This window comes from Microtus pennsylvanicus, chromosome 14 (assembly GCF_037038515.1).
Source record: "Microtus pennsylvanicus isolate mMicPen1 chromosome 14, mMicPen1.hap1, whole genome shotgun sequence".
In the NCBI taxonomy this organism is placed as follows: Eukaryota; Metazoa; Chordata; class Mammalia; order Rodentia; family Cricetidae; genus Microtus; species Microtus pennsylvanicus.
In genome coordinates this window covers 13,532,167-13,598,828 of record NC_134592.1, presented here as the reverse complement: position 1 = coordinate 13,598,828, position 66,662 = coordinate 13,532,167, and the positions used below count along the sequence as shown (strand labels likewise).

The 66,662-nt window shown below is 47.9% G+C and overlaps 1 protein-coding gene and 1 non-coding gene across 2 annotated transcripts; one reads left to right on the top strand and one right to left on the bottom strand.

Moving 5' to 3' along the window:
- Positions 1-17,410: 17,410 nt before the first annotated feature.
- LOC142835403 (small Cajal body-specific RNA 13) lies at positions 17,411-17,686 on the bottom strand. Its single transcript, XR_012907835.1, has one exon.
- Positions 17,687-19,001: 1,315 nt separating this feature from the next.
- Positions 19,002-26,906, top strand: Glrx5 (glutaredoxin 5). The gene is made up of 2 exons (XM_075948021.1): positions 19,002-19,344; positions 26,315-26,906. Exons 1-2 carry the CDS (start codon positions 19,059-19,061, stop codon positions 26,488-26,490), a joined length of 462 nt encoding a protein of 153 aa, XP_075804136.1. The 5' UTR covers positions 19,002-19,058; the 3' UTR covers positions 26,491-26,906.
- The last annotated feature ends 39,756 nt before the right edge of the window (positions 26,907-66,662 follow it).

Genomic DNA, 66,662 nt, shown 5'->3' with positions numbered 1-66,662 from the left:
GGTCCTGAGCCCATCAAGGTGTTGCTGTGTGCCCCGGGGGCTACAGCAGCCAAGCAGGCTATGACTAACTGTTACTATAATTCTCACCTTTAGCTAAGGCTTCTGCTCTTCAGAAAGCTTTCAACCAGCATCCTTGTTAAACCCTTACAAAGAGCCTCCCCATAGTTGAGAGAAGTTTAATTAGCTTTGTCTGAAAGGGACAGCAAGGCTTAGAGGGGTCAGGTACTTTGTACTGGGGTAGAGCTACTGCCTCTGCTGCTGCTATAACTCTCGAGCCATTGACCAGACCTGCTTTGAAAGCTGGCCTAAGGCAGTTAGCTAGGAGCTGCAGGACTTTAATCCCAGCAGAGGCAGGCAGATCTCTGAGTTCAAGGCCAGCTTGGTCTAAAGAGAGAGCTCCAGGACAGCCAGGGCTACACAGAGAAACTCTATCTTGGGGGGAGGGGAACGGGACTATGGTGCCAAATCACCTCAATTCACAACCCTCAGCTGATGACTCAGCCTTGGTTTCCTTTTCTGTTAAAAAGATCTAACAGACATTTGTATGGTTTTATGCCTGGTGTCCTGAGGACCCCTTGGCAGGAGCTGTTGCATTATGGTTCTGAGTCTGTTGTGGTGGCTAGGGTCTCTGGCACAGGATTATTAATGTCTTTCATCAAACATCTCCGGAGGTCAACCATATGCTAGACTCTGGGGATGTGGAGAGGGGTTCACAGCGGTCCCTACCATGGCTAAGACTTTCAGAGCAGTAGACACTCAAGCTCCCACCCTTGCCTTTCTGTTGTTTCTTAGCTGAGTGAGCCAGGTAACTCTTTAGAATTCTAGAGGGGGTGGCAATGACATCGCACAGGAGAAAACACTTAAAAATGATAAAATAAAAACTGTAGCATGCCATCAAATATTAAAGTGCTGGGGAGATTGCTCAGTGAGTAAATACCTGCTGCGCGAGCATGAAGCCTAAGTGTGCATCACCAACACTCACATAAAAAGCCCAATGTGTTGGCACACCTGTTAAGGTGGGGGCGGGGACACTGTAGGAGTTCTCGGTCCAGCCAGTCTTCTAGCTGAAGCAAGCTCCAGGTGCAGTGAGAAACCTTGCCTCAAAAAAAAAAAAAAAAAAGACAGAGTACAATAGAGGAGGACACTTAGTAGACGATGGCCTCTATGCAAACACACAGGCACACACCACAGACACACACGCAACGCATTGCATATGTACTGATAGGTTGGCTGTTCGTGCAGTCTTTGTCTTTACTGGACTTGGCGCTTTTCACAAAGCTGCTGTGCACATCCATCCAAACCAGGACTTCACTATGCATTGGTGTTTGTGTTTATTGGTATGTGGTTCTGGGTGGAACCCACTGGGCTACCCCCATACTACAGCTTTTTTTTTTTTTTAATATTTTTAGGGTTGGGAACTTAACTCAGTGGTCAAGCATTGCCTAGCATGCATATGGCCGTGAGTTCCATCCTCAGTGATAAGTAAAAATAATAAGAAAAGGGGAGCTCTGCTGGTGCAAGAAATCCAATTAGGTCAAATCAAGCCAAATCAAAATGCCCATCGTTTTATTAAGAATGATGCTCTTGGGTGGCCAAGCGCATGGCAGGAAGACAGGACAGCAGGGAGCCCATGCAAACCCAAAACCATGTGTTTCTCCCCTGGGAGCTCACTTAAAATACCCTGTGGGAGTGGTCCTGACACACATCCCCCCCCAAAGGGTGTCAGGATTTGGCATGCTGGGATTTGGAGTCCAGAGCATTACAACTCCCAGGCCAGGGGTCTGGGATGGGTGCAAAGGGCTGGGTGCTACGCTGCCAACTTAACGCTCAGCTCCAGTAAAAATAAAATAAAAATAGTTTTTATTTTTTTTATAATTTATTTATTTTTATTTTGTGTGCCTTGGTGTTTTGCCTGCATGTATGTCTGTGTGAGGGTGTCAGATCTTGGGGGGGGGTTTACAGACAGTTGTGAGCTGCCATGTGGGTGCTGGGAATTGAACCCAGGTCCTTTGTAAGAGCAGTCAGTGCTCCTAACCACTGAGCTATCTCCAAATAGTTTTTAAATTACATTCCTTTATTTAACTGAAGGAGAAGGAGTGGTCCAGTGCTACAGTGAGCCTGTGGAGGTCAGAGGACAACTTGTGAAAATTGGTAGTTCTTTTTACCATGTGGGTCCCGGGAATTGAACTCATAGTCTGCAGCAAATCCCTATCCCACCTAGCCATCTCTCTAATCTAGGCCCTTGTTTTCTTCAGTGATCCCTTTCCACTTCGAAGCAGCCCACACACAGGGAAGAAACCCTGAGGACACTGTGCAAGTGTGGAGAGAATTCGCAGCTAGGAAAGCATTAACTGCTGCTACAAAGTTTTTTTTAAAAAAAAAAAAAAGAAAGAAAGAAAAAAAAAAAAAGAACGGTTTCTGGAAAGAAAATTCTGGCAAACGGCTGGGGGAGAGCCCCTCTGTCATCTCTGGAATTGAGCACAGGAAACCCCGCCCGAGGCCTCCTTTTCAGAGGCAACCGCAAGAAGGGCACTAAAATTGTGCCTTTCGGAAATTCTGACTCACTCGATGTTGAGCTGTTTGTGCAAGGCAAAAAAAAAAAAAAAAGTCTCCCAAAAAGTGAAGTTCCCACTGTTCCCACCCCTTTCTCTGTGGCGTGTCTCCACCAGCACTCACCGGGAAGCCGGAACCCACTCAGAGAACCCACTCCACACGGGCAGCTGCTTAGCCAAGCCTCCTCAGCCACTCCTCCATTCTGTAGGTGTGATTTCCTATTTGTTTATGTGTTCAGCCACCACGGAAAGAAGGGCTAAGGAGACACGACGACGTTCCTAGCTTACACAGCCCCTTTGTATGAATGGGTAAACAGAGGCAAGGGGAGGAAAGAGGTACCCTGCCCTGAAGTCCCAGGAGGGTAAGTGTTGTCCCATCTCCTGTCTCGTGTCTCCTTTTTCTTTCAGCGATGGTTTATGCAACCGCAGCTGGCTAGGCGCAGGTGAAAGGCGCTCACTTGGGTACACCATTTCTGGGGCACACCAGCGGAGAAGTCCTTCTCTGGTTCTTATCTCTATTATACTCTCAGCGATTTTTTTTTTTTCGAGACAGGGTTTCTCTGTGTAAGCCCTGGCTGTTCTGGAACTTGCTTTCTAGACTCGGTTGACCTCGAACTCACAGAGACCCGCCTGCCTCTCCCTCCCGAGTGCTGGGATTAAAGGCGTTCTTTACCACCACCCAGCACTGATTCTTTTAATAGTTCTGTTTCTGTCTGCCAGTTTTCCAAATCTTGCTTTGTACTGCCCACTGGGGTCCTGCTGGAACCCACTGCCCTGGTAGGTTCAATTCTTTGGGTAAATTGCCTCTCTCTGGGCAGCTGCCCCCCAGAGCTACCTCTCAGCCCAGAACCCTGTGGAACTAGAATAGCAATGTTTTTCTATTCACCCTCACTTGCCTGGCTTTTGTTTTATTGTGGTTTTGGGTTCGTTCGTTTGTTTTGTTTTAGTCTCTGGTTTTGTGTTTGTTCTGCAGTGCTGGGGATCAAACCTAGGGCTCCTGCGAGCTATTCAAGCACCCCACTAACTGAGCCGCGCCCCCAGCCCTTGCCTTGATTTTAAACAGCAAGCACACAGCACAGGGCTACACAGGACTGGATTCTAGCATGACTGGGTTCTAGCTATGCCACTTTAGGCTTTTGGTCTTTTTTTAAATATTCATGTGTTTGTCTGGTTGCCAGTTAGTTGGTTGTCTGCTACTATGTAGCCTGGGCTATCTTGGTACCTTCCATGCAGCCCAAGCTAGTCTGGAATTTGTGGCAATCCACCTGCCTCCGTCTCCCAAGTGGTAGGATTACCACTATTCTTGGCAATTTACAAAGATAATTTCCCCCTTCCTAGTTAGCCTCAGCCATCAACTTGACACATCCCAGAATAATCTCAGGGAATCTCAGTTGAGAGATTGCCTCCATAAGATTCGTCTGTGGGCATCTTCTTGATGGTGGTGGCACTGTGGACGGTGCCATTCCCAGGCAGGTGGTCCTGGGCTGTCTCATGAAAGCTGGCTGAGCAGGAGCCACTGAGAAGGCAGTAAGCAGTGCTCCTCAGTGGTCCCTGCCTTTGTTCTTTTGTGAGTTCCTGGCCTGACTTCTCTCAGGGACAGGCCCTGCCTGGAAGTGTCAGCCAAAGAAACCCTTTCCTCCCCCAAATTATGTTTGGTCCTGGTGTTTATCATAGCAACAGAAGCAAACTAGAACAAGTTTTTTTTTTAAATATTTATTTATTTATTATGTATACAATGTTCTGTTTGTGTGTATGCCTGCAGGCCAGAAAGAGGGCACCAGACCTCATTACAGATGGTTGTGAGCCACCATGTGGTTGCTGGGAATTGAACTCAGGACCTTTGGAAGAGCAGGCAATACTCTTAACCATTGAGCCATCTCTCCAGCCCCCCCCCTTTTTTGTAAATTAACTTTTTAGGATGTAGCTCAGTTGGCAGACCACTCACCTAGCATCTGTGATGCCCTGGGTTAGATGCCCGGCGCTGGATAAAACAGGCAGAGTGGTGCTCGTCTGTGTGCAACATGCCTGTGTCCAGCATGCCTGTGTGCAGCATGCCTGTGTGCAGCATGCCTGTGTCCAGCATGCCTGTGTCCAGCATGCCTGTGTGCAACATGCCCGTGTGCAACATGCCTGTGTCCAGCATGCCTGTGTGCAACATGCCTGTGTCCAGCATGCCTGTGTGCAACATGCCTGTGTCCAGCATGCCTGTGTGCAACATGCCTGTGTGTAACATGCCTGTGTCCAGCATGCCTGTGTGCAACATGCCTGTGTCCAGCATGCCTGTGTGCAACATGCCTGTGTCCAGCATGCCTGTGTGCAACATGCCTGTGTTGGAAGTTAAAAGCAGGAGAATAAGAAATTCAGGATCATCCTTAGCTACACAGTGAGCTTGAGGCTCACCTGTCTCAAAATAAAATAAAATGCTTAGTTAGTATATAAAGAATGGGTTTCATTGTAACACTTTCTTTTCTCTCCCCCCCCCCTCTCTCTATATATATATACATATATATACATATATATAATACATATTAAGCACATTATATATATTTACATTTTGTTCTGACTCACCCCCCCCCCACCCCAGTTCCTGGCTCCACCCTCTTGCTCTCCACTTCTGTATACCTGGTCTTTCTTTATATCACTAGTTCTCACAGAGACTTTTTATTAATTATGAAAGCTTGGTTTTAGCTTAGGTTTGTTCCCAACTAGCTCTTAAAACTTAAATTAACCCATTTATATTAATTTACGTTATGTCATGTGACTCATTACCTCTCCTCCATTACCATATGTCCAACTTCCTCAGCTGGTGAATTTCCTGTACCTCCGATTTTTTCCCAGAATTCCTCCTCTCCCTGGAAGTCTTACCTATCCTCTCTTGCCTAGCTATTGGCCATTCAGCTCTTTATTAAACCAACCAGAAGGTGCCTTAGGCAATGAAGAAGGACAGCAACACATCTTCACACGATGTACAAAAAGATTATCCCAACATTTCTGAGTTTTCCAGCCTGTGACATAAGGAAAGTGGAAAAGACCTTCAGCTTATTTCTACAACTTAAAAAATTGTGAGAGGAGCTGGAGAGATGGTTCATCTGTTAAGAGCACTGGCTATTATTCTAGAGGACCCGAGTTCAATTCCCAGTACCCACAGAGCAACTCACAACTGCCTGTAACTCCAGTTCCAGGGTCTCTGACACCATCATATGGATATACATGTACGAAAAGCAATGCACAGAAAGTAAAAATAAATTATTTTTTTTTTTTAAAAATTAAAAAGTTATGAGAATCTTGGGGCTAGAGAGATGGCTCACTGGTTAAAAGAACTAGCTGCAGCCCAACAGTGACGGCACACACCTTTAATCCCAACACTCAGGAGGCAGAGGCAGTCAGGTCTCTGAGTTCTAGGCCAGCCTGGTCTACAGAGCAAGTTCTAGGATAGCCAAAGCTACACAAGAGCACTGGCTGCTCTTCCAGAGTACCTGGATTCTACTCCTAGCACCCAGATGGTGGCTCATAACCATAGCTAACTCCAGGTCCAGGCGATCTGATGTTCTTTTTTGGCCTTCCTGGGCACCAGGAATGCACGTGGCATTCAGATATATATACATAGGGAACACCTGTACATAAAGTCAAATTTCAAAAAGTGAGGATCTTGATCTTGTTCTCAACATGTGGGACACATTTCAGATATCCAGATTATGATTTATACCAGTAGTAAGATTACAGTTATGAAGTAGCAATGAAAATAAATTTATGGGTGGGGGTCTCCACAACATGAGGAACTGTATTAAAGGGTAGCAGCCTTAGGAAGGTTGAGAACCACTGTTTTAGACAAAAGCACAACTCACTATGACTAGACATTGCTACTGCTAAGTTCCAAGTTAAAAAAACAAATGCTAGCATGTGGTTGATAAACTTGATTCTGAAAACCGAAAGCCTGCTGGAAGAGGCTTCCTGTGCGTCTCTTGGAGAGCAGCCAGAGCTGCGCTCTCTGCTTCCATGGGCTTCCGTTAAATGTGTTAATTATGTGTTTTACTTCGAGATAATTGTGAATTTACAAGTAGTTACAAGAAGTTTCATAGAGGCCCCCCTCTCCTTCTCATTCCCAGGCTGCCAGCATCTTGCAGAACAATGATAGGTGTCTCAGGGAGGACACTGACTCAGAAACCAAAAGACAAAACATTGTGTCTCAGCAAGCTGCCAGCCTGTCCAATCTGCAACTTTTAAATGCTAGAACCATCAACCCATTCTTATTTCTGTGGCTTGTTTGTCTTAAGATATCCATACCTCAGATCCTCTGGGTACAGAGGTTTAAACCTGCAACCTCAGCACTCTGGAGGATCAAGCAGGAGGGTTTGGAGGTCAAGGCCAGCCTGGGCTACACAATGAAACCACTTCTCAGACGCTTACAGAATGTAACCTTTTAGGGTTGGCTCGTTCCACTCTGGTTTAAGTGGAGAGTTAACATGTTTCTCTTGCTGAGTCCTGGTCCATGGTATGCTGGTTTAATCATCTCCTTATGGAAGAACTCTGGTTACTCCTGGCTCAGCGCTCTCTTGTGAAGCTGCCCTACACGCTCTGCACATGCGCCTTCACCTCTTCAGTTGCCCGATCCCCCGAGGCAACCCCACCCACTCTGTTCTTCCTAATTGTTCCTCCAGAGTGCGGACTCGGGGTGTGTGCGTGGTGGAGGGGGGGGGGAGTATGCGTGCCAGTAACTGCTCTGGACCAAGGTCTGAGCTGTGAAAATCCAATAAAAGCAAATTACATGTTCCTGCAGAGAGTGTGGGGGTAGCAACACCGGGGCACACGGGGCACTGAAAAAGCAGCAAATGCCAGGCCGTGCTGCATCATGGCGTCCTGGAGGAACCTAGAGACAGAAGAAGCAGGACAAGCCCTACGTGTCTGAGGGAAGGCCCTCTGGAGATTGAGGGCTGTGGATTAATCTTGGACGGTGGAGACTGACTACTGAAGATATTTTGCATTTATTAAGGGCTTACCACGAGGCAAGCAACACTCTTACCCTTTGCCTGTATCGTTGCTTTTCTTGGAAGCCTTGATCGCCATCTCGCTTTACAAATGAGGGAGAAATGACCCTTGCCCATCATCACCCAGCTATCATGTTCCTCATCAGATAAACAATAGCAGGTCCCCCCCTCCCCGTGTGTGTGTGTGTGTGTGTGTGTGTGTGTGTGTGTGTGTGTGTGTGTGTAAGCTGGAGGTCAATGTCGAGATGTCGTTCCTCCTCAGTCATTTCTTCACCTTGTTTTATTTCATTGCAACAGGGTCTATACACTAGACTCTGGAACTTACCGTTTCTGCTAGAGTAATTGGTTAACATGGCCCGGGATCTGCTGGTCTCTGCTCCCTGGCATGGGGCTTCATGCACACGGTGATGATCGGCATTTTTGACACAGTTGCTGGGCATCTGAACTCAGGCTTTCAAGCTTGTGCAGCAAGCGCTTTACCTACTGAGCCATCGTCCCAGCCCCTGCAGTCCATACTCTTAATCACTTTAATTCTCTAAAGAAAATAATTTAATTAATTCCAAGTGTTCTGTCTGCATGCATGCCTGCACCACTTTTAAGCCTGGTGCACAAGGACAGAAGAGGATATTGAACCCCTGGGAACTATGAGGGTTCTCAGCTGCCATGTGGATGCTGAGAACCAAACCTGGGTCTTCTGGAAGAGCAGGTGTTAACTGCAGAGGCATCTCTCCAGCCGTAATGTTTTGTTTGTTTTCTAGTTAGTGTCTCTGGGCATACTGTGTGTATAGGGCAGGGGCGGTGTAGGAGTAACCAGAGGGACATTATGGGGTCAGCTGTAACCTCCTTCCACCTTTATGTGTGGTTTAGGAACTGAACTCAGGTCGCCAGGCTTGTGTGGCAAGCACCTTTGCCGATTGTGCCATCTAACCAACCTCCTAGTCATTCGAATTCTGGTGGTAGCCAGAGCAGAGAACCATTTTCTGGATCATGAGTAAATTCCAATCGGTTTCTAAGGGTATATTCCACATAGCGCCCAAAATGTTCAAGTTTGTTCTTGGTCAAGGTTATTGATATGATAAAACCCACTGTAAAGAAACAGGACTAGCTTTGGTAACACAGAAATCATTAGATGGATTTGCTGCCCGAGAGCACTGCCAGGCTCACCACTCATCTGCGCATGTGCAAGCACAGATCCTCCGGTCCTGTTGGATTATCTGCCTGTGCCTCAAGAAAACAGAGCTTTGGGGCTGATATCGCAGACACGCAAGGCCTTGGAACCCGCTGCACATAATGAATGTGGTTTTGTTTTCTTGGAACTGCTGCATACCGGGAAAAGTCACGTCCTTGCTCTGCTTTCTCCTTAGTGGCTAAACACGCGAAACTTTCACAGCGCTGAAGGTCGCCCACCCTCCGAGCCTGTCATTCATATCTAAACAGCACCGTACTGCCAACCTGGCCTGTTGGCTTGTCCTTTTTTCTTTTGAAATCCACGTGCAGCTTTCATAATAGCAATGTTTCCAGCCCCGGGGTGCTTGGCAGAGTAAAAAAAAGCCTCCCAGGATCAAAGCCTCCTGCCTAGGTTCCTCTCTGGGCCTGACACCCCCAGCAAGCTGAGCAGGGCCTGATGTCTTATCTTCCAGGCCCCAAACAGCCATGAAAGGAGACACCAGTTCTTTTTTTTTTTCTTTTTCTTTTTTTTTTCTTTCTTTTTTTGGTTTTTCGAGACAGGGTTTCTCCGTGGCTTTGGAGCCTGTCCTGGAACTAGCTCTGTAGACCAGGCTGGTCTCGAACTCCCACAGATCCGCCTGCCTCTGCCTCCCGAGTGCTGGGATTAAAGGCGTGCGCCACCATTGCCCGCGAGACACCAGTTCTTGCTGTCTTCCCGGTGACAGTTGTCAGAGGGATCATGCAGAATATGATGGCAGAAACATGCTATGAATTATAAGATCTGCCCGAGTGTGACCTGCAATAATAAACAGAATGCCGGCTCAGAACCTTGACACAGAAACCGTCTCAGGAAGAGCTCCCAGCAAGCAAGTGTTTCTAGGAGTTGGGAAAAGGAGGAGCGTTTCGGTGTCTGCTCCCGGGAGACAGAGTTTTCAAAGTTGTTGGAGTGTTCTCTCTGTTTATTGACTGTGATAATATTAGAAGCCGTGTGATAGGCCGGGTGCCCAGGAAGCCGAGGGAGGCCCAGGAGCCCAGCCCTGGCTGACTCCTAGAGGCGTGGCCTTGGCATCCAAGCCAGGATAGCAGAGCTCAGGCCAGCATTTGTGTCGCTTCCATGCGTCCAGAGACAAACAGGTACTCCGCCATTGGGGAGGCCTGCATTTGGGACCTGGGTCAGATAGGTCCATGTGAGGACTTGTAGGATGTTGTTCTCCCAGCACAACGCACAAGAGCTCTTGCCGTCTTCATTAGAGTAGCTGTGACTGCTTGAGAGAGTCCCTCAAAGGCGTGTGTGTAGGGGTGGGTGGCTAGCGATGTTCCCGGCTAGAAGGAGGCCGGACCGGGAAGAATTCCAGTCACTCCGCTATACCTCCCTGCCAGCTGTGTGCCATTCTTGGGAGCCGAGAGTAAATGCAGTGTGGAAGGAGTGTTGGTTGGAGGGGTGGGGAGACTCCATGTAGGCAGATACGGGGAAGCTGTCATCCGTGCTGGGGTGATACTTTACAATGCTGTGGTTGCTTGGGGTCAGTCCTATAAAGAACTCCTCAGCCGTGCTTGTTAATAAGCCCAGGAACTTATTGGTTCCCCAGAGCATCCTTTGGGGGAATCGTGATTTGGCCCCTCACTGGTGCCCTATGGGGTGAATAGACATTTGTGCACATCTCCCTCGGAAGCACTCACTCAACAATGACCAAAATACATTATGTGTAAAACTTTCAAAGAATTAAAACAGAATTTAAAGGGGGAAACTTATTTTTTTATGGCAGTTTGTCTGTTTCTTCTCGCTGTGTCTGTGTGCGTTTGTGGTATACTCACATGTGTTTACAAGCCCATGCATGTGGAGGCCAAAGGTCAACACTGGATGTCCTCAATCACTTTCCATCTTACTTTTTGAGGCAGGGTCTCTCATTGAGTCTGGAGCTCATCGATTGGCTTGTCTGCTGAGCAGCAAGCTCTAGGGAACCTTCTGTCTGTGCGTCCCCAGCGCCAGAATCAGATACACACATCGCTGTGTCCAGCATTTTACGTGGATGCTGAGTATTGAATTCAGGTCCTCATGCTGGTGTGGTTAAGCTAGAAATTTTCCCACCGAGCCATCTCTCTCACCTCCTCTTTATCACAACCCTTGAGGTTAAGGGGCCCTTCCTAAATAGTGGAGACCAAGTTTCACTGTAATAGCCTAATTCCTGGAAACCTGAGAATCTTTTTTTTAAAAAATATTTATTTATTTGTTATGTATACAATATTCTGCCTGTGTGTATGCCTGCAGGCCAGAAGAGGGCACCAGACCCCATTACAGATGGTTGTGAGCCACTATGTGGTTGCTGGGAATTGAACTCAGGACCTTTGAAAGAGCAGGCAATGCTCTTAACCTCTGAGCCATTTCTCCAGCCCCAAACCTGAGAATCTTGTTGCTGACCCAGATAATCTGCTTTCCAAGTGATTGCTGCAAGCCCTCACAACTGCAAATGCCCAAGACCGTTGATTCTAAATTTCCTCTTTGATGGTAGTGGGTACACAGAGAAAAACAGCAAGTACCACTCAATACACTTCCCGATTTGGTGAAAAGTCACAGTCAGCAAGCAGAATCAAGCCCTGTAGAAAGCAGTGGAGAGGGCTGGAGAGATGCCTCGGAGGTTAAGAACACCTCTGTTCTTCCAGAGGTCCTGAGTTCATTTCCCATGATGGCTCATAACCATCTGTAATGAGGTTTGGTGCCCTCTTCTGGCATAGAGGAGTACATGCAGGAGGAACATTGTATACATAATAAATAAATCTTTTAAAAGAGCTAGTGGAGACAAACAGAAGGTCTTGCAAGCACTATGCAAAAAGGTCAGCTACCAGCTTCTGTAGCTGAAGCAATTTCTTCAATCTCATGCAAATGCTTGCTCGTTATAGACATCTGTAGGGGGAACGGCTGTGCCCTCTGCTTACTTCACAAGCTCTCCAGATAGCCTAGAACCCAGACTCACACACAGGGGCCACTCACAACTAGAAAACCGGTGGTGAATTTCCCCCAACTCTTTCCAAAGCTCCAGAAAAGGCGACTGGCACCTGTGGACAGGAATCAACTCCCCCCAACACTTCCCTCACTGCCCAAAGCAGGAAGCCTGGGCCCTGACCTGGCCTCTCTATGGCTTGGACATTTTCCATCACTGTCCTTCTCTCCTTCCTCCTTTTCACTCTTCTTCGTGGAGGTCCCTCTGCAACCACACAGATCCAAGGTTCTTCTCTCGTCTGGCCTTTCTCCAGGCCCACACCTACCTGTTACTGGTACTACAATAAGAGTAGCTTTTATTGTAGAGGCAATCATGGAAACAATCTCGTCTAAGTTGTAGCCTGATGATGTAGACATTTCTCAGGTACCCGAGAACCAAAGTCCTAAAGTAATCCATGGTCTCTCTTGTAATGGCTTGTCCTCCTCCCATTCTCCCCCAATCAGCAAGGAGCCCGCATGGCTAAGCAGAACCTCCTACAGCTGACCAATCAATCACCCAGCAGGGGCCTTCCATGCTCCAGGGTTTTAGCTCTTCTCCCATGGGCACCGCCACACCACCTGAGACCAGAATGGGTCCACCTTACTACAGTCACCTGACTTGACTGCTCTGTGGGTTCAGTTGCCTCCAGTCAAGGCTCAGAGTTCCTACTGTGCGCTCACCTAACTGGGCAGCCAGAGGCTTCCTGGGATCGTTCCTTCTGTGTAAAGCTCCTCTCTCTCTCTCTCTCTCTCTCTCTCTCTCTCTCTCTCTCTCTCTCTCTCTCACACACACACACACACACACACACACACGGCAACCAGTACATTTTACATCTCTTAAGAAAAGTGCATGCCTTCCACCAGAGTACTCTGAGGTCTAAACCCCCACCCTGGTTGTTTCCCCTTTCTGGAATTTTCTTCCCTCTCACATGGAGGCCCTTTTGAGTTGCAGCTTCAGTGCCACCCTCTGGGCTTTCTCTGGCCCTTGAGGTTCTTTGTCATGTCCCCTCAACCCCACTCCTGTCAGTTCTTAGTGACATTCTTGCATGTCTCATTACAAGACCGTGCGGCGTTTGGGGCTTGAGAGTGTGGGTTTCCTCCTAATACCCTATCTAGCGTAGGCTCTAGGGGAGAAGTGCAGGTCTGGGCCATTCCACTGATTCCCAGACTCCTCTGGTGATGCTCCAGCTTCTGAAAGGGTGACGGACTATGCCCCCTGCTGGCCTCGGAGGGTAAGACAGACTCACTAAAATGCCCAGCTTCCCCGCCCCCCCAAAAAAGCTTAAAACAAAGAGATTCTGAAGTCTTTCCCGGCTCCAGGCAACAATTTCTTCAGGAGAACCTTATAAGAGCCATGAGTAATACTGCACACCTTTAATACCAGTACTGAGGCAGGAGGATCACAATGAGTTATAGGTCAGTTCCAAGGCAGGGTGTGATGAGCACTGGATGGCAACAGGGTCTTACTGGCTTCCCTAGACGGCCTAGCACACACATGAATTATCACAGGGCTGCAGCTATGATAACGTGAAGACAGATGCATGGGTGGATGGGAGTGTCAGGGTAGAACTAACTCAAAAAACCAAGGCTTCGTGGAAAAGGTTATAGAAGACCAGGTCTCAGTTCATCTAGGGAAGACCCCCACAAATGTTAACTTCACCTCAAGAAACAAAATTACCCAATTTTGCCAGTGAGGCCTATGCAAAAAAGCTTCCTAGTTTACATTGAAAAAAAACAGATTAATAATTTTTCACTAAAACCCTCTGGGATTTTGGTATCTTTTTTTTTTTAATGTACATTGTAGTTTTGCCTGCATTTATGTTTATGTGAGGATGCCAGATCCCCTAGAACTGGAGTTAGAGAGTTGTGAACTGCCATGTGGGTGCTGAGAAATGAACCCAGGTCATTTGGAAGAGCAGTCAGTGGTCTTAACTGCTGAGCCATCTCTCTAACCCAGAATTTGGTATTTTACTGGGCCATACTTCAAAAACAAGCAATTTAAAACCCTTTTCCCAATTTTCTTCTGAAAAGAAGAATGAAAAGTTATCTTTCCCCATTTCTAACAATGACCATCCTGGCCTGAACCTTGGGGTGACTCTCTCTCTTGGCTAGGGGGATTTTGTGTGCAGTGGACTCTCAGTAATGTTTTGAAGGCATGAAATTATCAAGCCTCAAAGGTTTGGGAAGTGCAGGATGAGATTCTGACTCAGCAGGAGCCCAAGGCGCCTTAGTGTTCTTGGCGGCCAGCCACGATTATCAGAGGAGCTGTGGGCCTCGTGACACTGACTGGCTCCTTGCTTATTATGTTGGGGTCTAGGTAGCCCCTCACAAGTCCCTGGGAGGTAGCATGCATGACAGAAACTACCTTCTGTCAAAAACCAAACCAAACAGCTCTGCACAGTAAACAGGCAACAGAGGAAAAGAAGACAATTGGGGGGGAGTAGGTTCATTCCTACCACGTGGAGGACCTGGTGATTCAACTCTGGTCACCAAGCTTTGTTGCAGACCTTTTACCCACTGATCCATCTTGCCAGCCCACTATTTTTAACTTTACAGGAAACCTTTCCTGTGCTTTCTTTTAGACTTGGTGTATAGTAAATTTCTCAATAAAACAAAGTCCAGCAGTGCAACTTTAAAGACATACTGGCTGGGTGTGGTTTACACCTGTAACTCCCGCACTTATGAGGCTGGACAGGAAGACTGTGAGCTCAAGGTCAGTGTGAAACCCTGTCTCAAAAAATAAAAAAGTCCATAAAGTAAAGGCACCTAGCCGAGGCGTTCCGTCCTTGGTATAAGAAGCAGCAACAAAGGGGACAGGAACATCCTTTTAGAGGTGAAAAGCCATGGTGTGATGGCATACACCTATAACCATCCTGGCACTTGAAGGCAGAAACAGGAAAGTTACTGCAAATTCAAACCCAACCCTGGCTACAGAAACTGCCTAAAAAACTGAAACCAAACCTATTTCATTAGTCTGGATCAAAATGATCATTGCAAAGTTATAAACTGTAAATAGAGCAACCCTAAATATGTATGCATGGATCTATACACTATGCATACATATATGCAGTATGCATGAGTTCCCAGGTCTGCAGAGATCACTTAGTATTCTGCAGGACTTTCTGGGACTGCTATAATTCAGCAGGAATATAAAAGTAACAAAATCTTATTGCCTGCACCCTCCCTCCCCCTTTCCAAAGGGCCAGCTTCAGCTTGAATCCTCTGGCCTCAGTCCTGAGTGCTGGTGCTGGGATGACAGGCACACACTGCCACACCTTGCATCCTAGGTCGAGTAAGGTTCCAACAGACCTGTGTACACAAAAATCACAATATATACATACATGGCAACTGTTTGGGAGCAGAGGAACACAGCCGATCCCCTTACAACTGTACAACACGCAAAGCTTGAAATATACACAACCTTTAGTGGTCATCACAGCAACAGCCTCCAAAGACACAAGGAGAAAAAACGCAAGTATGGGAAAACTAAAGTGTGCTTAGGAACCCAGGACCATCCCCACACACTCTAGATCCCAGGACAGCACTCGGGTTCTTCATAATGCACAGCTCCATGGCCTATCCGAGACAGACCTGACACCACTGTAGCACACCATCTAGCTCTATTTATGCTGTAACCTGGGTGCAGACAAGGCAAGGAAAACCTGTGTGCCAGGTAGTCCTGTTATGATGTAGGGAATAGGCCAACCCCAAGGTCAGAGAAGTATTTATTAAAGCAGCTGCTGGGGGGCATGGTAAACACACATAACCCCAGCACTTCTAAGGCAGGAGGATCTCAGATTTCAGGCCAGACTAGGTTCTGAAGGCTAGGCTGTCTCAAGACCTGTAACAAAAACTAAGCCAAACTAAAGACCACCTACCTTGCTGGAGACAAAGGAAGTCAAACCCAAAGGGTGTTTCTAGCTTTACTTTGGGGATGAAGAAAAATGTCCTGGGAGCGCTGGCTCTGCCTGGGTTTCTATACACTGTTTTAGCCTTTGTTAGGACATCAGGTTAATGGAAGATTTGGGGAGACAGTGTGTCTCACAGGGATAGGTCAGCTCAATTTGTGGGGTTCTGGGTTCCAAGAGTGATCTTTAGTGCAGAAATGCTTGGTGGCTTCACCCCTGTAACCCAAGCAGCCACTTTTCTCTTAGGGCAACAGGGTCAGACACCACCCCCTCCCAAACCCCTTCTAAGTTTTTGTTTAACGTGTTTGAGTGTTTTGCCTGCATGTATGTCTGTGTACCACATCCTCACAGTACCAAGACACCAGAAGAGGGTGCTGGATTCCCTGGAGCCACAGTTACAGACAGTTGTGGGGCACAATGTGGGTTCTGTTCTAACCTCAGGGCCATCTCTCCAGCCCAGCTTCCCCTCCTGTAAGAGATGGCTACTGTGAAGGACACAAGGTGGTGGTGGCACTAGGTGTAAAAGATTTGGGGCTGAGATACAGGGAGACTGATCAGTTTTCACTGGCTTCATGGTGCTTTGGGGAGGTGGGTGGAAAGGAGGATTTTACCAAATATAGCAAAGCCTCATCCGTATGCAGGGAGGAGACTGTCAGGATGTCTGAGTCGACGTGTTCCCAGGGTGTACTTTGGGGTCTAATTATGTTTTTTTATCCAAATCCTAGGACTCTTCAAAGTAAACGTCCATCCCCCTTCCCCACTAAGGGTCCAGACCCAAGCAGTGCACTTTTGCCGAGTAGTGGTGGTGCCTCCCTAGCACTCAGGAGGCCGAGGCAGGTGGATCTCTATGAGTTTAAGGGCCAGCTTGGTCTACAGAGCAAGTTCTAGGACAGGCTCCAAAATTACACAGAGAAACCCTGTCTTGAAAAAACAAAACAAAAAAAAAGAAGTGTATTTTTTCCACTTCCATTTTACCTAAAACAACAGCAAACCAAAGGGTTAACTCTCTCTCTGTTTTTAAAGACAGTCTTACTCTGTAGCCTTGGCTGGACTGGAACTGTGTAGACCGAGCTGGCCTTGATTCTGAGATCTCTGTGCCTACGCTGCTCAAGCGCTGGGATCAAGGGCACGCGCCGCTACACCCAGCTGAGCTGCATTTCTGAAAACGGGCTCAGCACTCGGCCCACTCGCTTACTTTGTCACGCGGCAGCTGTATTAGCTATCTGACAGCTTAAACCATTTCCTAAGGCTACTGTGTACTAGGTCTGTGTGAGGGTTCCATCTTTCCTGTCAACCTGACTGCATTTACAATCACCAGGAAAACACACTTCTGGGGCTGTCTATGACAGCGTAGGTAACACACAGGGCTTCCCACGAGCAAATCTGCCAGTCTTTATTTATTTTATCTTTTAAAGTACAACTACTTACGGCAATGCAAGCATGAGTAAAAACTTGCCAATTCTGGAGGCAATTTAACAGACTCTCTGCTGCTGAGAGCACAGACTGACTTTCAGAGCAGCTGTGCCTTCCAGCATTTCTCGTCTATGTCCTTGTGTGCTGCCTGGTATCACAGCGTCTGCAAAATAAAGAGATTTTAATTTTGGGTTTGCCATTAGAAAAAGAGCAAGCATCCACAACAATGACTGATAAGGAAGACATAGGCACTGTACCCATCTGTCTTCATAATTTATATGGCTCATGTTTCCTGCTGAGCCATGATTTAGTGGACTTCATGGCTCAATTGTGTGGACTTCCTGTTTTTACATTTTACTCCCCAGAAGCAATCAGGTCACCTCCAGCAACATTCTTAGTGGCTCGAGGTTTTGTAGCAGTACTTAAGTGTCTAACAGAAACCACTTAGTCTGTCAAACTACATCCCGTCTGCAAAGCTTCTCTTACTGTTGGTGGATCGACAATGGCACGGCACAGCCATTGTCACCGTGGCAACAGTACTCAGGACCTATCAGAGGAGAATTGCACATGAAACCGCTGGTTCTCAAGCAGGCATGCCTCGGGGTCCTCCGGAGTATGCTTTTTCTGCAAGTCTGGTGTGCTCTAGGGTATCACCAACCCAGGGCAGGTCCAAGACTACAGATCAGGGAGCATGCCACCAAGTCCTGTTGGCCAGGATCCGGACCCATGTGCTACCAACTAAGAGCACCGACCATGTGCTGAGCTCTCCTAGGGAGCAAGTACAGGTCAAGCAGTACGTACGGAGGAGAGCAGAGAAAGCAATGCGAGAACTCCACCCAGTGGCCGGCATCACCTGCTCGGGAAATCACCGGCAGAACATTCTTTATTTGTGGGCATGTGCTGGGGATGGAACTCACGATGCCGCTTACACTAGGAAAGCGATCTACTACTGAGGTATACCACACTTCCTGGTCTGTTTTGAAGATCTTGCTATATGGCCCGGGCTGGTTTGGAACTCTTGAGTTCAACAGATCCTCCTGTCTCAGCCTCCAGGGCGGCGGCGGCACTTTGCAAGCAAAGGCCACAGGAGCAACACACCAATTTTCTAGTTCGGGCCAATAAACCTTCCAAAGGGGGTATGCGGACAGAAGGGTCGCGCAGGCCCCGAAGCCGCCGATTGCCCCTCCCCCACACCAGCACTTCACATTCTAAAAACACGGGGAGGTGGTTCAGCAGGTAACGGCACTTACCCGGCAAGCCCGAGTTCTCATCCCTGGACCCCTCGTAAAAGGCAGAAGTAGGGACCTGACTCGCCCACGCTGTGGCAGGTGCATGCACGTACATCATACGTACACATAAAATTTATATTTTCATGCTAAAAAATCAGTCAAGAGAAGGAATCCCACGCGAAACAGGCACGGCTTGGCCATCTACGTGCACGGCGGGTTGGGGTCCGAGGCTGGAGCCCCAGGCTGGCCTGGACATGAAGCCGAGTTCGAGACCTCGAGCAGGGCCGGACACGCCAGGTTCGAGGCTCACCTCTGCTGGTAAGAAGCGGAGGCCCGCCACTGCTCTGCTCCTTGCCATCGCAGGACTACGGCCGCGTAACATTAACAATCGGCCGCAGTCAACGGAACCGGAACCTGCGTCTGGAAGTAACTCCTTCCCGGCGTGCCGCGGGCGTCAGAAGCCACGCCCAGCGCCGGTCCGGCCGTCCTGGGGTATCCCGGCAGGCCTCGACCGCCCTGGTGAGGAAAGTCGACTTCCTGCGCTCGTTGCCCTTCAGTCCTTCTGTGTGACCCTGATGGACGCCCAATTTGTCCAATCTACACGCAAAGCGGCCGTCCACGCTCACTAGCTAGCCTGTAGGACGCGGCTTCCAGGGAGGGGCCACCGTCACGATGTAGGCGATATGATTGGTGGAATCGAGCCAGCATTGTCCAATCACGAGGTTCATCTCGGAGCCTGTCCAATGAGCGCCTCCGGGGGGCCGGTCGGGCCCCTGGACCACGGTCAGCCCTGGGTTGGCCGCAGAGGCTGTGGGTAGCGAGCGGGCATGAGCGCGTCCGTGAGCCGGGCGGCGGCGGCTCTGCTGCGCTGGGGGCGCGGCGCGGTCGGCGGCGGCCGCCTGCCAGGGGTCGGCGTGCGGGCGGCGAGCTCGGGCGGCCAGGCGGAGCAGCTGGACGCGCTGGTGAAGAAGGACAAGGTGGTGGTGTTCCTCAAGGGGACGCCCGAGCAGCCCCAGTGCGGCTTCAGCAACGCCGTGGTGCAGATCCTGCGACTGCACGGCGTCCGCGACTACGCGGCCTACAACGTGCTGGACGACCCGGAGCTGCGGCAAGGTCAGGCCCGTGGGATCCAGCGGCGTGGGTTGAGCAGATCTCTAGAGGAGCGGGGCTTCGCCTCGCCTTCGCCTCGGGGCGAGCTGTCTCGGGCTGCGTCGGAGGAGGGTGATCAGTAGCGTGACCCAGCAGGTCAGCTCGGCAGTAGCTTGCTGAGCGGGGCTCGCAGCGAGTACCCGCGACTTGGCACACTGGGGATACTTTGAGGGTCTTGGAAACCAGCGGCCTACTTGATAGGTGAGACACTGGTATTGTGTGTGTGTGTGGGAGGGTTCAGGCTTGCCCGTGTGTGCCTGAGGTCAAAGGCTGGCCTCTCATATTTAAGGCCCCGAGTGTCCGGGGCTGTCTTCTTGCTGCACAGAGGGTTGCGCCATAGTCCAGCTGGACTCACGTTGGGATCCTATTTGGCGGGGGGGAGGCACGAACTTTGGTTTTTTAGATACCGTAGCATTGTGTGAGGACTGGGGCTTGGGAAAGGCTCAGCGGGAAGAGGAAGCCACAGTGACTTCAGACCCCAACCTGATTAACAACTGCCTTTGTACAGAACAGCCAGACCTGTGACTTTTCACTCACCGACCCTGAGGCCAAGAAACTGGGTCCTCATGCGTACTGGAATCGGGGAAGCCTGCTCCCTAGTTCCAGGGCCGGAGTAACAACTCCCCCAACCCCCACCTCCGCCCCATCTTCCTGACCTAGTGCTCTGTTTGGTCACTGCTGAAATGAGACATTTCTGTGTTAGCACGGAATGTTCAAGCTTTGAAATTCCTGCCTATAGTCATTCTTCATGTGTCTGTCCTGCTTGACGGGGCAAGCTGGGCTCTGGAGAGCAGATTTGGCTTGGAATCTATTATGGTTCGTCAGCTTTTCCTTCTCGGGAAAGTGAAGATTATGGCACCAAAACTGACAGAGTCCACAAGGAAACGAGAAAAAAATAAGAATTATAGCTCGGTGTTGTAATTCAGCACCTGTAACCCCAGCACTCTGGAGCCTGAGGCAGGAGGATCACCAGTTCAAGGCTAGAACTGCATTGCATCATGGGAACTTCCCCATCCCCTTATACAGTGTACTTATTATCATCCTATCTGGCACAGAAGACACTCACTAGTGGCAGTTACTTTGTTTTCAAACTTGATGGTTTCCAAAGTACTTTTCTCTATGTTGTCTAAAGTAGCTGGCCCTACATTTGCTCTCCGTGATGGTATTGATGGACCGCACTTTAGGATAAAGCCGAAGGAGGAAGACAAGTTAACGCTACCAGGAATAATGGCAAGCCACACATTCTGCTCAGAACCTCGTGTTTTCCTCAGCTGTTTGTGAAGCCTTGGTTATCTGGCCCTGGGCAAGCTGTAGTTTTGAGTCAGAGGTGGCTCCCTGCTGGGGAAGATAAGCTCCCACTGTGCAGTCTGAACTGGGACCTACCCACAGTTGCCCTGCAAGTACAACTCCTAGCAGACAGTTGCATTGTGGGTATCTTGCTTAATATGAAGTCCGGGGTCTTTGGTTTAGAATTTATGTTCCTCTCTGTAGTATAACTGCAGGCAGGCTGTAACAGAATACAGCTAGTATAAGCACTAAAAGCAAGGAGGTTTGCTATCCTCCATCTCACACGTCCGGCCTCTGATCTGTCTCATTAGGTGATCAAACGAGAGAAGAATTTAACCCTTCCTTTTTCTTATTATTCTTATCGAGACAGGCGAGCCAAGCTGGCCTAGAACTCATTGTATAGATGAGGCTGCCCCAGAACACAGATTGATCCTGCTACCGTTCAAGTGCTGGAATTTCGGGTGTGAGCTGCCATGCCCAGCCACAACTCTTACGTTTCTTGACTGTTGATTTTATTGGCTTGTTAATTTGCTTAATAAGTGTGTCATCAAAATAATTAAACATATGTTAAACATGTGGCTAAGAGAAGGGCTGTCTTTGGACTGTGAGAGCGATGTGAGTGTGCTCCCCCAGTGGGGCCTTTCTTAGCCAGGTTAGGCCTTTACCCTGTGGAGACTCTTCAAGCTGTTGTCTACACCCTGAATTTGCCAAGGGGCAGGGAGGCAGGAGGCTCATCCTTGCTTTGCCAGGCTAGGAGGGGCCCTCCTACCTGTCATACTGCAGCGTGGGGCCTATGTAGCATCAGCCCTTCCTTTTTCCTTGTGCCAGAATTTTACAAAGGGCCCTGGTCCTCGCTTTTATTTCCTGGGGTACACAGGCCACAGCCACAGGGTTTTTGAGGAACCCAGGGCACAGTGTGGCGTGGTTCCTTGGGCTTGTTGCTGCTGGCCTGGCGGGATCCTGCCTGTCTGTACACAGCGTTTCACCCTTAGGCAGTAGCCTGTGGCGCTGGGAATGCCACCTGAGCCAGCAGGCTTTCTGTGCTGTTGTTACAGTCCCACCGCAGACTCCTCTGAGTAGTTGGCAGTCCTGTGTCCGTCCCCATGTGTTCTTTACTGCCTGCCAGAGTAGGAAGTGAATGTTGATGAAAGCGTAACTCTTACCCTGTTTTTGTTTGTCCTTATAACTTGTAAACTTTTCGACGCATAAGCCTATGACATCGCCATACGTGTACATTACCTAACGCCGTCAGAGTAGCTGGCCTAGCTGTCACTTTGGACATGCGATGTCTTGGTGCTGGGACATTTCGAGTCTCTCTGCAGACTGTTGTCTCCCATAGTTTTCTCACTGGCCGTCATGTTTACTAGAATCTCAGAATCTCACTCTGCCCCACCTGGGAACTTCCCTTTCTTCCTCACCCTTCTCCCAGGCCTCTTCCCCGCAGCCTGTAAAAGTGTATGAAGCAGTGTCTGAGCATTCCAGGCAGTAGTCGGGCACTCACTGCTCTGGCGAGCATTGGAGGAAGCCATGTGCTGTGGGTGTCTGGCACCAGCACTTTGGAATTGTAACAGTGTATTGGAGGTGAGCAGAGCTGTCTCCCTCCTCCCAGAGCGGTAGTCTGGAGTGGAGACAGACTTCCTCTGTGAAGGGCCAGGAGGTCGGTGGGCTCCTGGGCCCCCATTTTGTTTGTTGCTCTGTTGTTGGAGGCTGGAAGTAGACTTGGATGCTGTATACTCAGTGAGCAAGTTGAATTCAATAAAACTGTATTTGCAAATCCAGGAAGAGGTTTAGCCTGCCACCGGCCTGCCACCCCAGGTCTAGAGGAGCCATGTAGAACAGGATACATGTGTAACGTGTTCATGACAACATGAGTTGTGGTGGGGACGAACCCACGCATGCAGTCCTGGCCTGTTAGCAGACTGGATGAGCCGATGGGAGTTCAGTGCTGGAGGGTAAAACTATACTGTGCTTAAACCAGGTCCTGGTACACTTGACATGGATAAATATCAGAAACACGTTTGGTCCATACTGTCTCTATACATTGATGTCAGAGGTCCCATGTACTGTACATGCGTGTGCAGTGATCAAGAGACTGTGGGGAGGGTCCATGGGTTCAGAGACTGGCTTTAGACTTCAGAGACCTAGATGTTGCCCTGGATCCTCCACCACATGCTAACTCTGTGACTTTGGGTGAGTTACTTAGCCTCCCTGAAGCCTAACAAGGATAGTTATCATACATCTGTAGTGGTCAAATAGGATTATTTATGGAAGATACTAAATGCTACTTTCTTGTTACTGTGTGGACTACCCAGCTTGTATCATTCCTGTGTTCTTTGCCCCATGCTTTCTGTTTACCGTGTTGCCCAGAAAAGCACTTCTGTGACACACAGAGCAGAACATCCTTGTGGTTCTGCTTATGGATGTGGTACACACACATCCATAATCCATAGCCTCAGTGCTCGGAAGCAAGTCATTTCACCATACATGCTGTTTGGTCTTCTCAGGCAATCTGCAAGGCAGCGGAGCTCCGCTCTGCAGCTGAGGAAGTGGACTGGGGGCGGGGGGTGTCTGTACCTAGAGGTCAGCGAGCCACTTTGCCCACCCGTGTGCCTGAGCCTTGTCTGCTCTGCTCCCAGCATTTGCTCTCCTCTCCTGAGGCTCTGCGGTTTCCATGAAGGAAATGTAACCCTAGGACGTGACTGACACACCTAGCCCGAGATCCCAGAGCCTGGTCTGTGGCCACACCTGGAGTACTGCTGTGAACCACAGTGCCATTGCTGAAGTGCTCCAGTGTGGAAAGCACCATTGAAAATGCACAGGGCAGGGCGATTTTACACATCTTTTCTCAACCGTATTTTTTCTGGATTGATAAGCTGTAATGTTGGGGGGGCACGTGTGTGTGGGTTCAGTACCGAAGGGTGTGGACACCAGAAGTCTATGTCTGGTGTCTGAGGCAGGGTCTCTTACTGAACCTGGAGCCAGCCTGGCTGGCCAGCACAACCAGGTGGCCTTCTTAGCTAGCTCCACCCCTAGAGCTGGGAGATTACAGATGTGCTGTGATGCCCAGCTCTTTTACGTGGGTGCTGGGGGCTCAAAACTCACGTCCTCATGATGCAGGGTGGCACCTTGGGAACCGAGCCATCTCCCCAGCCTGGGAGTATTGATTGCTTGTCTGTGTGGTCTTTGGTTTGCTGGAGTGGTGGTAAGTGGCCTGAGTCTATAGCTTCCCGCCCCATGCTAGTGTCTCTGTTTAGGGTGACTTCAGCACTTGGTATGAGTTTGATCACTGTTGTAGACAACATGATTCACACTACAACCTGTTTGTGGTCTGATTTTCTAGCTTTCAGGAGCGCCTGCTTGACTGTCACTAAATATTGCAGTTTTTGGAAACTAAGTGGGAAGTAAAAAAGCCTTTATGGTTCATTTTAGTGTTTGAGGTATAGGCAGTGGTCTTTGTTACTAGAAGTTTCCCGCTTTACTCCGTAAGAAGAATCCGATATCTCCTGAACTATTGAAGCTCATGAAAGCCGGGGCTTGTAGCTCACACCTGCAGATAGAGCGCTCTGGAGGCTAAGGAGTAACTGCAAGTTTGAGGCTCGCTTGGGCCACATATGGAGTTCCAGGCCAGATTGGGCTAAAAGAAAACAAAAAACCTTCCAGCAAGCAACATCAGCAAAAAGAAATCCCAGTGACCTGTCAGTCGGTGTGTGGCACCCTGAGTTCTGCCAAGATGCCATCATTTGTCCTTGAGGCAAAGTTCTTGAAATGTCAGCCATGAGGCAAGACAGTGGGCAGAGTAAAACTGTGGCAGTGTGTGGTCTGAGCCACTTGTTGGCAGCTAAGTGATGCGCGCTCTGGTGGAGGACCCCATAACACAGCCCTCAGCACGGAGCTTCTCACGTGGGACCGCCCAGAGCAACTACACTGTTTTGAGTCCAGTGTGGTTTGGGGCGATCCTCAGGCAGCAAATGTATTTCATTTTGATATGTTCCAAAGCAGTGAGCCCTCGCAAAGGTAGTTAGTGTTCCCTGTGGAGGAAAGGTCTAGTCAGGAGGCTTAGACGGAGCCTGTATTTAAATTGTTCTTCATTCCCACACCCCACCCTCAGTTGTAAAGGTAAAGATTCACAGCTGACCTGTAGGCTGTTTGTACTTGAGGGTCAAGTTTAAAATGCAAGCAAAAACAAATCCACGACCCATGTACTGAGTAGTTGTTTAGGGTTCATGGCACCCCATATCAGTATGACGAACACCTTGTACTCAGCAGGTAGTTTAGTGTGCTAGGTACTTGATACTGTGAAGGCTGGTAGGATTTACCGCAACTGTAGTCCCCTTCCCTTCTTCCTGAGAGGACCTCTCTGTGAAGTCCAGGCCAGCTTTAGCTGAGTGCTGGCTTTACAAGTGTGGGCCACCACGCCCGCCGTCTGGAGAAGCAAGATAAAAGCTGTGACTCGGGCTCCCTCCAGCTCTGCTATTTCAGCAAACTCAGTACTTTTCAGAGAACGACAGTACGTTTTAAAAGGAAAATGTATTGTCTCCTGAGACCGTTGGGTTGTAACTCAAATTGGTAATTTTTTTTTTAAGACAGGGTTTCTCTGTTTAACACCCTTGGCTATCCTGGAACTCATTCTGTAGACCAGACTGGCCTTGAACTCACAGAGATCTGCCTGTCTCTGCCTTCCAAGTGCTGGGATTAAAGGTGTATGCCACCACCACCTGGCTCAAATTTGTAATTTTGTTTGGAAAACCATTGTTGAATGATGAGGTAGTAAGAACAAGTTTGTCTGCATAAAAACCCCACTGTGTGACTGGTTTTTAGATGTGTGTGCTATTATATTTTTTTGGAAGCACCTGCTCACTTACTTTGTGTGTTTATATGGTCGTTTTGGCCATTTAAAAACACTGGCAATAGTATTTATGTCTTTGTTAATTTGTTGCTGAATTGAACTTAGGGACTCTCACTCATGCTGACCAAATGCTCTGCTGCTGAGCTATATTCCCAGCCCTTCAAAAACTTTCTGTTAATTTGTTTTATGTGCATATGTGTGCAAGTGCACACACACATACACAGCGACATCTAATACTAGTCACAATCACCATGGCTGTATACCTATGTCTGTCACCAGGTTCTGTAGAGCCTATCCAAGGAGCTGAGAACATGGGGCTTAGGAGTTGCAGCCTCAGGCCCAGGGTTTTCTGTGCCTCTTGGTAATCTTCAAAAATAACATCCACTTAGCATCTTAAGTGTAGGTCAGCAGTGGGGTCACCCAGTCAGCCAGTGCCTTCATCTGGACCCACATTTCACAGCACATTTGGACATGAAGCTATGATGTTTCTGAAAGCATGACCTGTGTGGATGATTACAGCTTTGCCTTGGCTGGGCAGTTCCATTCCCTGCTGATGCGTCAGTGTTTTACCAAGGGCCTTCCCTGAATCTCACGGAAACCTCAGGGGCTGAAGGGTGAAAGAGAAGCCGAGGGAGCACGTGACCTGTCACGTGATGTGCTGTCCCTTTGAAACTCATTGCTGTCCAGGAGTGGGGTGGGGCTCAGGGAGAGTCTGGATTTCTGTTAGGAGTGGGGCTGTGGTGCCTGTGGTGGAAGAGTCACTCCCTGATTGTTTAGTGACGCATCTCCATCTCTCCACAGGTATTAAAGACTATTCCAACTGGCCTACCATCCCACAAGTGTACCTCAATGGCGAGTTTGTGGGGGGCTGTGACATCCTCCTGCAGATGCACCAGAATGGGGACCTGGTGGAGGAACTGAAAAAGCTGGGGATCCGCTCTGCCCTGATAGATGAGAAGAATGAAGACTCAAAGTGAGGACTCCGGGTCCTCGCCGAGCAGAGCGCCCTCCCCACCACATTCGCTGCCAGAAAAGCCTTACCGCGTTGGTCCTGTTGCTGTGGCTGCTTGCGATGGGCCTCCTGGCTGGCAGGCGACAGGCGGTTTTATTGGTCTTTGGCTCAGAATACCGTGTGGTGAACTTCCTTATAACCACTGCTCTGTAAACCAGCATTGTAATCCGGTGTTGCTGGAACCCAAATTGGTTCTTTTATTGTCTTTTATTTTCTGCCTGGTTCAGGAGTCATTCCTGACTGCTCTACGTGGGTTGGGTTGTAAAGATGGCAACCCCCCCTGGTGTTTTTGTAACTTCTTCTGTAAGGGAAATGATGAACAGAGAAGAAAATGTGATGGCTGGAGTGTTGTTGTTTTTTAAATAAATTGCCAGCACAGACTGTGTGTGTGTGATAATTAGCCCAGCAGCCACCGATTCTTTGTGTTTTCTTCCTTTTTTTTTTCTTTTTTCTCTACTGCCCTCTGCTTCTTACTCCTTCCCCCCTCTGTCTTTCTTTTTCTCCAGCCCAGGCTGGCATTGAACTCATTACATAGCCAGGGGGTAAACTGAGCTTGAGGTCCTCTTGCCTCCACCTTCCAGGTGCTGGGATGTCAGCCACCTGCCACGGTAGTGCTGAGAATGGAATCCAGGGCGATGTACCTGTTAGACAAGCCTTTACCAACAGAGGTACGGCCCCTTGATCTTATTTGTGTCCTCTTACTGTAATTCATTGACAGTGACTCTCAGGTTCACCATTAGGCTGTAGGGAGTGCAGGACAGTGTGTGGGCCCTGACCCAGGTGTGCTGTGCTGAAGGGATGTGGTGGACGTGAGAGGGGACCTCCCTTGCCGACTCTTGGAGCCCGTATGAGCCAATAGCTAATGGGAAACAGGCATTGGCCTTTGAAGCATTTTCTTTCCCATGAGATGGAGTCTAAGAGGAATTAATTGGAACTGTGTTCATCTTCCAGTATAGTGTCTGGGAGGGACTTCTCCAGGGCTGATCCATCCAGAGCCTGGTGTGGAGGACCCGATTCTCCACCCCACCTGTGGGAAAGAAGCACTTTTCTCCCGGTGTGTCTGGCTCTGCCAGAAACCACCTTCAGTCTCCAGGAGCCAGACAGCATTGCCTAGAAGTCACAGAGTGTAGTAGGAGTGGCGGGCCGCTTCCCGCCACCCGGCTAGCTTTACCCAAAATAATTACACAGAAACTGTATTCTTTTAAACATTGCCTGGCCCATTAGCTCTAGCCTCTTACTGGCTAATTCTCACATCTTGATTAAACCATATTTAGTAATCTGTGTAGCACCACGAGGTGGTAGCTTACCAGGGAAGATCTTAACCTGTGGCTGTGTCAGGTGGGAGAATCATGGTGATTCACTGACTCAGCTTCTTTCTCCCAGCATTCTGTTCTGTCTACTCTGCCTACCTAATTTTCTGTCCTATCAGGACCAAGGCAGTTTCTTTATTAATTAACCAATGAAAGCAACAGATAGATAGATGACACTCCCACATCATTTCCCCTTTTTCTGTTTAAACAAAAAGGAAGGCTTTCATTTTAACACAGTAAAATTACTTATAACAAAACAGTTATCAAGCAAGAATTACAGTTACAATATTTATATCTATTTTATCTTTTATCATAACTAAGGAAAGCTATAACTATTTTTTTAACTCCATCAAAGACTCCAGAAGGATATAATATTACCTAAGCAAACAAGAAATCTAAAACTCTAGAAATGACAGAGATATCTTGCTGCCTGGACAGTCACTCAAAGTTCCTCTGTACCGTTGGGGCATCCATCTTTGGCCTTTAGGCCCATAGTGTCCAGCAGACTTTTCCATGAAGCAGGAAATTTCAAAGACAGTTCAGTCATTTTCTGCTGTGTCCTGCAGAATGTCTCGCAGACTTTTCATGAGTCAGGAACCCCGAAAGACCATCTCACCTTTAGGCAAGTTCAGCAGTCCTCTCTCTGTGGGTTCTCTGTGTCCAGTTTATGCAACAGTCCAGGCAAGAGCAGTTTCTTGCCCAAATGGCTATCAAACTCCATAAGGAGCCTCTTTGATGCCCATCTTCCTCTTGAAGTAGCTGGTGCTGCTAGGAGCAGACGTGTCTCACTGTCATGAAAAGCCCTAAGTTATTAAAACATTTAAAATGCCATATTCTGCAGTCTTTGAAAGATATGAAGAATGCCTATTTAACTGAAATATATCTCTATATATCTAGAAAATCTAAAATGACTACAAATTTGACTATTATAGATGATTATCCATTAACAACCTATATACATTACATTTTTAAATGAACTACACAATCACAATACCTTAAAATTAGAAATATGCATATACCTATAACAAAACTGACCTTAAAATCCATACCAATGTAAATTTTTCATATCTGTATCATCTCCCCCTTTAAATGTAAAAGAACATTTATAAACAATATTTGGGAATATGGGCGCAGTTTTTTCTCTCCAAATTGCTTCATGCTGAATGGGGGCGCTGTTATTTAGGTCTTTTATGGTATAACCTGTGTGCTAGTTTCATCTCAGTTGGCAGTTGAGCAAAGTAATTTTTTGAGTGTTCACAGCAACCTTTCAGGGGGGTGTGGTCTATTATACCATATTGGGATAGAAGCAATCCACAGGGTCTCATCCTCTGTGAAAACAAAAGAAGAAATTCTTTTTTAAAGCATGATATCCTTAGACCCAAATTTTGAATTTAAGATACCTTTAGAACATATATGTAGGTTTTTCAGCTTAGCAGCCCATATAATGAAATGTCTCTCTGTACTTAGCTCCTTTATAGTCAAAAATTTTAAAGAAAACACAATAATACACAGAATCCAGGCTTTCTGAGAATTTTTCATTTTTACGTGGCTTATTTTTCTTTATTTTTTTAATCTATAACTATCTGTACTCTGTCTCTTTAAAGACTTTACCCCCCTTTTTTAAAAGACATTAACTTTATTCTTTATATTCTTCTCTCTCCCAAGCCTACGTACACTCATCCAACATTGTGGCTCATTTAGTGGTCTTTTATGTCTGAATCTGTCCTATTGTGAATCTGTAATTTTTTTAGTATCCAGGAGTATTTTTTAAAATGTTAAAGTACTTCTTAAAAACTGAAGTTGCACCAGGTAGAGGTAATATGGTACCGCCTGTTTATTGCCAGTCTAAACCTTAATTGTGCTGTTATTATGGTAATTACGGTAGTTCCTGCCTGAGGTCAGCACAGTTCAGCATGGCATAGCCGATTGTGCCTCTGAGATGCCTCTGAGCTGCAGAGCAGCGGGCTGCCCACGATGTTGGCTCCACCTCTCTCCAATTTCAAAATGAAGGACATACCGTGTTGTGCTAGCTCTGGGGCCGCCAGGTAGGAGCCACATTCAGCACTTTAACTCTGAGACTGAGCGTGTGGCACAGAAATTCTTTTCTTCCAAGTTACAGCCAAATCTGACACGCAGAGCACTGCACGGTCTGAAAGCATCTCTCTGTATGGTGGCAGGAATCCACCATGCTCTGCCCACCTGCCTAAGTCTGATTTCGCTGTCTGCCCAGGCAGGAAGAGCTGAGCCAAGGGCATGGTCTCAGCTACTTTCCTGCCGATCCTGAGCGGGAACAGAAACATCCAGTCCCATAAAAGCCATTGAAATTATTCTGCTTCTTTCTCCCAGCATTCTGTTATGTCTACTCCACCTACCTAATTTTCTGTCCTATCAGGGCCAAGGCAGTTTCTTTATTAATTAACCAATGAAAGCAACAGATAGATAGATGACACTCCCACATCATTAGAGGCAAGAGGAAGGCTGCTTTTTCCCATGAAAAGGGCAGAGAATGAATATTGGCCTCCCAAAAGCTGGTCTAGAGCTTTGTGTATTTAGTCATCTTTAGCTCCACTCTCTTCCTAAGATAAGGTCAAAGGGTAGATGGGCCTTCCTGCAGGCAGGGTCTGCTGGGCTCCCAGGGTTTAGGATTCTCCAAAAGGGGAGGGAAAGCTGCAGACCAAGGCTGTCCCTCCCCCATCTCACTAGGGAACTGTGAGCCAGATAAGAAGATGACAGCCCTCTGCAGTGACTAACCTCGAGGCTTTAGGAAGAGGAAAAGACTTGTTAGTCTGTAAAGGTTTTAATGGCATCAATTGCATGCTTACCTCTTTTGAGCATGCAATTGAGTCTGCATGGATTCCTCACAGGGCTAGAACCTCTTGGAAGCCTTGTCCTGCAGGTAAAGAAGGAGCCCGGAAGGGAGGCTGTGCTCAGGATCCTGCCTGTGCTGGCAGCCTTGTCCTCTGGCTGGGAGAAATACATCAACAGATGACTTTCCTGCCTGAGCATGAATGCCGGGCTGTGGGTCACACAGCAGTCTGCTGAGCTTGTCTCTTGTGGATTGAGTTGCTCTTCCATTTTTGCTACTTTTGGCTTTTCCCTGGGTTCTGCCTGTATTCCTTAAGGCTCCTTTGGAAAAAAAGTGCAATGATAAAAACCGTATTAGCAAAACAGCACGGCATCCTCTAGGATATTGGCTGCTCTAGAAGAGGCCGCCAGGGGAATGATCCGCTCAAAGCCTGTGAGTCGGTGAGATCCTATCGGTCACCCAAAACGTGCCCTCTGGAATCCCTGTAAGAAGTGTAATGTTCTTTCCAGAAGTTAATTAAGAATGCTTTCTCTATGATTTGCACACCTTTACCAAGTAGAAAATTAAAGATGTTATCTCGTGAGTCTGTGTAACTTCGTGGTCTGCATAATTAGAGTTCACCATGTGGATTAAGCAGGGACACACAAGTTCCTTGTACAAACTGCATCGCACCTGCCCTCTAGGAGCGTTACATAGCTTCACAGATGTCTGGTGTATTTCATTGTGGCTGTATCGGATTTTTGTCACACTTTCCGAATCGTAAGTTAGTCTCTTTAGAAATAGGTGGAGTTATACTGAGTGAACCAGGAGGACCTGGTCACCGTGGCCAAGGACTTGAGGTGGAGGGTCCCTATGTGGAATCAGCGGCGGGTAGGCCTGGGATAAACAGACTGAGCGAATGTGATGCCCAGGGAAAGGCCCCAAGGCTCCTTGTGGTGTATGGACATGTGGCCACATGGGAGTCTTCACCGTCTCCTGGAAGTGTGCTAAATTCTCATTTCCTGCCTGCAGCCCTCCCCTCCACCCTCCTTCCTCTGTCCACCCCCTAGCCTTTCCCTTTGTCACCACCCCCCTCCCCCACTCCTGCAACATGACCAAATAAGATCTGTGCTTTCATAACCCATTCCTTTGAGTTTTAAACGAGCTAATTTTTATTTCCTTGAAACAATGCAAGTATATAATTAACCAGCCGGCCACGGTTTGATTCCCTGCCTCTGACCTTTCTGCCCAGAGTCCGTTCTCCAGGGGCTGTCAGTTTTTGTTGCTAAAGTTGGTTTTCCTGCCTCTGTAACTCTCAACACTCTTGTGGCATTTTTAGGTATTACCTAATTTTACTTTTAATTTTAGGGTCTTTCTTTCACTGCCAGTCTATCCCACTTCTAACTCCCACTCAGGTAAGCAACAGTGTTTACATTATTGCAGCTTTAAAAAAATGTTATTAGTGTATGTGTTCTCTCCTTCTGCCATGTAGAGTTCAGGGGTTGAACCCAGGTCATCAGACTTGGCAGCAGTACTGTAAGGGCCAGCGTTAACCTGTAAGCCCCACTTGCCCAAGGACAGATAACTACCTGGACTGCTGGTGGCTATTGTTTGTGGGCAATAACAAAGCAGTTTTGCTCGCCTAAATAAATTTGTTTGACCTAACTGTATATGCCTGATCACATAGAGCTGGGAGGCACTTGGGCAGGAAGTATGATAAAATGTATGCTTGCAGGCTGGAGAGATGGCTCAGTACTGTTCTTCCAGAGGTCCTGAGTTCAATTCCCAGCAACTACATGGTGTCTTAATGACCATCTGTAATAAGATCTGGTACCCTCTTTTAGCCTGCAGGCATACATGCAGACAGAACACTGTATACATAATAATTTAAAAGATATATATTTGCTCCTGATTAGACTTGATGGTATGGTGACTTTGTGGTTTTGCCTTTTTAAGCCTCTGCAAAATGTGACTCATCAATGAAGGGCCTGAGAATAAGAACATAAAAATGTCGATTCCAAAAGTAAGAATGTAGAAATTAAGAAATATAAAGTTGTAAGCCTAGGAGAATGAGAACAGATTGTCAGCAGCTTTCTCAGCAGCTTGAGGATTAACTATTAGCAGTGGATTATTTTCGCTTTACAACCCATAGCTCTGTTTACAAGGCCAAAGCATCTCTCTGCAAACTGAGAACTAGCCTACGGATATGAGCCGAATCAACTTTTAGGAAACAGATAAATGACCTCTGGGTTACACATTATCCCTGCTGTGTGAAACTGGCAGCATCAAAGGGGAGACCACAGGGCGTCAGTAAACACACACACACACACACACACACACACACACACACACACACACACACACCACACTTTATTTCTTTGCTAGAGCACAACCTGTAAAAGCTTCATGAAGCAGGTGCGTGGGAGGTTCACTCTGCGAGACCAGCTCTTCTGAAAAGGTTTTGTCAGGCCATGTGTTATTGAAGGGCTTGGCTGTGACCAGAGACATCTGCCCTTCAAGTTTGGTAGCATGGCCTCACTGTCATGGACATCTACAGCTCTGCTTTGCAGCCCCCCCCCCATAAAAAAAAACCACTTCAAGATCATTTTCTAAAAGTCCTTGGCATATGTGCTATCTTACGAGTCCTCCCCTCCCCGCTCCCTCCCCCCCCCTGTAGCTTTTTCTTCCAGATCTTTTATCTTACAGTGGCTTTTAGTCTGTAGAGCCAGATCATTCAGTTCTGAAACATATTCCAGTGGCCTCTTAGGAAATTCCCCACCTCTGATTTCTGTTAGAGTTTGGGTCTCTCAAACTGATCCTAATTTGATCTTTTCTCTCTGCTCAGATATCCTTTAGAAAATCCTCTCTGAATTCCTTCTTTCCATCCCTCAGATGTCTGCTATGTGTCTCTTGGTCCGTGGTCCTGCAGCTTCAGAAGAGACCCTGTGAGCACTCTGCTTCTGCTTCAGACTTGGGATGCTTCTCGGTGCTGGGAAGGATATTTGGAGGCATGTTCAGCTGTGTTTATGCGACAAGGAACCCAAGGAGGGCTGGAGCCCCTGGCTGGGTGCATACAGGTGAAGCTGTGGGCTTCCTGTAGTTCTTTTAGTGGATGTGTTTTCCTTTGGGGATCCTGTGTCGAAAAGGTTTCCATAGGAAGAGCTGTTGGGGCCCTAGAAAGAAATGGATGGCCACATAGGGTTAGCATGCATGCTGGCCCATAGGACCAACTTGAATATGTACATCCTCAGGACCCACAGGGAGCAGGGAGGAGACACTGGGGCTGAGTACCTGATTTAGTATCTGTAAAACTGAGGACATGACCACTCCAAGGTATAGTTAAGCAGGGTGTTTTTATTGTAGATATGAGGGAGAGAATAGCCAAAGGAGTCTATCTGGAAGAATCCAGAGCACAGAGAAAGTGGTAGCAGACTGGATTTGCCCATGACAGAAGAGAGATAGGGGAGAGCGAGAGAGGAAGAGAAAGAGACCACCGTGATGTGGGATTCCCCTCTGTATGCTATGAGTAGGTTTTATTACCACTGGTTATTAAAGAAGCTGTTTTGGCCAATAGCTTAGTTGAGTAAAGCCAGGCAGGAAATCCAAACAGAGATATATAGAGAAAGTAGGCATAGTCAGGGAGACGCCATGTAGCTACCAAAGGAGAAAGATGCCAGCCACCAGCCAGAACCTTACCAGTAGCCCACAACCTTGTGGCAAAACAGATTAATAGAAATGAGTTAATTTAAGATATAAGACTTAGCTAGAAATATGCCTAAGCTATTGGCCAAGCAGTGTTGTAATTAGTATAGTTTCTATGTTATTATTGTTTGGGTCTGGACAGCCAGGAAACGAATGAGCAGTCTCCACCTGTACCACCAAAAGAGGGGCGTGTGAAAGGATATGCCAAATAACTGGGTCATTAGGAGAGATTTTGTGCGGGGGCAGGGAGAATTTCTGAGGTTGAGAGGTTCTCAGTAGGAGGTTGGAAGAACTAGGTACTTGTGATTCTGAGGGAGCCTGGAGGCCAGCATGCACTTTGGTGTCCTATGGTATACTAATAGGCACCGCAGATAGCCATTTGTCCCTTCTGCCAGTGGTAATGGACCTGACTCCATTGTTAGACAGGGACAGGTTTCACAAACTCTTGAGAAATGCTGGCGTTTGTCTAACCACCAGAATATGGGGGAGTGGAGTTTCCTCTGAACCTGACAGGGTCTGACTCCTCTCACCTGACTGTCTCTTTCTGCCTCCCACGAGCCAGCAATGTAATGTCTGTGAAGCAGTCTCCCACTGCCCTCCGGCAGTGAAAGGAGGACCTAGCAGCCAGGCACTGGGACTGGACAGTCACGGTTCAGCCGGACATGCAATGCTCCCAGCCCTGTGCACATCATTGTCTCCTCCTGGAAATGATCTCAAGCCAGAGCACCCAATAACGATCTGCTCTCCAGTGTGGGCTCCAGGAGGCAGCGGCCAGTAGCTGAGCTCAGAGACCAGGCTCCAATGGGAGCTATGGGTGTGCACCAGTGTTCGGGTGCACATCCTTGTGAGCAAACTGTATGTGTAGAGCTCGGACCCGGGTTCTAGAAGCTCTTAGCCCTCCTTCCTGCATAGTGGCTTTCATGTGAGTATCTTCTTCACGCCAAGAAGCCCTGTTTACTACCCTGGTTGGAGAGCAAGCTGCTACCACCGCTGCGGAACTCCAGTCAGTGATATCTTGACATATTCAGACATTCACCCATACCTAAGCCAGGCTTGCCTATGCCAACCCAGGGGCATGTGTTTGCACACGAGCATGCATGTAGTCTACAGGCATGCATACATTGGAGCACATCTAAAACAACTGCAATGATGTGGATCTTTTAACTGGCTTTATGTGCACGTTTTGTGGGTACTGCTGCATCTCATTAGGTAGTGTAAGGTTTTTCTGGGCCCAGTGAAGGGTTTATCTTCTCAGACAAAGGCTTTCCCAAAGGAAAGCCAGGACAAACAACAAAAGCAGCTTGGCCAGTTCAAGTACTTCCCTTGTTACAGTAAGGCAGAGATGAGGAGACAGAACAGAAAAACAAAGGACTGATCAATATAGGGTTACCTTTCGGAGAAGGATTAAGGCAGAAAACTCCAGTATTGTGACAACTGAGACTAAGCAGCTTGGAAATTTAGCTACTGGGTTGCACAGTTCCTGCATCCCTCAGAAGGTCAGGTGACTGAGGTTTGGTTTGATGATGTGAAATGTTGGTTTTCACATGGTTTGGAGGTTCCGTGAGGGAACCTACTCCAAACCTGCAGCCTCCTGAAGTTCTTGTTTAACAAAATCTCTGTGTGCATATGTGTAATGAAATTTACAGAAGGGCAGAAAATGTGTCTGTCTTGTCTCATTATGAACCAACACACATGGCTTTAAATAATTAAAAGCTGCTTTTCTCTTAGATTCTAAGTAGACCCAACACTCATGTAGTTTTAAATTTGATCCCCAATGATAGAAAATCAGATGATTTGGGTCTGGTGTCAAGGAGGTAGTACCACAGAAAACCAGGAGATGGCACTGTTGCTTCCAGAATGAACCCCTCTTTGCCTAAGTGGCTTCAGACTGGCTCCCTCCTCCGGTTGGTATACTTCAGGCTATTGTCCTCTTTCTAGAATTCTTTGTGTAAAAAGTGAACCCGGCTCTTTTACATTCTCCCCTGTAGAGCATCCTTGTTTCCTCTCATGAAAGTGGATCTTGCTCTCAGACACTTGGGGTCTAGGGAGTCTATTTTGGAACCAATCACATCAGAAATGCATAGCATGTCTCCAGTCTGTGGGCAACATAACAGACCAGCATCTAGTGGTTTCCTCAGGCTGAGAGCTGTTCTGGAGAGAGGGGAGGAAGGCTGGGGATGGAAGACTGACTGCCACTTAATTGGATAAGTTCTCTGGGCCTCAGTTTCCACACCTGCACAATGGAGGTGATTAATAGCTCCTGTTAGAGAATAATTTAGAGACAGAGTTGAGGCGGAACATCTGCTTTTCATAAGGCAACAGCAAACACCAAGGTTTATAGAGCAGAGGGGGAGGGAGAAGCCTGGCTACTGGACAGAACCGGCTTCTCTAGGAAAGAGTACAGCTGGGATTCCCCAGGATCTATAGTAAATATAACAGAGGGTAGGTATGGAGATAGACTAAGGGACCGTGGGTCTCCCTACGAAGGGGAAATTGAATAGATAGTTATGGATGAACAGGACGCACCCACCACACACACACACACACACACACACACACACACACACACACGATATGGACTCAACAGGGAAAGGGAGGGAAAAGAGGAGAGTAAGGGAGAGCATATAGGGACAGCTGATACTAGGGGCCATTGAGGGGTTGTGCGAAAACCTAATACAGTAGAAACTTCTTAAAAGTTTCTACTTAAGGGGGCTGGAGAGATGGCTCAGTGGTCAAGAGGATTGGCTGTTCTTCCATAGGTCGTGAGTTCAATTCCCACCAACCCACATGGTGGCTCACAACCATCTGTAATGAGATCTGGTGCCCTCTTCTGGTGTGTCACCATACATGGAGGCAGAATGTTTTATACATAATAAATAAATCTTAAAAAAAGTTTCTACTCAAAAGATATATGTATATGAAAGAAATCTAAACTGAAATCACAAAATAACAGGAGAGACAAAGTCCCAACTAGACATCTCTTGCCCCTAAATGAAACCTCCAGTGCTGGAAATGGCTTACATTCCTAAGGAGTTGTTGGCCACTGGGGCCCCATGGAAACCCCCAAACCACCCAGGCTATTGCCGAGACACACACTGATAGTAAGGCCCTATTGCTGAAGACAACACCCACATAACCAGCACAATAAGTCGAGCTGGTGTCTATCCAGGGCCTTCCCCTCTGCTGAGTAGTGTTCACCAACCCAGCTACAAACCCTGCAGCCTGCAATGGTGGTTTGCCTGCAAGGCATGCTGGGGCAGGAGGGGCCCAAAAGTTGTGGGAGTGACCACCAGTATCTGAATCGAATTAAGGAAGGCCCACTCCAGAGATGAAATCCAAGCTCAACATTGCCTGGTTGTCCAAGAACCTGGGATTAGATGGGACAAGGACCTAGCAAGCCAAAAACCACTGTTCTGCTAAAAATGTGTAGCAAGAAAATGACTCCTAACATCATGCTGCTATCCTCTGCTCAGCCAACATCAGAGAAGCCTCCTCCTGCAGTGGATGCGAACAAATACAGAGACCCACAGCTGGACAATGTGCAGAGAGTGAGAGACCGCGGAACGCTCGGTTCTAACGGGGTATTTCCATCAACTCTCTTCCCTCAGGGTTCAGGGAACACTGTGGAAGAGGAGAGAAAGATTGTAAGATCCAATGGGGATGGAGGACACCAATGTCGGGGTCTGATGCTAGCCCAGACCCTCAATTATTTCTCTACCAGACCTAACATAAACTATCTCTCTCTGGACCGGCGTGGAGGAGACGGGAATAAAGACATGACTCACATGGTTTCGTCGGGAGGGAGATTCTCAGAGATCCCTCATGATATCCTGAGTTTACATTCTGAAGAATTCCTTGTTTATTCTCCAAATAGTCTTTATACCAAAACTTAACTTGAGGAAATGCATTATCCTTCTGTCTCCTAGGTAACCAGGCAAATGGCTTTTTGTCACGTCCACATCTACCTGTCTGCTCTGTATGCCAGCTGTCACGTAGGCTTGAATCAGCATCTCTGTAAGGCGTCTTCCAAATTACAAAGGAAGGAGCAAAACCACATCCTGACCTTTTGTTAGGTTAGTGACAGCCTGTCTGGAAGTTTATGTGACCCTTCTCAGGTGTGGCCTATGGCTTGATAGCTTGGTTGCCATACCGTATAGAAATATGGGCCTACACACCAAGAAAGCTAGACCTTCCAGACAAAACAGGACTGACACACATATGAACTCACAGAGACCATGGCAACACGCACAGGGTCTGCACATGTCTAAGCCAGCTGACGTCCCAGTGCTGAGCAGGGGAGTGAACCCCCAGCCCCCCAGCCCTAACCCAGAAGCTATCTCCAGTTGGTAACTGCTTGCAAAGGGAAAATTAGTTTTCCCCAAGGGCGTCTCAGTGGGTATGCAAACCACTCTTAAGGGCAGGCCCCGTGCCCAGCAGTAGGTGGCTATCAAAAGCTAACTCAATGGTGTGTTTGGAGGGTTTCTTCATCTTACAACGCTTTGTCTGGGCTGTGTTTGTTTTAAACCTTACAGGTCTTATATATTATGGCTTCTGATGGTGTTTGCATGGGAGTGTGTGTGTCTCAGCGTCTGCATGTTTCCTGTGCTTTTTCTTTGGCTCCTTCTCCCAGTTTGTTCCTATTCTTTTGTTTTCCCACCTGTTTGTTTTCATCTTATTTTACTTTTATTATTATTATTTTAGATACTTGTATATTCTACTGAGAAAGAGTGTGGATTTGGGTGGGTCAGTGGGTGGGTGAAAATGTAGGGAGTATTGGGGGAGAAGAAACTATAATCAGACTATATTATATGAAAAAGAATCTATTTTCAATAATTAAAAGAATTATTCTGTCTGAGGGCTGCAAGCAGGTCAGCAAAGAGTGTGGCCCCAGTTGTTTAGAAATCGCCTAAGAACTTGGGAGTCCACCTGTGTCATATCCAGGACAGCCAGCCACTGCTCTGTTAGACCCTCTGGACAGCCCCCTGGGGTTGACACTCTTCCCTCTTCTGGGCTTCTGTCCTTCCTTCCAAGGGCAGCAACAAGACTCTGAGGAAAGGGTGTGAGGAAGATGTTGGAAGTGTGATGCTTTGAAAGCAAATGGCCTCCATAGGGTTACAGGGAGTGGCACTATTAGGAGGTGTGGCCTTATTGGAAGAAGTGTGTCACTGGGGATGGGGTTTGGGGTTTCGAAATGCTCAAGCCAGGTCCAATGTCTCTCTTCTTGCTGCCTGCTGATCCAGATGTGGAACTTTCAGCTACCTCTTCATCACCATGCCAGCCTGCACACAGCCATGCTTCCCACTGTTGATGACAATGGACTAAACCTCTGAAACTGTAAGCCAACCCCCATTAAGTGTTTTCCTTTGTAAGAGTTGCTGTGGCCATGGTGTTTCATCGCAGCAATAGAACATTAACTAAGACAGAAAGTGTGATCCATGTATGCAGTTCCTATAGGCTTATTATCCAAAGACAAGGCTGACTCTAGGAGCTAGCTCAGCCTCTTGCTTTTGAATTCTGAGTGGAACCATTCCTGCAGGTGCAGATTTAGGCGTGGACTTGAATAGGAGATGGACTCTGTGGATATAGAGGAGTTAAATCTACAGTCTACATATAGCACCAGTCAGCTGTGGGGATACTCTGAAGATTAGTGAGACAGTACCATTTAAAATCCATATACCTCTGGGTATGGAGGTGCACACCTTTAATCCCAGCATTTGGGAGGCAGAGGCAGGTGGATCTCCGTGAGTTTGAGGCCAGGCTAGTCTACAGAGTGAGTTTCAGAACAGTCAAGGCTGTTACACAGAGAAACTGTCTCCAAAAAAAAAAAATCCCTTTTTGTCTCTCTCTTCTCCTGTAATCTGCTGGCCTGTTCTGTCACCTGAGTACCCTCTCCCTTTAGGAGATGGGCCCCGCCCACTCCCAACCTTCCCCTTCCACTGTCCCACCTCCTCTCTCTCTCTTTCCCTCTCTGATGTGGGATTGCCCTCTGTGAGCTGTGATTATCATTAATGAATAAAGAAACTGCTTTGGACCTATAGGAAGGCAGAATTTAGGTAGGCAGGGAAAGCTAGGCTGAATTCTGGGAGAAAGAGGGGTGGAGTCAGAGAGAAGGCATGTAGCTGCCACAGACAGATGTGCTGAAACTTTGCTGGTAGGCCATGACCTCGTGGTGGTGCACAGATTACTTGAAATGGATTAAATATAGATATGAGTTAGCCAATAAGAAGTTAGAGCTAATGGGCCAAGCAGTATTTTAATTAATATAGTTTCTGTGTGGTTATTTTGGTTCTGGGCGGCTGGGATGAACAAGCGGCCTCTTCCAACACCCCTCTCTCTTTCTCCCTGCCCTTCTTCTGGAGAGGCAGCTTCTGTCTCTCTCTCTTCTCTGCCCCACTTCTTCCTTTCCCCCCTTCCCTTACCCCTCCATAACCCACTAAATAAACTCTATACCACAGCTCTCTCTACCTGGCATATCTATCTGTCCCTCTCCTGCCAAGGCCTCAGGCCACGGGTGACTCACCATTGCCTCTCGTGGGACCTGTCCCCCACCATCTCTTTATAAATGATAACACCTCCCCCTCCCCTTCCATTTCTTCACACACACACACACACACACACACACCCCATCTTTTTTTCCTTCCATGTCTCTACTGGAGGTTGAACCAAGGTCTTATATATAGCTAGACACTAGACAAGAACTCTACCACTGAGTTATAAATACAGCCTGTTTCTTTTGTTTTTTTTTTAGACAGGGTCTCATTCTGCTGCCCAGGCTGACCTTGAACTTACAACCCTTGCCTCCTGATCCCCGGTGGCACCTCCAGGCACATCTCTTTTTCTTTTCCAATCTCCTCTTATGTTATTTTTCCCCCCAGCTTCCTCGTGGAGTTTAGAATCATTTTGTCAACAGATTCTCTTTTTAACTTTTGCTAGCCTACACACATTCAAGGCATTGAAAAATAGCTGTAATTTCAGCCTGTCCCCAGCCCTGCAGAACACCGACTCCATTTGGCAGGACACACTTTCCCTAACACCCACTGAGATCCCAGGGCTGCGGCCTCTCTTCTCAGCTGGCTCAGGCTCAGGTGGGAGGCTTCGATCACAGTCACTTCTCACCCCTCACCGTGGTGACAGGGTCTCCTTTGGAACACAGCCTGGGAGATGCTGGCAACCAGGTGGATCTGATGCCCTCACTAATGTTGTTAGTCATGACAGCAGCAGCCCCACCATTACTGTGTTGTCTAAGGGCCCGTTCTAGTCAAGAGCTGGGTCAGTCATTTTCTATACTGGATTTCACTGTAGGGATCAATATAGTGCAAGTTTGGAGACTTTGAAAAGGGAAATTTATCCTTTGGAACTGCTGCATCTGTAGAGGGAAAAGCAGCAGCAGGCGAGAGTAGGTGGCTGAACAGCACATGCCAACCAAACTTTATTCACAAAACACATGGTGGGTGGACTCAATCTGGAGGCCACAGCCTAGGGAGCCTGGGGCGTGGGCTGGCTGAGGGCAGGCTCTGACGTTTGGACCCACACACTGGCACTGTTTATCTGAATGGCTTTGGGAGGATTGCTTGGGGTCTTTATGGCTAAATCTTACCCTCCTCCCTTTCATTGTAAGAGCGGTTTTAGCTGCGTGAGGGACATTCAGCAATAAAAACTACACCTCCCAGATTCCCCAGCTCCCTTGAGGCTTTGGGGATGTGTACTTAAGTCCTATCTAGTGGGGTATAGAGAGATATGTAGCCTGGGCAATCTTCCTGCTTCTACCTCCCATCTCTGAGATTGCAGAGCTGGGTCACCATTCTTTGCGTTCTTCCCTCCCCCTTTTCTTCCTTCGTCTTCCTACTTTTTAGATATCTTTAATCTGTCTTTCATTCATCCTTTTTATGAAGATTTGTTTATTTGTGTGTGTGCACATGTACAGAGACCAGAAGAGGGCAGTAGGTCCCTCTCCATCTGTTCCTTTGAGATAAAATCTCTCCCTGAATCTGGGGCTTTCTGTTTCTAGGCTAAGAAGGATGCAAGCAAACCCCAGTGATCTTTCTGTCTCTGGCCTCTTTGACACTGGGGTTACAGGCTGGACACTTGGCTTGTTAAATTGGAGTTCCTGCCACCCGTAGCAGAGCCTAGGTTAGCGAAGGCATTCTTTGTGTTCAACAAAGAATTTTCAACCAAAATTTAGAAAATGTTTGTAGTGAATATATGAAGACCAGAAGACGAGCTTTCCGAATGACAAAGTGTTTTCAAAGTGAGAAATGGCCTCTTGGCACAGCTCAAATGAATGGAGGTTCCAGCTGTTAGGTCTCAAGGTCTCGGCGTGTCTATATGTCTAGAGATGAGTTCGAACTGGACTATGGGAAGGTTTACGGCAGGTAAATAAATCCAACATTCCTTAGGAACTTGTGAAACTGGTTCCCATCTCCCAAAGGAGTCATTTCCTTACCCCTGGCAGAAGGAGCACACAGCTCCATTGACCTGTACCTGTGGTCGCACAGCGGCATCCATGCTGGCCTCCAGGCTCCCCCAATCCCTGCCCAGAAGTACCTGTTAGGCATTCCCAAGTCCACCCTAACCTTCTGACCCTTCACAACTCAGATTCATATTCTCTCTCTCTCTCTCTCTCTTTCTCTCTCTCTCTCTCTCTCTCTCTCTCTCTCTCTCTCTCTCTCTCTCCCGTGTTTTCAAGGCAGGGTTTCTTTGTGACCTGACGTCCCCCACACATGCTAGTCTCGCTATTCTCGCTCTTCCTTTCTCTCTAGCTCTTGCTATCCCTCCTCTTGCAGATAGCCCTGACCATGTCCAGTCTGTTTTCTTTTCTCTCTGCTCTGGTCTCTTCCAGATTACTCTGGATTATTTTCTTTCTTTTGTCTACAACAGAAACCTTTTTTTTTCCTTTACTGTACCATGGAGCAGTCTTGTCGGCAGTTTCTTTACTACGCCCTTGTTTACACCAGCCAAACAAGGTTATGCTTGGATAAAAAGGAAGTCCCAGGTATATGACCCTTTGGAGCTCTTGAGGGTCTTCCTTGTAGAGCTTCTCTGTCAGACAAGAGGATCTTTCTTTCTCTTTCTCATCTTCCTCCTCATCCTATCCCCCCTTTTTCCCACACTCTCTTCTCTTCTTGACAGTGTTTTGTGTAGCCCAGGCTGGCCTCAAACATTCTGCACAGCCAAGGATGACTTTGAACAGAAACTCGACCTTCCAAGTTCTGGGATGACAGGCATGAGCCACTATGCCTGGTCTGTGCAGTGCTGGGGATGGAATCCAGGGCTTTGTGTGTGCAAGGCAGGTGCTCCACCAGCTGAGCTACCCCTTAGCCCTTGGATAAGAGGACTTCTAAGGGCCTTAGACTTTTTTTTTTAACTGCTTTTTACACCACCTTTGATGGATAACAGGGCCCTTAAGAATTAGAAATGTTGGCCTAAAATTTGACTACAGGAAACCTACAGAAATTATAAAGAAAATAAATCAGTTTAGACAGAAGTGACAGAAATATTTCCAATGGCAGGAACTGAATGTAGTGTAGACAGAGAACGGATTGTCAAGCCTTCTTGACTGCAAACGTGGGCCATTGCTTATGGCTGTTACTTCCCCTTGGAAAATGCAAAGAAATGCTTTTTTACCCTACACGGGGCTCTGAGAGAACAAGATTAGATTCCGCGCTGGTCCAGCTCAGTGAACCAGAGAATTTATTGGGGTTATTTATATGGCTATCGATAACCTCAGAGCACCCGTGTCACCAAAATGTCTCCCCCTGGCATGGGTAATGACCTGTCAAAGCTGCACCACCTGAGCATCAGGAAACCTTAGGACGCAGGACCGGCTTTGATTACTTTTCTCATTGCTGTGACCAGACGCTCAACAATGTGAACAGAGACTGTGCTACCTACTCTATCTCTAGATTTCCCGCCATAGGCTGAAGCAGCTTCTTTATTAACCAGTAGTAATAAAACATTCACAGCATACAGAGGGGCATCCACATTCCAACAATTGAGCAGTTCAAGGGAAAGGGGGCTTATTCTGGCTCGCAGTTCCAGGGTATACCATGCATCATTGTAGGGAAGGCACGGTGACTGGTCACATTGCACCCGCAGTCAGGAAGCAATGAGCGACGAGGGCCACGCTTGGCTGTCTTCCTTCCTTTCCATTTATGCTCAGGACCCCAGCTGAAGCGATAGTGCCACCCACATCCAGGGTCTCTGTCCTCAGTCAGACCTCTGGACACACCCTAACAGTCACTCCCAGGAATATGTCTCCTGCACGATGCCAAGTTCAGGTAGGTTGAGAAGAAGATATGTAGCCCAGGCCTCCTGCCCCATCTCTCCTCTCTGTGCCACTGCTTAGTTGGAGGGTGAAGTTGTCATCTGTGCGCGTCTTGCCATTGCATTCTGGGAGTAGGGAAATGAGATGTGTCATTGTTCCTTCAGGCCTTTGACTGGAGAGAAACTGCAGTTGAGGAATTGAATCTCAGAGCTCCACCTACCCACAGCTTGGTCCTGATTTATCTGATGGGATCCTGGACCTTGAACCTGAGCTCGAAGCCATAGTAGACTTTCATTTGGGTGTTTTAGGAGCCTTAGCTTAGTCAGTTTTGCATACAAAAGGGGTATAAATTGCTATGGCTAGACAATGGGTGATATAACATTTCCAGAGGTGGTGGCTGGGCTGGGTTGAGGAGATGGCTCAGTTGGTGTAGTGCTTGCTGTGCAGGCTCGGGGACCTGAATTCAATCCCCAAAACCCAGGTTTGAAAAGCCAGATGTAGTGGCATGCTCTTGTAATTCCAGTTCTGGGGAGTCGGAGACACGTGGATGCCTAGGGCTCACTGGCTAGCAGGCCTAGCTTAGATGGCAAATCCCTAGTTACTTACAGACCACATCTCAATAAACAATATGGACAGTGTCTGAGCAATAATATCCAAGGTTGCCCTTTGACCGTTTCATATATATGCATACATGTGTACTACAAACACACATGCAACCAGCCCCAAACAGTCCTCATCAACTGCATAGATACATGTATTACTTTCCCATTCAGGAAGGGCGTCTACTTTTTCTGATGCCAGCTTGTGCTCTGAGCCACAGAAACAGCGGAGGAGTTGGTTAAGACTGGCTCATAGGAGGCCTTCGAGCTGCTGCCTGGGTCTCTTGGAAAGCTAGCTCACGCTACCGTCTTTTCAGGAACCCAGCTGCTGTGGCAGAGGCACACGGTAGAAAAGTCACATGTAGGAGTCTGGCTGCCAACTCCAGCTAAGCTCCCAGCTGACAGCCACTTGCGGCTGAGTGTGCTGCCTTTGACTCCCAGCCTTGGTGATTCTTCGGTGGCCTGGATCCCAGCTACCAAGCGTCTGAAAGCACAGTCGTTCTTCGCTTTCAGAACAAGGATTCCAGCTGAGGCCAATCCACGTCTGCATTGTTTACTTTCCTGAGCGCTGTGACAAAGTGCCCGACAGAGGCAGCCTATGGGAGGACAGGGTTTATCTTGGCTCAAAGTTTGGGCAGCATGGTCAGGAAGGCAGGAGGATGGCAGTGGGAGTTTGTGGCATGGCTTTTTCACATGATGGGTGATCAGGATGCAGAGGGCTGAGGATAGAAGCAAACCCCGGCTCTAACGCTCCAGGTGCATGCTGGGAGGGTTTCGGTTCTTCTCGTTCTACTGTCTTTCTTTGCTTTGTGTTGCCCCCTCCCCCCAAGTGGACTCCCTCCAGCTGGGTGCTGCCCTTCTGTCCATCTGCCCCATACTTTCTGCTCCTGATCCCTGCCTGGGACCCCTCTCTTTTCTTGAGTCCAATGGATGTAGCATGTCAGATCCCCATGGAGAACCAGTTTTCCTAGAATTCAGGACCCCAAACTCCTGGTCCTTAAACTGAAAGTTTTTGATTGGTTTTGTATTCTGAGCATTTACCTAGAAAATTGAAGTGCAGGGAATTAGAACCTTAGGCAGGAGAGGCCCTGAGTTTCAAGCCTTGGAAATGGCCTCTTTCAAACCCTGATTTTCTTAATCAGGTCAGGGGCGTGAGCTCTGGAGAGCTGAGGACCCAACCTCAGGGAGGACTTGTGCTTCTGGGAGCTTGCCTTCACACCCCGCCATCTCTAAGGCAGAAGATCTAGAAAGCTCAAAACTGAAGTTTATCTGCGCACTCTGGGGACTTCACCCTCACCCCAGGGCCGTGATCAGCACAATCGTGTCCCAAGGATAATCTTTTGTAAACTTTAGCCAAAGCATTTTCATTTTTCCTTTCCGCACATTTATTTCCTTCTAGCTGCTTGCTCCAGGGGAGCCAGAAGGCTTAGTGCCCAAGGCAGGAGAGGCAGAGGAAGTCCAGGTTCTGAAAGCTTAGAAGAATCGCTCTGGGTCGGGATTCCTTTGTCTACCTCCTTAGCATATCCAAGGTTAAAGCCTGAAGGCTCCCAGGCATCCCAGTGGACAGTGTGTGTGAGAGAGGCCAGGCCACCAGAGAGAACGGGTTCAGGGAGCCAGGTATCTGTCTGTGAAGGAAAAGAGAAAGCAGCAGGGCTTGGAGGATTGTGGGAGAGTGGAGGAAGACCTGGAGGTCATTAAGAGCCTCTTTCCTGAGTACTGAGCTTCCTTCCTGGGACTGAGGCTGGCAGATAAGGCAAGGTTACTCAGAAGGCAAACATGGCTGTTCACTTTTCTCTTGGAACCTCTGGGAGGGCCAGCCAAGGGGACCCTGCATGTTAGCTTTCTCTGGAGTGATGTAGAGACTAAATGGACCCTAGAATGCTTGTCCTGGGCAAGCCAAGGTAACCTGTTGGCTGGTGCTTGCCTAAGTCCCCAAAGGGACAAACCAAAAGCAAGGACCGTGGAAGAGCCCTCTGAAACAGAGCCGGAACATTCTCTCCCCTGTCTGTCTAATGTTGGGACTAATGGGTTCTGGCCTTCAGCTGCTCTTCCCTCCTAGAACCTTCTAATTAAAGTTACTAGAAGCTGTGCCTGGCTTAGAGGATCAGAGGATGGGATTTTCAGCTGTTGGCCATTGACTGCAGTGTATTTAAGCCTACATGGTGCTAATAAAGAGGGCTTTGGTATCAGTGTTTAAAGGTCTGCCTGTCAGTCTGTCTCTGCCTGAGTATTCTCCACCTCCAGCCCCTTTCCCGAAGCTCGTGAACTGGGGCCGCGGTGCGTGGCAGTCACAACACAGACAGCGGCATGATCCCGAGGTGTCTCTACCTAACGGACCAGGAACCAGGAATGGCTCCCTCCATCTCCTCAGATGCTCCAGTGGCTCTGTGAAGAGCCCCTTTAGTGGCCTTTGCTGCTGACCTCCTCTGTTACTCCTATGGCCTTGACAATGTGAACGTGATCCTTCCACGTTGGAGGCAAGACAGTAATTACCATATCTAAACTAACTTCCACTTGTGGTCAAGGATAGGAGCTCTAAAAGACTGTTTTCATCTGGTGATGGTAGTGTACCTCTGTACTCCCAACACCCAAGGGTGTGGAGGCAGGAGGATTATGAGTCATTTATTTGTTTGTTCGCTTTTTTTTAAAAAAAGATTTATTTATTTATTATGTATACAACATTCCTTCTATGTATGCTCGCATGCCAGAAGAGGGCACCAGATATCATTACAGATGGTTGTGAGCCACCATGTGGTTGCTGGGAATTGAACTCAGGACCTCTGGAAGAGCAGTCAGTGCTCTTAACCTCTGAGCCATCTCTCCAGCCCCGCTTTTGTTTTTTGAGACAGGGTTTCTTTATGTAGCTTTGGCTGCCTGGAACTCAAAGATCCATCTGCCTCTGCCTCCAGAGTGCTGGGATTAAAGGTGTGTGCCGTCAACACCAGACTAGGATTACTGAGTTCTAAGGCAGCCTGAAATATATATATATATTGGCCTTTGCCGCTGACTTCCTCTGTTACTCCTTATGGCCTTGACAATGTGATATAAATATATAAAAATATATATATTTAAAAATATATATATATACATGGAGAGAGAGAGAGAGAGAGAGAGAGAGAGAGAGAGAGAGAGAGAGAGAGAAATCATGTCCCCTAAAACAAAGAAAACTAAGGTCCTCTTAAGGATGTCGGCTTACTGGAGATAAAGTACAAAGTATTAGAATTTCTAGAAAGTCTATTCCTCAGGCTGGGGACAGGCTTAGTTATTTCTCATACGAGGGCCTAAATTTTGATACCCTAGTCCCATGCATGCCTGTGATCCCACCTCTTCTGTAAGACTTTAAGACAATCCTGAAGCCATTTTTGACAATTCTGAGCCCTCTCAGCCTCTGTGCCATAGTGCTTCCCCTCCTCCCCTGGGAACCAAGGACCTAACAGCTACACTCGCAAGTACTCAGTTCCTGAACAATTACCCATATACATATGTTTTGATTCAGTCCCCTGGAAAATGGGGTCAAAATGACCTCTTACCTCATCTGATCTGGCAACAGCTCTCCAGTCAATTATTGGTAATAGCCCTTTCGAATAAGCCAATCAAAATAGTCAAAGAATAACCCCCTTGCTTCTGTGGCCCCTTTAAAAGTAGACTGTACCAGCTATTCGAGGTCCCTCGGCTTCCCGAATGCTGGGAGACCCTGTCATGACAGAATTAATAAAATCCTCATGCTTTTGTATCAGCTGTGGTGTATGAGATGGTCTCTGGGGGCGACTCCTTCTCGGTGTTTGGACACTAGAGTCCAACACTTCCAGCCAGGTTCCTCAGGAACCCAGGGAGCTTTCCACCCTGCACTGAGCCCCTAGCCTCCCTCCATAGCCCCAGGAGCCTGCTTCTATTTCCCAAATCTGCAGTAATTTGGTCAACTCCAATTTTATTCATGGGGCAGTTTAAAAACAGGTCGAACAAAAGTCCCTCCGCTGCAGTTTGAGGGGTTGACCTGGGTTAGGCTGTGCCTTCGGCATCATTTGAAGCACCTGTACCTGGTTTTTTTTTTTTTTTTTTTTTTTTTGTACCTGGATTTTGTTTCTCTTGAATACCCTGGGGACAGGGACACAGCTCTTCTTAGATTTCAACTGGGTGTGGTTTCACTCCAAAGAAGCAAGGACCACGTCCCAAGGGCAACATCTGCCCCACTCCATAAAGCAAACCCCACTTTAGAATTCAGTGCTCCCGATGACCCTGAGGCTTCATGTGTTCCAGGATAGCCCCAAACTTCCTACATATTGGGTGTGATCTTGAACTTCTGATCTTCCTGCTTCAACCTCCCGAGGGCCGGGATTCCAGGGTGTGCCAGCACACCCAGCGATGGCTGCCACAAGCTAGACCAGCGCTACCAATGGAACTCTGTCTCTAGCCCCTCTTTCAGATTTTGAAAAGAGAGAAATTTCCTCAGGAGAAATTCTTCTAAACCAGCTGTCCCAGCACCCCTTTGCATTTGTGGGGTACCAGGTGTTATGGTTTTGGTCTCTGGTCCCTTTAAGAGACAAGCCACGCCCACCCCCACCCCCATCCGCTGAGGCAGGTTGATCTTCAGCTTCCTGCCTGAGCTCGCTCTCTTTTCCATCTTCCTCTCAGAGAGGCAGCTTCGCTTCTGCCTCTCTCCCCACTTCTCTGCTTCCCCCCTTCTCTGTCTTTTTCTCCTCTTCCTCCTCCTCCTCCTCCTCCTCCTCCTCCTCCTCCTCCTCCTCCTCCTCCTCCTCCTCTCTCTCTCTCTCTCTCTCTCTCTCTCTCTCTCTCTCTCTCTCCCCCCTTCATCCTTCCTCCTCCATAACCCCCTGAATAAATATTCACTCTGCAAGTCATGTCTATCCATGTCTCTGTCTTCTGCCCCCCCCCCCCCCATGTGTCTCCCTGCCTGGGACCAGCCACTGCTCTGGGACCAGCAGCCGTCTCTGCCTGGGACTGGCTGTTCCCAGGGCCCGCTGTCTGCTGCCACATGGCCCGCTACCACCATTTGGGACCTACAGCATTTCTGCTGCCTACTGCCGCTGGGGATCTTAAAGCATTTAAAAAAAAATATATAAAACCAGGTGCCTGTCAGACATTGGCAGGGGCTGGGCAGGAGTAATGGCCCCAATGGGTCTGTTTTTTTTTTTCTTTTTTGGGATGGCCTGTTGCAGGACAGTTTCTGGCCTTTCTCATCAGTGCTCCCAGCGCATCTGCTTCTGTATTGTCTCAGCCATTTCAAATCACTCAATGCTGGCACATAGACCCCTTGAGTCCTAGATACAGGCTGTGTCTTTTGTCTTTGTCACCTCTCTTCTACCCTCTACCCCAAAGAGTTTTACAATCCCAGTTGTGGCAAAGGGTGAGGAAGTGGAGGTGTGCAAACACAGGCACAGCAATGCTCCAACCTCAAGGGTCATCTGTGTGCTGGACTTCAGGCCATGGCTCCGGGGTACTCAATAAACAGGGCATGCTCACCTTGCTGAGAGCTACGCCTGCCTCTTGGCTGATGTGGAGGACAATGTCTAGCTTCTGCTACCCCAGCTAAGGTCACTGGTACCAGAGTAGGGACCCATTAGCAGTGCACCGAGGATCTGCAGCAGGCTGCAAGCATTTCAAGTGTGCGCAGGCAGGCAAGACTTGCGACCTCCCTCCTGAGGCAATCTAAATGTTAGTAGATTGAAATCCTCAACCACTCCGGTCTGCTAACAAGAGGAGTAAATCACCTTTGAGAAACCAATTATGCTGCCCTAATAGCATCCTGCTCACGGAGCCCCATGCCAAATAAACCCAAATACAGTCCCGCAGAGCTATGTCAATCGTGCAAACTCACAGTCCCCCCCCACCCCTGCCGCCGCGTGTCCCCCACCCCCGCAGCCGCGTGCCCCCCACCCCCCAGGCAGATCAGGGTTCAGGCTCCAGACAGCTGGTTGACTAAGAAGGTGGTCAGGGTTCTACTATGCTGTAATGGCTCCGTTCTTATTCACACACCGCCTGCATCCTCACTCACTTGAATATTCAGCTTCTGTTTCCAGTCACCCCTCCGCCTGTGGAGGTGATGAGGGTTGTGGGTGAGAGACTGAGATGGGGGAGGCGGCAGAGGGAAGGCTGGCAGCAGCCTAAGCAGAGATTGCAGGGCTATATGATTAGGGGGGAATCCTTAGGGTTCAGAGTCAAGTGATGGGGGAGCTGTGGGAAGGCAGCTCTTCATGACCATGGTTAAGGGAGTGGGCAAGGCATTTTGGGAATGGAAGAAAAAAGTGTTGATGGGCAGAGGGGAAGGAAAGTAGAGATGAGCTTTCACTGGGGCTCTGGGGAGGGGAGGGGAGAGTGTAGGGATGATGGAGGATGATGAGGGTGTTAGGGAAACTGGCTCCCTTTCTCCATTCAAGGAGGCTAGGAACTCCAGGGCTGAGAAGACCCACCAGGATCGTGACCTGGAGAGAGGGGTTCAGGCACTCCTAGAGATCTCAGTGGTCACGTGGGCCTCATGGTCCCAGAAGACAGAGCTGGCCAACAGTAGCTCCCAGAGAGAGTCTAAGGCCGGCCCTAGCCTATTCTGAGCTGCTGTCCTGGAATCTTATATGCAGGTCCCCAAATGAATTCACAGAGCTGGATTTCCAATGCAAACTACATGAGGGTTTTTAATAATATTCAAACTTGAGTTTGGACTACACCTCCACCATGCCAACACAGTGGGTGAGGGAAGTGCAGCCCCAAACCCTGGGGAAGGGGTAAACTTTTAAGGGGGAGTTGAGTCCTTGGGATTAGGTGAGCAGTATATAGGAGAAGGTAGTTTCTGAACCCATTGGTCAGTTGGTCAGTTTTTGGGGGCAAAAACCTAACAAAGAGCTGCTAATAATTGACAAGGTGTCTTCAAGGACAGGATGCCTCCCAAGAACATCTGGACCCTGTTAAATTTTATGGCCCTGCTCCCTATCTTTTTAATTGTCCATTTTTAGGGTATCTGCTCAAATTTCTGCTATGGCAGCACCTTTCTGGAGCTGAGATTCACATACACCTCCCCCCCCCATCCCGCCCCAGCTGATTATATGACTTAAGATGAAGCCCTTTCTTTAAAATGGAGTTTGCAAAGTCAGGTCCTCACACAGGGTGGTTTGTGAAGGACAGAAACTTGGCCACTTATGGTTTGGATGTCAGCTTTTAGAGACAGAATTTCATTTTGTAGCCCAGGATGGCCTTTAACATGCAAGGTAGCCCAGGCTGGCCTTGGAGTCAAGATCCTCCCATCTCCCTCAGTAAGATGTTTTCTTTATGAAGTTCCCACCATCAACTATTTTATTATAATAACAGAAAATGCACAAGACATTGCTAAGCAAACTCGTTAACCTTAACCTGGGGTTCTTACCGTGTATCTAATGTGGATCCTACTCTAACAGTTTAATGGCAGAAGGCAACCTTGGTGTGTTGGAGCCAAGGAGCACCATGCACTCACACCATGCCACAGAGCTCAAGGGCGGGGAGTGGGAGTTTATTGGAGGGGTGCAGAGGTGGCCTCAGAGAGAGAGCAGAAGAAAAGAGAGAGAGAGAGAGAGAGAGAAAGGCAGGAAGGACTTGCCTTTTATAATGCATGGGCATAGGGAGAGGGCTCTATTAGGTGGCTGCAGATCTCTTCAATTATATTAAAATCATTAGGGGCTGGAAAGATGACTCAGTTGAAAGAGGGTACTGCCTTTGCAAAGGATTTGGTTTCTTGCTCCTCCATTGTACCTCAGAATGGCAGTAACTCCAGTTCCAGGGAATCTGATGCGCCATCTTCTGGCCTTTGTGGGTACTGCATGCATGTGATGCACATACACATAAAAATCAAGGCAAAACACTCATACATAAAAAATGAAAATAAACAAACCTTTATAAATTAAGTTATCCAAATACAAAACCATGTAACCGAGTTATTAACTTGTGTGTTTCTTTATTAACATTTTAGATAATCAGGTCTGGTGGTAGAATCTAATAATTTCTATAATTTCGAACTAGAGACCAATGTAACTGATGTAAAACAACATGGAAACAGCTGTGGTTTCTACTGGAGACAAATCCAGTTATTGCAAATACTGTTATATTTTGTCACCCACAGTGTTAATTGAAGGATATGCAAAATTTCAATAAGAGATTAGGGAAGATAAGCATGTATTTATTTTCTCATCCACACTCATGGGTCACCCTGAAATCTGTCTGTGAACCTCGAGGGTGAACACCCTCACACCTGTACTTTGTGGGACCTCAAAAAGCAGGGGTGGCCCTTGACGTGTCCCTTTGGTAATGGAAGAATTCAGGAGTTTGTTGCTTAAGTCTCCCTCCCAGCTAACGTGTCCAGAAGCTCCAGACAGCCTGGAGTGATCCACGTCTCAGACATGACAGGGATAGCTGGTGTCACCCACTAAGTCATATGACATGGGGCACAAGTGACACATGTCACTTCAGGAAGGCACAGGAGAAGCCCCCTTTAGACTCATTCTTACTTCCTAGCCTACTAACCCTGAAATGACACCTTGAAGGGCAGCTTCAAAAGAGGGTGGGGTTGCTGTCAATGTGGTCCCCTGAGTGGTAGCCCAGGCTCCAACCCGTGTGCTTCAGGTCAGACTATGGCAGTCACCAGCAAGCTGCACGCTCACATAGTGCTTAGCAATGGGAGTTGTAGGCGCCTGGGGCTGAGGGTGTCCTTCACAGTCTTTCTGATTAGTACATCCCTGGTCACATTTCCTCTCTGGTGATTCCAGCACGCCTGTGTCATCTGGACACAGGGCACACCACATCTCAGTCTTTTCTGAGACAACAATTTTTATTTTATTTCATAAAAGTATAGGTGTTTTGCCTACATGTATGTCTGTGCACTACATGCAGGCTTGGTGCCTGCAGAGGCCAGGAGAGGGTGTCTACCAACTCCCTCCCCAAAACCGGAGCCTGCAGAGGCCAGGAGACCTCTCCCCCAGAGCTGGAGTTACAGATGGTTATAAGTGTTAAACGCTGTTTGAGTTCTGGGGGTTGATCCCAGGTCTTCTAGAAGAGCAATGTTCTTAGCTGTAGAGGAAGCCCTCTCTCTCTCTCTGTCTCTGTCTCTCTTCTCTCTTCTCTCTCTCTCTCTCTCTCTCTCTCTCTCTCTCTCTCTCTCTCTCTCTCTCTCTCTCCCTAAGCCTCATACAGTGTTTGAGCTTGTTGTAGACAACCTTGCTTCCACTTATGTTATACTCCACCCAACTTCCCTGGTAGCTTATTCACTCCTGAGGGAAGAGAGAACATGGTTTTCTGATTTAGACTGAGGCTGCACATCCACTCAGTCCTCTGTGTGGTCCTGTACTCTTTCTCCCCTACCATGTGCCAGGCACTGATCAGCGCGGTGAACTCTGAAGAAGGCTTGCACGCCACAGTGACTGCACTTCTGAGACTTATCCTTTGCGAAGCTGTCTGTCCTCCTTTTGACTGGCATTCTAAATGAAAACAAGCCCCATTTTGTTTTCTTTCTTAATGAAAGCCTTATTCACTTAAATGCCGTTTAGATCTACCAACCCCAGAACGTTCGTCTCGTGGCCCTCACAAACCCTCGGAATGTGTAGGAATCACCCTTAGTCTCCAGCCTGTGAAACAACTTACACGAGTGACGGAAACTTGTGTGATGTTTCATTTGCAGAAAAGTGACATTTGCTGTTTGCTTGACTCCTGGTGGTAGGGTTGTCCATAGCTCAGATCTGTGTATTTTTCTTCCAGTACTCTTCTGGTGAGTCCAGCCTCACAGCCTGGAATTAGGGGAATAGACATAAATTTTGTGTGACTAAGACTCCACCCAGCAAGTAGCTTTCTGCCCATCATCCCTTGTACCTCTTGTCCACCCTCGCTACAACAGCCTGTCACTTGCTTGTATTCCCTAAAATCCAAAAATAGTTTGTTTTTTGTTTTGTTTTGTTTTTTGAGACAGACTTTCTCTGTAGCTTTGGAGCCTGTCCTGGAACTAACTCTATAGTCCAGTCTGACCTCAAACTCACAGAGATTCTCCTGCCTCTGCCTCCTGGGTGCTGGTATTAAAGGCATGCGCCACCATTGCCTGGCACTACAAAGATAGTTTCTTGGGAGAAAGTGGTGTGTATTAGTTACTTTCTGCTGCTGTGACAAACACCACGCCCAAGGTAACTCTCAGAAGGGAGGGTTTACTGGCCCGTGGTCCAGAAGGTTAAGGGTCCACCATGGCATACAGGCAGAGCAGTACGTTGCAGACATGGCAGCAGGAACAGGAACCTGAGAGCTCACATCTTCAAATGTGTCTGTGAAGCAGAGACACAAACTGGAAGTAGGCAAGGATTTTCCTCTCCAAGCCAACCTCCCAGTGACATATTTCCTACAGCAAGGCTGCACTTCTAAACCTCCAAACAGGGCCACCAACCAGGGACCAAGCGTTTAAATCCTGGAGCCTGTGGGGTTTTTCTCATTTAAACTACCATAGAGGTTGAGATCCAGGAACTGGAGAACCCTCCCACCTTCTCAGGTGCTGGTCCCCAATACAATGGGTTTCCCCTTCCATTGCTCATCTCTGAGCTTTGGAGTGATGAGAGCGACAAACGTGAGCTCCATCCCTGTCACAAACCCATCACTCACCCACAATCTGCCCATCCCCACACTCCAGTGCATCCGAGGCTTTGAGCAGAGATTTCTCTGTTTGCTTTAGCCTACCCACCTAATGTTTTCATCACTGTGTTTTCGAAAGTGCCATAAATTATGAGTTTCCTTGTTTGGCTATGATAAAAAAAAATCAAGCTGTTTACATCTTGGAATGTGAAATTTGGAGTCACCTAACTCTGTGCTCCCAGGCCATGGCTACCTTGGGACAATGGTCCTGTATCCTATAAAGATTTGCTGCTTGTATTGGTTTAATAAAATGCTGATTGGCTAGTATCCAGGCAGGAAGTTTAGGCGGGGCAACCAGAAATAGGAGAATTCTGGGAAGAGGAAAGGCTCAGTCTGCAATCATCATCCAGACATACAGGAAGTAAAATGAGAATGCCTCACTGATAGAAGGTGCCAAGCCATATGGCTAACACAGACAAAAAGTATGGGTTAATTTTAGATGTAAGAGTTAATTAATAAGAAGCCTGAGCTACTAGGCCAACCAGTTTATAATTAATGTAGGCGTCTGTGTGTTTCTTTGGGACTGAATGGCTGCAGGATCGGCCGGGACAGAAACCTCTGTCCACACATGGTCCCTCATATTTGGCTACAGACTAAGCCATCACTTCTCCACTTTGAGATAAAAGTTGTTTTTGTGTCCATAGTAGGGTGTCTGCCTTTTCTCTGCACAGCTGAAAAGATCCGTGAGGACTTCTGCTTCTCCGCTGAAAGGCCAGAGAGGATGTATGCCACTTTGTGCGGCAGCCTGCTGCCCTGTAACAAGCTTTGTTGCCAGGGTTTACCCTGGGCTGAGCTGTGGTGTTTAGTCAGCTCCCTCACTGTCCTTGAATGGATCAGATCTACTCTCTGTCCCTTAACTTGCTGAGATGTCCTAGCCCAGCTCCTTTATGCCTTTTTCATGTCCTGATAAAACTGAGTTCACACCTGGCCTTTAAAATGGCCTTTTCCAATGTAACCTTTAGCAAATGTTTATTGATCACCTAAAGGATCGCGGTGGCATAAATGCCACATCCAGGTTCCAGAATTTGACCTTTCTGCACATTGTTTTTGGACTAACTTGGGGCCTGGCTCTGGGCCAGGTGATGTGGTTGCGAGGAGCGGCTGGCACCAGGTTCCCCCTGACTGAGAGCTCCTTGAAGGCCAGGATGGTTTGCTTTCTGTTGCTGTGATAAAACACGTGACCAAAAGCAACTTGGGGAGAGAAGGGTTGATTTGGCTCACATCTATCGCTGAGGGAAGTCAGGGCTGGGGCATAAGCAGGGGCCAGGAGGCAGAGACTGAAGCAGAGGACATGGAGGAACACTACCTGCTGGCTTACTTTACCTACTGTGCTCAGTTGTTTTCTTACACTACCCAGGGCTATCTGTCCACGCCTGGCAGCCATCACAGCCAGATAGACCCTCTCACATCAATCATCAGTCAAGAAAATGGCCAGGCTGTGGTGTACAGGCCATTTCCCCGATTGAGGCTCCACTTTCCCAGACGACTCTAGCTTGTGTCAAGCTGGAAGAAACTACCCAGTGCAGAAGAATATCTGCCTCCGGCTGACTTTACATCAGGGCCCAGTTCCACCCAACTTTCCCCAGCCCCCGACCACCCTGCAGTTGGCTGGCACACAGCTGACAACTGAGCTGCCTTCCCCCTTTGTAGCCAAGTGTGTAATGTTTAACTCTGTGGAGGAAGGAGTGAGGAAGAATCCATGCTGAGTGTAAGAAGAAGCCCAACTCAATTTGGTGACTATGAAGGTCTATTCCCAGGGACCACGCCATTTATTCACTGGGAAACAAGAGCTTAGGACAAAGTGTGGAGAAAGGCACACAGCTTCACGTGCCAGGTCAAATGGATGAGTTACCAAAAAGACCTATGAACACTGTGGAGCAGGATGGAGAGAGCGAGAACCTCTCATTGCTGACACCTCCTTTGGCTTCACACTTTCCTGTCTTCTTCCTGTCCCACAATATCATTCCCAGTGTCCCTCTCCTGTGCTTCCATCTGGATTTCAGACATGGTTGGCCGGTGGCACAAACAGCAGTTGCACATTGAATGCGACCCCTTAACCTTACAAGTTCCAGAGGACTTTCTGTCCCCCGTGCTACCTCATGGCATGATTTTGTCGTCTTTCAAGGCAGGAACTTCCGTTCTGAGACAATTGTCAGCAGATTATCTTCCTAACCTGCTGCTCGATACTTCCTTGGCTAGCGTAGGCTGGACAGCTGCCTAATGGCTTTTCTATAGCCCAGCGGTGTGCTGCTTCATTAAACCCCAGTGACGGTCACATGCGTGGGGGCACCCTGCTGATGAGTCAGGAGCAGGTGATGGCAACATACTCAAGTCAAAAGACAGATCTGTGGCATCAGAAGGAGACATCACGACTTCCTGCCACCATGCAGTCAACAGAACCAAAGCTCAGAGGATAAGGTTGTCATCTGAGGCTGGGCTGCTCAATATGGCAGCCAGGGGTCACACGTGGGACTGTGAGGTACATACTGGAGCTCAAAGACCTTTGTACAAAAACAGAGAACATGTATAGCTCATCATTGCTTTTAAGAGCGAGGACATGTGAAGTAGTGTTTTGGGTGTGTTGAGTTAAACAAATAGTATTTTATGCATTTCATTGCTTCTTGTTTTGGGGGCAGTATAGGTGCTAGAAAACTTGCAAGGCATGTGGTATTTTTTATTTCCATCACACGGTTATAGTTTAAGATCGTATAGAGAGTTGGTAGCAGGGGGATGAATGTATGTGGATATGTGTGTGAGTGTATGTGTGTCTGTGTTAGTGTGCGTGGCAGTCTACGAGGAAAGTGGGGTAAATACGTGAATGTACATGAGTGTGTATGCATGTATGTCTATGTACCCATATGTAAGGATGTGTGTGCATATATGGTGATGCGTGTGCACAAGTATATATATATGAATATATTATATGTACTTAAATATATGAATATATACATATACGTATATATACTTTTATAAATGGATATATACTTATATAAATGGATGACATGAGTATGAATATAAGTATTGTATGAGTGTACATGTGTGCATGTATGTGTATATGTAGGAATGTGCATATGTATACAAGTACATGGGGATTGATGTACACATATGTAGAGGGTCTCCTGATTAGCTTAAAGTGGTGAAGTTGCCACAGCCTGGAGCTCTGGGAGAGCTTTACCTGAGGGATTACTAGTTCAGATCAGCCTATGGGCGTGTCTACAAGCATTTTCTTAATTGCTAACTATTGCAGGAGGATCTCGCCCATTGTGGGTGGTGTTATCCCTAGGACAGTGGGCCTGGGTTATATAAGGAAGCCAGCTGAGCAAACCAGTAAGTGGCATTCCTCATGCAGAGCCGGGGAGGGAGTGGGGTTGCTTGCAAAACAACCCCCATGTTGCTGCAGCCTTGGTACCAGGACAAGCCACGTCTTTACTCCAGCCATGTGCCTATCTGAATCATATTACTGCAGGGCCAGAGTTCACACATGGCCCTCAAACATAAGGACTCAAGGAAACCGCCAATACTGTGGGATTTTCTTTTTCTGTATATAAAACACCCCAGTTTGCTTTCTTCGAGCTGGGGATGTGTCAGACCCTGACATGTGCCAGGCAAGAGCTCTACTGACAGCTGCAATAGCCCAATACTTGCATGTTAACACATCTCTGGCTATACATGGCTTGGATAGTTCTACTTCAGTAGCCATGTGTCCCATGGCTAGAGGTCCCACCAATACAGTGAGGCCATACATAGCCTGGCTGTGTTGTGAGGAACAGGTGAAGTGGGGTTTGTACAAAGCTGACCACAGAGTAGATGATCAATACGGGCCACTTCTTCCAACCCTCTCTAGCCTGTCCCTGTTCAGAGTCTGCTAACTACTCAGATGTAATGAGGCTCTCCCAGGGGATTTCCTAGACAGCCCTAGGCATGCGACAGCCAGGCCAGTGTGGACTGCCAGCGATGACTTCATCACTGCTGCTCTCTACTGGTGCATACAGAGCTCTGCGCGTCTGCTGTGTTGTGTGGCCTTGACAACTCAGCGTGTGCACCCGTGTGAGCATGTAGGCGCATGGGCATCGTATGCACGTGAAGTAGGATGAGTGAGGCTCAGAGGTTGATTCCTCTAAGTCCCAGGCAAGATGAACACCGCGTGTTCTGATCTCTCCTTTGTTCACTTGGAGTCCATACCAACAAAACCACTGGAGCAGAAGAAGATCGAAAACCCTGAGAAAGAAGCTGGGGGTGGAGCCTATGCGGCAAAGGGAGTAGTGGATTTCACTTCACTTACTTACTTGGATTAAACCCAGAGCTCACTGTTTTGGCTAGGCAGTAAGCCCTAAATATCTACTCCCCCCTACCCTTTGTCCCATCCCCAGCATTGAGATTCCAGACCTACGATGTCCCAGAGAGCTTTATAGAGGGGAACTCGGGATCTGAACTCGCTCTACCAGCCGAGTCACCTTCCCAACACCATGGGATGGATTTTAAAGAATGGCAGAATCTTGCCCTGAATGATTATCTGGCATCTGAAGGAAACAGATGGTGCTGAGAGTGAGAAGGGAGGGATCGTTAAAGACTGCAGAGGGTTCGCGTTTCTCAGAAAAGAGAAAATGATCCTCATTCAATCACGGCTCCGTCAATGATAGGAGAGAATTTATAGAAATTTCACGAGGCACTTAGAGAGGACTGGAATTCAAAACGAGTTCGTCATGAACAAAAACTGAGGTCGGATTAACTTGATTTCCTCCCCCAAAGACTGGTCTATCCAGGAATCAGGCCTGATGTCGCATTGCTTGCTTACTGTATTGGCTAGCTACTGCTGCACCATCAGAGAGGCACAGTCGAAACAGACATGGGACGTTCTGCAAAGCCCAGAGGTTTTGCTATCTCGTGTTTTATAGAAAAGTTGGCTTCTTTTGGCTAAAATCAGTAAAGAGATCTAGAGAAAGCCACAAGGACCAAAAGGAGGCGTAGCTGCTACAACTGTACACTAGGGGGCAGAAGAAAGCTGACGAGTGGCGGTTGCCCACTGGTCCACATCCCAGAATCCCAAAGGGTCTGGAGCTCAGATCCCACCTGGGACACCACAGCTTATTGGCCGATGAGTAGAAACCACTAGCACGTGAGGGTGAGCTGCTGAGAGCAGAGTTCCCAGCCTCTCTGCCTCCCCACCGTCTCTCAATCTCTCTTCTATATTGCCCTTTCTAAACATAGCCAGATATAACGGTGCGTGCCTGGAATCCTAGCACTTGGGGGGTTGAGGTAAGAGGATCAGGAATTCGAGGTCCTCTTCAACTACATATCTAGTTTCAGGCTAATCTCGTCTACATGAGACCCTGCTTAAATAAACAGAGGGAGAGGGTGAGGGATAGGTGTAATGGTTTAAGTAAAAGGCTGCAGGTCCCCAAGTGGCGGCAGCGGGCAGCGGGTCCCGAGACCACAGCAGGCCACAAAGGCAGCCGGGTCCCAGGCAGGTAGCCGCGTGGCGGGTGAGAGGGTGAGAGACCAAGAGGCGAATAGACACGCCATGCAGAGTGAAGTTGGATATTTATTTAGTGGGTTGTAGAAGGAGGGGTATTTTTTGGGGTAGGGGAATCACTTGCATGCCCTCTTTCTCTCATTTTGTTTTTTGTTTTTCAAGACAGGGTTTCCCTGTGTAGCTCTGGCTGTCCTGGAACTTACTCTGTAGACCAGGCTGGCCTTGAACTCACAGAGATCAGCCTGCCTCTGCCTCCTGAGTGCTGGGATTAAAGGTGCATCACTTTCTTTCTCTGAGCCTCAGTTGTTTATCTAGGACTATACCTCTGTGACCCCTGGGGATGCAGCATGGCCATAAGAAAGGCCCCTTGCAAGGTCTCTGTACAGTGTTGCTATTCTCTATGGGAGGGAGCATCCGGGGACACAAGATGGCTAAAATTCAGCTTCTCTTGTCGAGCCTTGGAGACAAGAACCTTCTCCTCAGCCCTCCCCTCTACCACCAGTCTCTCAGCCTTGCCTCCAGCTCCTTGCCACCCTAGCTCTAAGTACCAGCCACACAGCCTGGGCTGGAGCCTTGCAAACTCCTTGCAGAATTAGCTGGAGGAATTAATGGCTAAGCAAACAGATTTCTCTTGTCAGATGCAATTTATAAATATCAGTTACACAGGAAGTCAATTAAAGCTTCCCCTGCAGACTGAGGCCTCCCCCTTCTTCCCACATGCTGAATGTCATTCTTTATATAAGCAGCCTATGACTTCTAGGGCCAATACCGTGCGAATTCCCCTCTCTCCCATTAATTAGATATCATCTGGGTTTGGTAGAAATTTCATTAAGTGTCAAGCTCTTGCTGTCGAGACATTTTTCCCTAAGAAATAAATAAAACCTTGTTCATTCTTGCTTTACCCCGTCCCTTATTCATTCGACAAAGAGATGCAATCGGCTCATCTCGTCAGCTGTTTTTGGAGCCAGCTCCTCCGTTGATTTCTTCGTCTGCCCACCACCGGTGTGAGCTGTCTCCCCTAGTTTCGCATTCCACTTTTCTTCTTTCTTTTCTTCATTGCATTTATCATCATCCTAGCCTAGAAAACAATGCCTTTTCCTGCTTTTTGCTTAGTCTCTGTTTTCAGGTTAGAAGCTCAGCCCCCAGAGCAGAGGGATCTGTAGCGCTTTAATCACACCTGCTCCCAAAGGGCCTGGACAGTGCCTGGCAAAGAGGCGACCAATGAATGCTTTTCAGTGTGAAGGGCAAGCTGAAGACCTGAGGATTCAGGGCAAGATGGAGCAAGCAGTGATGTCAGCAGCGGGAGGAAAAAGCACAGAAGAGCCCTGCATGGGAGGGCTCTTAGCCACTGATGGCTCGCTCTACAGATCAAGTAACTGTTGACTTGCACACAACAGAATGTCTGCCCAGAGAAGTCGAGCCATTTGCCTACGGCTACATAGCTGGTGAATCTCAATCACAAACCGGAGCTCACTTGAAGGCCAAGTCCACTCAACTTACATAAGAGAAAGGACAAGAGAGCTGGACTCCCAAGAAGACATTTACCCTCTCCTGAAGATGTAGCAAGATCTGTACACACAGAGTGGGGGTATAGGACCCTCTGTTTACTGTGGCATGAAGGGTGAGCTGTCAGCATAGAGAGGTGCCCTTACCAGGGCCACCAGGGAAGACCCAGAGAGGTTGAGAGTGGTGTAGGATAGAGAGGCGACAGATGCTAGCTGAGGCTCAGGCTGAGAGTGAAGCCTGCCTCAGTGGCATGCCATCAAAAGGCATGCCGTGCTCTAGGAAGTCTTTTAAAGTAGGCAGAGATCAGCATTTCTGTTTTGTCTCTACTCGAATAAGGCCAACCCAAGATGTACTGAGACAAAGCAGAATGACATTAGAGTCCTTTGGGCCAAAGAAGCCATAAACAAACAAACAAACAAACAAATAAGCAAAACCATGCAGCTTAAGCACCAGCCTCTGCCAAAACATGAAGAAGAAGACGAAGAAGAAGAAGAGGAAGAGGAAGAGGAAGAAGAAGAAGAAGAAGAAGAAGAAGAAGAAGAAGAAGAAGAAGAAGAAGAAGAAGAAGAAGAAGAAGAAGAAGAAGAAACCCTTGCATGCAAACAGGTTCTCCTCAAGGCCAGGCATTTCTTGTCTATTATGTATGTAAAATTCCAAGCTGGAAGACTGGCTTTATTTTATTTTGTTTTGTCAAGACAATTTTTCACTATGTTGCACTGGGTGTTCAGGAACTCACTTCATAGACCAGGCTGGCCAAAACTCAGAGATCCACTTGCCTCTGCCTCTAGAATGCTGGGATTACAGGCGTGAGCTACCATACCTGGTTCAGATTGGCTGGGTTTTATTTATTTGTTTGTTTGTTTGTTTATTTATTTATTTTACACTTTCTAGGATACAGTGCCATATCTCATTATAGATGGTTGTGAACCACCATGTGGTTGCTGGGAATTGAACTCAGAACCTCTGGAAGAGCAGCTAGTGCCCTTAACCTCTGAGCCATCTCTCCAGCCCCCCAGATTGGCTGTTTTTATGTGCAATTTAAGTGTCTACTCCAGACTAGTAGATAAAATTTCCAAGTCCTTGCTGCCAACCTGGATGCCTCTTTGTCTTTGAAAAAGCGCAGGCGACAGCCTTACCCCTGTGGACAGGCATGGCCTTAAGGATGCCTCTGTGGACAGGCCACGGCCTTGAGAGTGCTCCTGTGGACAGGCCATGGCCCTGAGGAAACCCCTGTGGACAGGATATAGCCTTAAGGATGCCCCCGTGGACAGGCCATGGCCTTGAGGATGCCCCGTGGACAGGCCATGGCCTTGAGAGTGCTCCTGTGGATATGGCCCTGAGGAAACCCCTGTGGACAGGATACGGCCTTAAGGATGCCCCTGTGGACAGGCCACAGCCTTGAGGAATGCCCTCGTGGACAGGCCATGACCTTGAGGATGTCCCTTTGGAGATGCCAACAGAGAGCTGCTGGAAAGAATAATTCAGTTTAGATCTTAGTGCCTTGTCCTTTAAGGAAAGGCTGAGACTGTTCCCAGGAGGTCACTGTGATCTGGCTAGCCAGAGGCATCCTGTGGAGCTGGGCAGACTCTGCAGCTTGTGCTGTCACCAGCTTCTGCCTTGGATGGGGCAGTCCGGAAAAGCTGAGGCAGGAGAGATGCCACCTACAAGGCCAGACATGTGCCCACGCACCTGCCCCCGCCAGTCAGATCACCTCCTCTCCCTCTGCCCAAAGCCAGTAGCATAGAGTCCAACCCTAGGTGAGGCCCTTATGAAGGGAAATGTGGAGAGCAGTAGCGGCGTCCCCTCCAGACAGGCGTGCACATCTGCAGCACATCTGTGCGCCTGCTCTCCCACAGTGCACTGATGTGGGCACACACTTTGGCTGGTAGGCATGGTGCCCCAGAACTCCGCCTCTTTTGAGGGAGACAAGGGTTGTGTTTATGTTTTCACTTATTCCCACTCACTGAGCATCTATGACGCGTTGGGAAGGGTGTGTTGGAGATTCTCCGCCTGCTGTCAGCTCCCTTGCCTTTGGAAGTCCCTGCAGGCATCGCGCTGCACACTGAAATGCATCCCAAATCCGTGCTAGCGCTTCTTTTCTTCTTAGGATTTTTGAAAACATTTAAGACTATTTGGTTTTATTTATGTTCTTGTTTTTATCTGACATAGATCATATACATATATTTATGCTGTACAGCACAATGCTTTGAAATAGCTCATGTGTTGTGGAATGCCAAGGGCAAACTCATGGACCTAACTAACATTTTACTGAGGTTGCAGGCATGCACAGGTCAAGTCTAGTTTCTTAGGTCGGAGCTGGGGATTTGAACTCAGGTCCTCATGCTTGCACAGCAAGCCTTCTTATCCACCCAGTCATCTCTCCAGCCCTCTGGTTTACTTTTTTTCTACTTGGAACACTTAAGTCTCTCTCAATCCTCAAGTACAAAATACTCATTAATTTCAATCGCGCGCGTGTGTGTGTGTGTGTGTGTGTGTGTGTGTGTGTGTGTTAGCCCATGTGTGTATGGAGTATGGAAACCTGAGGACAACCTTGGGTTCTGTTTTGTTTTGCTTTGAGACAAGGTCTCACTGTGTAGCCCTGCCTGGCTGGCCTAATGCTTACTGTGTAGACCAGGTTGGCCTTGAACTCAGAGATCCACTGACCTCTACCTCCTGAGTGCTGAGATTAAAGATCTGCACCATCACATCTGTCTTACCCTTGCATTCTTGAGACAGGGCCTCTCACTGGCTTGGAACTTGCTAAGTACATCATGTTCTTTGGCCATTAAACCCCAGAAGCCCACCTGTCTCTTCTTCTACTCTGCCTTAAATTTTCAAACTATAGCCTGAAAATTTGTCCAAATACTCCCTTCTGCTCTTATCTTACCCCATTATCAAGCATGTAGATTGCTTTGTGTGTGTGGGGGGGGCAATGAGGAGAAATTCTAAATTTCATAGAGATCTTTGAGGCACAGGACACACATCAGTCACAGGCCCTGGGTTCCCATGGCTGCTCAGGGGCCTCAGGCATGGCTGGGTTCTGTCAGGAGTGGAAGACCTGAGTACCTCTCTCAATGAAGTGCTGCTTTGTTTCCTTGTCCCTGTCATGGTGCCGGGTTTGAAGTGTCCCTGCCCTCAAGCCTCATGCATTAAAGACACTATTGAAAGGTGTTAACTTTCTGATTATTATTTGCCTTTATGGAGAGGATCCACTCACTGTTATCAGTCCCAGCCAGTGTCCGCCCCTTGACTAGCGGCTCATTGGTTTTAAGTGCCAGCAGCTACAGCAACAAGGAAAATGGCTTGAGGGAAGATCATTTTACTTCCTGACAATTAAAGTTAATTTAATTACCAAGGCATAATTAGCATGTTAATCCAGGCCTCGTGCCTCTCTCTCTCTCTCTCTCTCTCTCTCTCTCTCTCTCTCTCTCTCTCTCTGTCTGTCTCTCTCATCTTCACATAGAGTAAACCTTGGTGAGAAAAACTCAGAAGCCAAACTAAGCCTTCAACAATACTGGAGACAGCCATTGTCCCATTTCCAGGTCTTTCAGGGAGGTGGTCCATGGACTGAGCAGCTGGGACACCAGCTCTCCTGCCTGTGTGCCTTGTATTCTACTGTTAGAATCACTATGGCTTCCTTATTTATTTTCATCACTACGATGCATCCATTACCTGCTGCGGCTTTTGTCACCCTGACAGAAGCGATGGCTATTTTTTATTTCTTAAGGGTCCTTCCTGGACACAGTGAGCTCTGGGCTTGCAAAGCCCATTGGCATGAAAGGATGGACCTTAGAACTGTGGAAACACCTTTTTACCTATTTCTCTCAAGAGTTGGGTTTGTCCTCTTGCCCTTGCTT

What these genes read in the sequence shown, in the direction of transcription:
- Glrx5 (XM_075948021.1), top strand. Translation starts at nt 19,059, where the DNA reads ATGAGCGCGTCCGTGAGCCGGGCGGCGGCGGCTCTGCTGCGCTGGGGG. An exon ending in CGACCCGGAGCTGCGGCAAG is followed by an intron (nt 19,345 to 26,314) that starts GTCAGGCCCGTG and finishes ATCTCTCCACAG; the next exon opens with GTATTAAAGACTATTCCAAC.